This window comes from Zalophus californianus, chromosome 2 (genome assembly GCF_009762305.2).
Source record: "Zalophus californianus isolate mZalCal1 chromosome 2, mZalCal1.pri.v2, whole genome shotgun sequence".
Lineage (NCBI taxonomy): Eukaryota > Metazoa > Chordata > Mammalia > Carnivora > Otariidae > Zalophus > Zalophus californianus.
The window spans coordinates 150,931,457-151,002,927 of NC_045596.1; the positions used below are offsets into that span (position 1 = coordinate 150,931,457).

The 71,471-nt window shown below is 48.4% G+C and overlaps 1 protein-coding gene across 1 annotated transcript; it reads left to right on the forward strand.

Moving 5' to 3' along the window:
• Positions 1 to 20,348: 20,348 nt before the first annotated feature.
• RP1L1 (RP1 like 1) lies at positions 20,349 to 38,907 on the forward strand. Its single transcript, XM_035726355.1, has 7 exons — positions 20,349 to 20,957; positions 26,754 to 26,895; positions 28,475 to 29,593; positions 29,771 to 30,009; positions 30,529 to 32,842; positions 32,969 to 33,208; positions 38,897 to 38,907. The coding sequence occupies exons 1-7, from the start codon at positions 20,349 to 20,351 to the stop codon at positions 38,905 to 38,907; spliced, it is 4,674 nt and encodes a 1,557-aa protein (XP_035582248.1).
• The last annotated feature ends 32,564 nt before the right edge of the window (positions 38,908 to 71,471 follow it).

Sequence of the window (71,471 nt, forward strand, 5' to 3'; positions counted from 1 at the left end):
ACTTAGGGGATATTCCCCAGGTCTGTGTCTGCTCTGGCCTCTCTGGTCACCAGCTCCAGGAATGGGTGCCATTGCCTGCTCTCATTGGAGAGTGGACTTAGTCCTGGGGCTGTAGACAGGAGGATGGAGCCATCCCAAGATTTAGTTCCTTATCAGGAGGATACAGAGTCCTGAAAACCCCCCCACCCCCAGAGTTCGTATTTCCTTTTGGATCTCTGAGCATCTTTTGATCTTTAAACGAACCCATTTTTCCTCTCTCTCTTCCTATTTCCCCCCGTCTCTTTCCCCTCCTGTCTCAACCAACTTAGGGAAATAAGTGCCTATATGGGAGGTAAGTTACCACAAATAACCTCTACATTAACTCTTTCTTTACAGGAAAGCTCAGCTGAGCACATTAACTAGAGCATCTGGTATATTATCAAGTGGGTCAACTGACTAAGGGGGAGCTCTTTGGACTATACTTTTTACTGCTACATTCCTTCCTCCATTTAATACCAAAAAGACTTAGAGGAGTCCTCTGGTTCCTGCATAACATCACACACAGTAAATTTATCACCTAAGTAAATTTGTCACCTACCTGGATTGATTTCAGTACAGTGGATGAGTACTGAAGGAGACACTATACTCCCCTCAGGCTGTGGAAGAAGGAAGGCACAGCCACTCAGATTCTGTGATAAGCTAGGATGGTTGGGGAATGTGAAGCTGATATCTCTGTGTGAGCCTTGAGTTTGGGTTCAGAGTCAAACTCCTTTCTCCTTACCTGCTCCTTGGGCCCTGAGCAGACCCTTCTCCTCTCTGGGCCCCATTCTCTTGCTCTAAATGCTCTCCAAGGATAGCTGAGACCAGGTGAAAGTTCTTTGTGTGCCGCAAAGAGTCTCCCCTAACAGGGGCCTTTTGTCATGACCTGCTGTCTTAAGGCTGGTGGCCTGGAAGCTGTCTCAGGGAGCTGTGTGGACAGGCTGACCCTTGCCCTGGTCACTCCCGCTCCATCTGGGTGGCAGACAGCTTCCCAAGGGGCATTGTGCCCAGGCAGTGACAACGAGGATAGGTTGGTTCCGACCTGCTGCGGGCATCAGGCCCAGCTCTGAATTACCTAATCCCAACTAAAAGCATTTCTGATTGCTTGACCGCTGACCTCCTGCAGCTGGATTATCAGATGTGGCTTTGGGGAATAGGCTTGTTTATAATGTCAGAGACAAAGGGAGGAAACGCAGAGCAGTTAAAACAACAGTCCTTCCTGTTGCCCCAGCGCCTGTCATCCAAGGAGGTCATTATGAAGCAGGCTCCTTGGGGCTGGCGGGGCCCTGAGATGCAATTCAAGGGGGAAGGGGAAGAAGAGAGGCATTGACTGTGCAGGGCAGGTGTTGATGTCTCCATTTTACACAGGAGCAGTGACCAGGCTCAGATAAGTTGATTTATTAGTCCAAGTCAAGGCTTTATAGCTGCTAAAGGGTAGTGCTGGGACTTTGAGGGGGATATGGCAGACTGCAAATCTGCCTCTCTTTCCTTTGCCTCATGTTGCCATCATCACGCTGGACAAAGCAAGGCTTAACCTACACCAAATGCCCCCAGTGCCCCTCTTCAAGGCCCAGGTGTGAAGCATCCTAGAGTCCTCATTACAGACTCAGGAAGGGTGAGCACTGAAAGGACCCATAAGCATCACTGAGTCCAAATAACCCATTTTACAGATGAGAAAACTGAGGCAGGTTGTCCACAGGGAGTTGTTGACTAAATGATGGAATTAGTGATGGAGCTGGACATGAGCCTAAGCCCCATCCTCATCTAGTTCTCATTTTGTTCCAGCCTCTTCAAATGGACTTTTGTCCACAGGTCAATGCAGTGGCCTGAACTGGGGGAACTTCTGCTGCCTCCAAACATTCCACCCACTGGCCTTCTGCTGACACTGAGTCTCCACTATTCATGCTTTTTAAGTAACTAATATTTATTTTGAAGTAGTTCCAAACCTACTGAAAGTTTGCAGGAATGATACAAAAAACTCCCATATTCTCCACCATTTCTGTAGGTACCCCAACACCCTTACCAATGGCTCCTTCAACCATCAGCTCTGTGCCAGGCAGGGAAGGGAAGAGAAATGTGGAGGAAATGGGAAGTTCCTAGTGTTGTTTAAGTCAAAAGGTTTTCCTTTTCTCAGTTTCATGGTTGTCCAGAGAGTAGAACATTAAAGAACTCTGTCCCAAGAAGTTACCTAGTGTTCTTTCTTGATAATGTCCAGGATTTGGTATATTCAATAGGTATTTGCAGAACAAAGGAATGAATTGGTTTCATAGAATAACATGAGTTTTATTAATTATGTTCCCTTAGGACATCCAAGAGAAAACAGGAAGTATATGAGGCACTGGGTATCTAGGTGTGGGTTGGGGGTAACAAGGGTAACAAGGAAGTAATAGATTCATGGGCTACTGAGGCTTAAGGGTCACTTGGAAAACACCTGGGCTTCTATATCCTATCCCACTTGTACCCAGTGAGGTAAACTGACTTCCTCAAGGATGAATGTTGGTCTATGGTGGAATTAGGATGAAGACCTAGTCTTCTGACTCCTGAGCCTTTGCTTGTCTCCCCTCACTCCACAGTTCAACTGCTCTGTGCATTTATTATTGGCTGATGTTAATGTAGGAAAGAGGAGACAAAAGCTCACAAACACTCTACACATTTTCAGTTATGCATGGCAGAAAAAGTGACCAAGAAGGCTCAACAGTACCTACGGCCTGGGTGGATGCATTCCCGAGGGAGGTGGGTCCCTAATTCTTGGTGAAGAGGGTCCCAAGGAGACTGGAAAGACCATGTCTATTGGTACCCCTTGAGGAGGAGCATCCCACTTGGGGGTTGACGAGCTCATACAAGGTGAAAGAGCCATAATGCTTAGAGGTAGATGGGATGGAGCCCCTTGGCCTGGTGGGTTCTGTGTGGGGCTTGAGTAATGTTGACAGTAGTAGAAAATGTAGCAGCTACCACCATACCTATAGACTCAATTCCTGCTAGGATGTCCCTGAATCCCTTGGATGGCCTCCTAATCCAGCAAGAGCCCAGGGACTTGGTACTCTTCTGCCAGCTTCTCTGCTAAACCCAGAACCTCCTTCAGTTCCAGCAAGAAGTACCCAAGCAATGTGAATAATTCTGAGGATAGACCTGGATAGTCATGGAACCAAGTTCTCCTCATGTGGCAACACCGGACCCAACACCCCACTTCTATGCTCAGACTCTTTTGCTTTCTTTGATTTGATCTTCCTCAATCATGGTAATCACAAAGGATCAGTTCACATGCTTGTAGAAACCTTGAAGATGCCAGTGAAGATGAGGTTGTACAGTAGGGTGCATCTTGTCCTGTGATCCATGTGCTGAGCATCTTGCTGCTCTCGCCCACAGCCATAGTTGCTGCTCCTTCTTGGATACTGGGAGAACATATATTCTGGACTATTTGTATAAGAGTGAATGGGGGGTTCAGAGAGGTGCCAAAGGTACTTTCTTCCCTCTATAGGTGCTCTGTGGCATGAGTACTCCACCCCATTTCATACCCCCATCATCTCTCTTTCTGCTCAGACAACTGTGGTGTGGTCCAGCCTGACCCTCTGAGCCCTATCTCCTCCACTTCAGGGGTCTGAAGCTACCTCTGGCCTGCAGTTGGGAGGCAGGGTGATTTTGGGAGCCTGGTTAGGCCTTCAGCCACCCTTCTTTACAGTAAGAGGACACGGTTCCTAGAGTCATGAAGATCAGGTTCCCTTTACATCTGTCAGTTTTCTTATCTGATAAAAAGCAGCGAGGGTAGAAAGGAATATTAGTTTTTGCATTCTTCATGGCACGATGTGAAAATTATCTACAATACTATAAAAATGCCTTGCAAACATTGACCCACCATGAATTAATGGTTACTGAAGTTCATATGAACTTGATAGGGGTCTGGAGAACTTTTTGGGTTATAGTCTGGAGCTTTGAAGCCCCTCCAGCTACTCTAGGTTGATACCAGATTCAAGAAGGATCAAAAAAGATGACATTTTGCTTCTCTTCCAGGACCATGGACTCCTCTGAGCAGTCTTATGACTCCCCAGTGACTCTCCGGTGCCTGGCACATAGGAGGGTTGTAGAGAGGGTCTTTGGAGCTGAAATGCACTAAGGTCTCAGGCATGTTACTGGTGCCCCTGCCCAGGGTTTCCTTTGGCTGGAAGCTGATGTCATTTGGGATATTTGGGTTGTTAAATCTCTGTCTGCCCCTCCAGATCTAGTCTTAGTCCTTTGACTTCTATAGATTACCTCAAAGACTCCCTTGCCCTCTGGCTTCTGGTTGGGTTTGGTCAATGGCAGGGTGAGAAGACAGAGGTTGGGCTATTTATTTTCCCATCCACTGCCAGGCTACAGCTTTGGCAATGTTTGTATTTTTCTACTCAAGGCTGTTGGGTGCTTGCTCTGTAGCTTTACCTCTCACTGGTCCAGCGATGCTCTTTCCTCCCTACATCCCTTCAGTCACAGGAGCAGTAACAAGTTCCCACTATTGTCATCTTAGGGGCACATCACTGTCCCTTGTTGGACACACAGTGTTCGACACTCTACCCATGTTTCCTTCCTAAACTCTCACAATCAACCCTTTGACTGTGCCCTGTGTTTTCCAGGGTGGATACTATTGGGACTGACCAAGGTGAATACCATCAGATGTTGACCCTCACTCTCAGAGTGACTCCTGGAGTTCAGTGGCTCTGGTTCCAACCTCCTGGGGGACCCAGCACAACATAACAGATAAGCAAGGGAAGTGGCTGGCATGCCGCTCATTATACATCAGTCTTAGCCCAAGGAGGAGTGAGTATAAACTTTTATTTATTTTAACTCTGAGTATGGGCTGAGCAGTCTCAAAGAGTATTGAGGCTCCCTTCCCCGTTTTCTTGTGATGATGTGAGATGCTAAAATGGCCGCATGAAGAGATGAAGTAAGATGAATAATGCAGCATTGTGATGTGGTGTTAGACTACTACTCACTTTCTGATAATAGGTCAGAAGGAGGTTCATCTACTTCTGGATGGTTGCTGATGGTGGGGGACAATTGCCCTCATTTAGGCACTCAACAAACATTTCCTGAGCACCTTCAATGTGTGTGCTCTGTGCATAGCTATGCACTGGGGACCCCAAAATAAATGGCCTAGTTCTCACCCCCAACCATCTCCTACTGTCGTGGGAGAAATAAGCCATGTGCACACACATCAGTGATACAGTCAGCATGAGAAATTGGGGCAGAGAAATACAGCACTTTAGGCACTCACGGATGAAAGAGGAACGCGGAGGAGATAAGGCATCACCTCCCCTGGATTTTGGGTTGAGATAACCCCATAAATCAATATATTGGATTGTATAGCCAAGAGATGATTGTTTACCAACAAGCTAAGCCAAAAGGGAGACCTACTAATCTTTATTAATGTCCTACTGCATGCCAGGGACTTCACAGCCATCATCTCAACACTCCTGGGAAACACTATTATCCTCACTGTGCAGGGAAGGAAATAGCTTTGAGGGTTGAACGGTTGCCCAACAAGTTCTAGATTCAAGGTTTGCATCTGTGCAGTCTCTTCCACGTCCATGCATCCCAGAAAAAGTGCTTCTATCCATTTCCCGGAGGAGAAAAGAAGGTTCTGCCTGCATCCAGTGAAGGGTCATAGAGCGCAGTGCTAGCCAGTTGTCGCTAAACCTAAGGAGGAAAAACAGGGATTGCCTACTGTTCTTGCATCCCAGGGTTGTCCCAGGTTATTTTATATCATTTTTTCGAACCAGTGTGTGATGAACTTTATGTGTCACTTTGACTGGGCTATGGGGGAAAGTTAGTAAAACAATTTCTTCGTGTGTGTGTGTGTGTGTGTGTGTGTGTGTGAGGTGTTTTCAGAAGAAATTAGCATTTGAGTCAGTAAACTGAGTAAAGAAGATGACCTTCGCTAATGTGGGTGGGCATCATCCAATCCACTGAGGGCCCACATAGAACCAAAAGGCAAAGGAAGGGACAACTTGCTCTTTGCTTGAGCTGAGACCTCCATCTTTTCCTGCCCTCCACACCAGCACTCCTGGTTCTTGGGCCTTCAGACTCTGCTAGGACTGACACCATCATCAGGGGAAACTGGCTCTCCAGGGCCTCCAGCTGGTAACAATGGACAGTGGGACCCCTCAGCCTCCAGAGCCTCCAGAATTTCCTGCACCAGTTCCTCATGATAAATCTCTGTGTATCTCTTTATATACATTCTGTTGGTTCTGTTTCTCAGGAGAACCCTGACTACCACACGGTGGTAAGATTATGGAAAGAGAAACTGCCTAGCCTGTACCCCTATGCCCCCTCCTCAGGCTAGGTCTGTCCCCTGCCTTTGCTCCTTTTCCTTCCTCAGGAGGACCTGTCCTCTGGTGGCCCCTTGAAGGCTCCTCCCTCACCATCTCCCACTATGTGAAATGTGATGACAAAATGACAAAAACATTCTCAAGGAAACGAGCGGTCCTGCTCATGGAGGCCACCGTAAGTGTAAGAGAAAGCAGGATTTGGAGTTATTCATTCTACTTCCATGGACCGATTCCAAATCTGCCCTGTGCTGGTTTCCCCCTTCCTGTTTTTGAATCCAGACACTTGCGGTCACAGTGTCTTCCCCGCGGTGCTTGTAGTCTTTGGTTCTCATTTCATCAAGAATGGGCTGCTTCTCTTCTGCCTTCAACCAGCCCTCATCAACAACGGATTAAGGCACCCTGAGGGAGAGCTGAGATGTTGGCAGTTTGAAGGCTGGCGGAGCCTTGGCTCTGTCATTTGTGACCCAGAGGCCGAGGGACAAACAGACTTTGGAGCTGTGCCAGGTCTTGGATTTCTCCTTTGTTCAGTGGGGTTTCCCACGCTCTCCCTTGTAGGTTATGGTAGGAGAAATGAAGTAATATGTATGTGTGTATATATATATGTATTATATATATACATATATACTTATTATATATATACATATTATATATACACATATATATGTATTATACTTATATAACATATAAATATATTTATGTGTGTGTATATATATAATACATATATATATGTATATAAAATCACTTTGTAAACTGAAAAGAGCTTTACATATGTTGCCTTAAAAGATTCTTTTCTTCTTTTGATTTTATGTTTACAGGGTGTTTTATGTCAGGATTGTCTATAATAATCACAGTAAGAAATGCCTACCCATAGGGTATTGGCTAGATAGATTTGGTAAGTCTAATCAACGGGATATCACAAAGCTTTTTTTTTACATTAAATTTTACTTTTATTGAAGTATAACATACATACAAAAGAGTATGTAAATCAGGAATGTAGAGCCAGCTATACTCAGTGAGTTCTCACTGAGCAAACCAACGTAACTACTACCAGCTCAAGAATCAGGAATTAACAGCGTTCCAGAGCTGTCCCCAAGTGTGCTCTGATCTTCAATTCCTCCCTCCCCTCCCCCGTGAATAGAACCACTGTCCCCTAACAGCATAGTAGATTCATTAACCCTATTCTGAACCAGATAAAAGATTACTGCATGGTTTCTTTTTTTTTAAAATTTTATTTCTTTATTTGACAGAGAGAGACACAGCGAGAGAGGGAATACAAGCAGGGGGAGTGGGAGAGGAAGAAGCAGTCTTCCCGCCAAGCAGGAGCCTGATTCAGGGCTCGATCCCAGGATCCTGGGATCATGACCCGAGCTGAAGGCAGACGCTTAACCACTGAGCCACCCAGGCGCCCCTACTGCATGATTTCTTATGTACAGTTAAGGGTTCTTGAGGTTTCGTGAACTCTTGCTGAGCTGTGGTTGTATATTCATCATGTATTTTTAAGCAGTGCCCCCTGCCCATTTTGCGTGCGTGCGTGCATGTGTGTGTACTGTTGCCATGACAATATCCTCCCCACAGTCCTTCCAATGCACCCTGCTGGTTGATCTTGGGTGATCATCACGCCCCTGCTCAGAAGTTCCCCATGGCTCCTGAGTGTGCAGCTGCTTATATACAACCCCTCCTCCCCCAAACCAGGCAATGTTACCGCTCCTGAGATTCGGGAGTTCACTCCTTCAAGCAAGGCCCCACTTACAACGTTGCTGTAGGCCTCCCCCTGCCCTGTCATGCACATCTTCCCATCTCCCAAAAGCCCACTGGGAAGTCCTGTTCAAATTCTCTGCCTCGATAACCAGTCTGTCCTTTTAAGAATTTCTGTTTTACCTAGACTTAACATCACTTGGGTTGGCCTGCAATTGCCATATAACATTGTCCAGGTGTTACCTTAGCTTAGTGGTTTCAACACCGGCTGAGAATCACTGGGGGAGTTTTTTTTTTCCTAAAAAACTGAAAACTGTTTTTAAATTCTAAAAAAATTTTTGAGCCTCAGGCTAAACCAAAGGCTCTGAATCTCTGAAGGTGGAGTCTGGGTATCAGTACTTTCCAAAGCTCTCTAGGAGTTCTGGCTGAATTGTGTGCCCCACTCCCACCAAATTCAGATGTTGAAGTCCTAATCCCCAGTACCTCAGAAAATGATTGTGTATAAGGTCTTCTAAGAGGTAGTTAAGTTAAATGAGGCCCACATTAGGGCAGGCCCTAATCCAATATGACCAGTGAAGAGGAGGACATGAGGATACAGACACACCCAGAGGAAAGGCCATGTGAGGGCATAGGTAGAAGGCAACCGTCTTCAAGCCAAGGAGGGAGGCCTCAGGAAAAACCAGCCCTGCCAGCATTTTGATCTTAGACTTCTAGCTTCCAGAACTATGAGAATGTAAATTTCTGTTGTTGAAGCTGCCCAGTCTGTGGTATTTTGTTACAGCAACTGGAGCAAACTCATACACGAGGTGATTCCACAGCACATCCAGGGTGCAGCACTTTGGTGGCCGCACTGATCTCCCTCCACCTGCCACCTCCCCACCTGGATCATCATCTCCGTGAGGCAGGGAGTGGTGCTGTACCTTTTGATTCCCTTGGTATAACAGCTGACTATTGACCTATGGGTAACTAATGCTTATTACATCACAGAACATGGCCTCCATGTGCATTTCTTCATGGTTCTTTACTCTTTATGCCCCATGGTACTTGTAGATGCTTTGAACATTTTTTTAACAGTGATTTTCTGCTTATCATCTTGGCCACTTTTACATCTTCTATAGTTTTCCATAAAAGGTCTTTTTCTATTCTGGGAATCTGACCTGAGTTGGCATGTTTAATATTTTCTCTTATTTTGAGTAAATATCTGACTTTTCTGACCTTCCTTATGTGTCATATGCTCTGTCTACTGGTGTTAGATAACTGGCACTTGTACCAGTGACTTGTCATTTCCGGTAGGATTTTAAATCTTACTCAGGGATGCCATTGACCTTGACCTGCTCCCTTCTCTCTGGGGTCGTCATTCTGTTCACTTCTGTTGTGCATGCTGGAGAAAACCTTTTCAAAGGGCTCACCCACCTCCATACATCATTTGTCGCTCAAGACCATCACACCCAGGAGAGCTCTTTTTTCCAGAAATGGACCATTTGAGAACCACTGGATTCAGGGTTTGGAAGTGAACATAGGTGTCATTTACTGTTGGAAAACTGAGGCCAAGAGGTGAAAAGTAATTTGCCCACAGTTAGACACCTAGGCAGTGACCAAGCCCATGTTTGCAGGCTGCCTGTCAAATAGTGCAGAGTTCTTTTCTCTGACCCACACTGCTACCCTCTAGACAGGGATTTATTTTCCTGGGAAACAATGTGGGCATAAAGCAAAAACAAAATGCTTTATTGTCCAGAACTTGGCCTAAAGTTTTCTCTCAATCTGTCCTTTATAGCCCTCAAGCTTTGTTTCACATTCTCTTTTCTCTGCTTGAAAGCCAACGAAGGCCCAGAGTGGTCATCACTGCCAAACCTCACTTCTCCCCCTGTTGCAGTCATTGCTAGCCCCCCATGCAGGTTGCAATGGCCCTGTAAGTTCTGCAACAGGAAGTAGGCAGAAGATGACAGTTTCAGGTCAACTTTCTAAGAGGCTAACTCAGTTGATAAGTGCCTCTGCCTTCCCCCCTTCCTCTTCCTGAAATGTGGATGGGTGGCAAAGAAAAAAAGAGTGCAGAGCTGGAACAAAGCAAGACAGGGTTCTGGTTCTTTGCTCTCCACTCTCTGCAAGTGAATGACACTTCAACAGCAAAGGGCTTTTGTCCAGCCAAGACCCATGACTGAGTTCTAAAGGAGACCTCCTTTTGGACTCCTTACCCCCATTCCACTTGGAGCAGGGCCTGATCAAGTTATTTTGGGGAGAGTGGATTGGTGGGGACTCTGATGTTCACTTTTCTGAGCTACTTGGATGCCTTGGGTATGGATAGGACCATGCAAGAGCTCGGGGGCTGGCAGTAAAGCTGTGGTAGGTAGTCTTGATGAACATGGAGCACAAGGAAGCAGACCATTAGTGCTGGGCTGAATGGATTCCAGTCACACTTCTGGCCAACAGCAGCCATATTGTGACCATGAGTAAACTTAAAGAGGGAAATTGGTAAGCAGTAAGGTTAACAGGGCAGAAAAATGGAAGTTGTCAGGAACATTCTATACTAGCTCAAGATTGTCCATCTCTAGGTTTCTTTTTTGTGAGAGAAAAATAAAGGACTATATGGTTTAAGTCATTTGGGGAGGGGAGTCTCTGTTACTGGGAGCCAAATGCAATTTCTGATACAATTTTCTTAGGATGATTCCACTTGTCTAAAATTTGTCTCCTAAGCTCAGCTGAGAACAGCCTCAGTGTTGGAGGCAGGCTCTGGCCATTCTCAGCACCCCCAGTTCTGCCTTCTTGGCCTGCCCCAGTAAAATCTATCCCTTCCTTCTCTCTAGCTTCTGCCCAGTTCCTTCCCATTAACTCTTTATATTTGATCTTTACTACACTGCTTTTACCTACGATTGTATGTTTGTTGGACCTCAGGCCTCCTTAGTTGATTTCTTGACTTCCTGGGGCCATGGGCAGCCTGAGGTTGTATGCCCTGTCTGTGTGTCTCACAAACCCTCCCAGCTGTCTCCAGCCTATGGCCGTTGTTGGACTTGCATTTTTATTGTCTGTTTCTTGGGCTTCCACCCTCAGGTTATCCTGCCTCTATTTTATTGTTATCTTGCTTTTTTCTGACTGTACTCCTCACCCCACTCTTACCACTGCATGGTACCCCAACCAACATTTATTCTGCAAATATTTGTCAAGCATTTGTGATGTGCCAAGCACTGCCTGGGGCAGCAGGGACAGAACCAGAAGCACTTCCTGCCTTCTTAGGAGCTCAGACATCCCATTTTGCACATTCCACTGTACACTTTAAGCCTTATAAATCCAGGCCATCTCATTAGCCTACTTCCCTTGTTGATAAGCTGTCTTGACAATATTAGCAAGTATGTGGGGGGGGGGGCAGGAACATACTCTAACCCTGTTTGTCTTTTTTTTTTTAATGAAAATTTCCAAAGATTTTACTTCCTATGTCGATGGTCAATGTCAGGTTTCTTCCCACCCTGATTCTCTTTTCCTGACTTGTCATGGACGTGCCTTTCTTTTATCATCAGGCAGAAAGGAAACCATCTTTAGAAAACTTTTCCCTGTAGTTACAGGTTGAACAAGAGCATCTATGTTCACAAACACAATTTCTTTCTTTCCTCCTAAATCCCACCGCCTGCATATACTGGTCAAACAGAGCTCCATGGTCTTCCTCTCTATTGTCCCTCCTCTTAGTTTTCTCATCTCCAAGAACTACATCAAAGGTTCCATCAAAGGTTCTTTGTGTATGTAAGACAATATTTAAGTTTTACTCTCTTGGGGCACCTGTGTGGCACAGTTGGTTGAGCAACAGCCTCTTGGTTTTAGCTCAGGTTGTGATCTTGGGGTGGTAATATTGAGCCCCACATCGAACCCCTCGTCAGGCTCTGTGCTCAGCATGAAGTCTGCTTGGGATTGTCTCTCTCCATCTCCCTCTGCCCCTCCCCTCTGCGGTCTCTCTCTCTCTCTCAAATAAATAAATAGACCTTTAAAAAAAGTTTTACTCTCTTAGCAAATTTCAATTATGGAATACAATGTTATTAACTATAAACACCATGTTTTATATTAGATACTCAGACCTAGACCAAAAAATGTTGACCTGGACTTTGTAAATCTCTGGGGGTCTTCTATAGGTGGGCTTCAGAGGCCCATGCCCCCTGGAATTGTGTGCAATATTTTTTTTAAAGATTTTATTTATTTGACAGAGAGACAGTGAGAGAGCAAACACAAGCAGGGGGAGTGGGAGAGGGAGAAGCAGGCCTCTGGCCAAGCAGGGACCCCGATGTGGGGCTCGATCCCAGCACCCTGGGATCATGACCTGAGCTGAAGGCAGATGCTTAATGACTGAACCACCCAGGCCCCCTGTGTGCAATATTTTGTGCATATAATTATTGAATATGTGGATTATGGGAATGTGCTCATTTTTTTCTGGGGTGTTTTTCATGGTTTTCACCATAATTTTGAAAGGGGAGGATATTACCTGGACAATTTTAAGAACTAATGACTCCAATATTTTTAAGAACTAATAACTCCAATATTTCTTGAATCTGCAAGATTCAAGGGTAATCATTTATAGCATAGCATTATGTGTTCTCTTTTCCTATGAACTCCTAGTGTAACCTCAGTGGCCCTTTAGTCTGGCACCTTCTTTTTATGATTAAAGTAATTGATGCTCAGAGAAGTCAAGTAGCTTGCTCAGAGACATCAGCTAGTTCCTGGAAGAGCCAAGGTGGGTGGGATCATGAGCCCGGGTCCCCCTGGAAGCAGCAGGGACAGTCTTGTGCCCAAAGGTGAGGACCCAGGTGCAGGTGTTCTGTTTCTTTTCCTGGATTATAAATTCTGTTAGACATAAACCCATGTCTTCATGCTGTGCCTCATTGTGTGTCTAACCAAATTCCCAGCATGTAGCAGATCTCAATGTTTGCTGCCAAATCCCTTCACAAGTACTACTCTTATTAATTCTGCTTTCCCTCTCACTCTGTTGATTCTCTGTTCCTGAATCCACTGCTCAGAACCTTGAGCACAGAGAGTGCCTGGTCTGCTGTGTGGAGTCCGCATGCTGTTTCCCTCACCCTTCACCACCTCAGATCTGGGAAGTCTCCACCCACCAAATCACCTTTCTCCTCACCACCTCCTTTGAAACTTTTCTGTTATCTTATTTTACATTTTTTATTGTGGTAAAATATATATAACATAAAATTTACCATTTTAACCATTTTTAAGTGTACAGTTCAGTGACATTAAGTACATTCACATTGCTGTGCCATCATCACCACCATCCATCTCAACCCACTTTATCTTCCGATACTGAAACTCTGTCCCTAGTGAACACTAATTCTCCATTCCCTCTCCTCTGAGTCTCTGGCAGCCACCGTTCTAATTTCTGTCTCTATAAATTTGACTGTTCTGGGTACCTCGTAATAAGTGGAATCATAAAGGATTTTTTTCCCTTTGTATCTGGCTTATTTTGCTTAGCATAATGTCTTCCCTTCCTTTTTAAGGCTGAATAATAGTCATTAGTATGTCTGTATCACATTTTGTTTATTTGTTCACCTGTCGATAGATACTTGGTTTGCTTCTGCCTTTTGGCTATTGTGAAAAATGCTGCTATGAACATGGGTGTATAGATATCTGTTTGAGTTCTTGCTTTCAATTCTTTTGGGTATAGACCCAGAAGTGAAATGTCTGGACCATGTGGTAGGTAGTTCTGTATCTGATTTTTTGAGGAACAACCATACTGTTCTCCATAGCAGCTGCGCCATTTTACATTCTGACCAGCAAAATCTCCATATCCTTGTCAACACTTGTTTTCTGGATTTGTTTGTTTGTTTTTGATAATAGCTATCCCAATGGGTGTGAAGTGGTATGGCATTGTGGTCCCCTCCTTTTTTTTTTTTAAAGAGAGAGTTGGGGGTGGGGTGAAGCAGAGGGAGAGAGGGAATCTGAAGCAGACTCCTTGCTAAGTGTGGAGCCCAATGCAGGGCTTGATCTCATGACCCTCAGATCATGACCTGAGCCGAAATCAAGAGTAGCATGCTTAACTGATGAGCCAACCCAGCCACCCTGGTCCCTCCTTTTTTTATGAGTCACATTTGCCCATCTGATCATCGTGGTATGACTGTCAGGTTGTAGTGCACTGACTCCCTGATGTGGTTATCACTCCAAATCAATAGAACTTGAACTCAAATAAGCACTGTGGCTTTGTCATAGCTATGTGTACAACCCATGCTTGGCTCTTTGTCACACTGTATTTCACTGACCTTAATACACACAGGTCCCCCCCTCACCCCCATGTTTTACTATCTCTGCAATCAAGATGTATCTTGCAATTCATAGCATGCCTTTGTCTGCCACCATGTCTTTCTTTCTTTCTTCTTGGCTCATAAGACAATGGTGCTCCTTGCAAATTAGAGTCATTGAAATGAGGTGTTGAAATGGTTCTAGTCCCCATACACCCTGTATGGACCCTGTATGGACTGGAGGAACCTATGAAGGGCTTAGCTGCCTGGAATGACAGCAGTTCTTATTCTCTCTAGAGGCTACGTGCTGTAAGCATTTTTCTCTGGGGACATGCACTGTTGACATCATCGTTGCTTCTTTGAGCTATTGATGTGTAATATCAATCAACCCTTCAAGCCTTCAGCCACGATGCTCTCCCCACTTCCTGCTCACTCCCTCTTAAGTCTAACTTTGGTGTCCTTGCCACTTGTAGTTTTTCTCCTGCAAAGCCCAGGCTCCATCCTGCCTGCAGACTTCACCCTATTTATTCTCTTCCTGAATCCATCACTCTTGCTGCCTGCTCCTGCCTCCAGCTCCTCACCCTGGCCTAGCCTGCTTCCAGGACTGCCGACAACACTGTTTCCTCCCCTGCAGGCCCACCCTGCCAATTCCTCTACCAGGGCTATCACCTTTTTGAGCATTTCCTGTGACTTCTATTTTTTTCTCCTTTTGCTCCTTAATCTGTTTTTCCCTACTTCCCTCCCCCTCCCACACACAGCTGGAATACCTCCTCTGCTTTCTTGCCCTGCTTCCTCCTGAAATCCCCTGGCACCCCTCCCCCATCCTTTGCTGCCCTAAACCAATCCCATAATAGCTCTGACTGGTGCTGTGGGCCCTGAAGTTTGCTGGGACCCATTCAGCACCAGTGGTTCACCACCCCCATTCTCTGTGCTCACCAAGACTATCCACCAGAGCTTGGCAGCCGGCCCTGAGCTCCTGCAGCACCCTGGTCACCTGGGAATGCTGACATCAGAGACCCCTCCAATCCACTGAGGCCCTGCCCCTAGTGCAAGTGGGGTGGAGAGTCCAAGAGGAGGTCTCCTTTAGAGCTCAGTGGTGGGGCTTGGCTGCCAGAAGCCCTCTGTTGTTGGAGTGTCTCTCACAACCACCCTACAACCACCATTATTCCCCCACTTGACCCCAAGCTGGAACTTGAATGTGGAGAGCTGGAAAGTAGACCTTATTTGCTGTCCTCCAGCTCTGCACCCTTCTTCTCTTTGCCCTTTTCCCTCAACTATTCCTTGCAATCAGAAGGGTCAGGCACCTCCTTTCCTTTATATCCTTTTTTATGAAAGCATTTAACCCCATTTACGGAAGAAAGAATGTCTTCTCTCTACCATGAGGGAGGTTCATGTGGTAAGGAGATGGGACCTGGGCAACCCTCTCTCTGGGCTGGGCCTGGAGTCCTACCTTGATTGTCTGTTAAAGAAGTCAATTCTTCTACTGCTCCTGCTTAGGGAGAGAAACCTCCTGATTTTACAGGGAGGAAAGCAGTGAGGGAAAAACTGACATATGCAACTGTATGTATATGCTGATTATTAATCCTTTGTCCCACATCTGAGGGTCTGTTTTACATTCTCTCCCTTCCCACCCTTACTGTCATGTGGGAATGGGGCCGCTGTCCCACCCTGGGAGCCGAGTGGGAGAATCTGGCAAGGGCTTGAGGGCCGCCCTCCCCACCCAAGGGGCCTTCCTAACTCAGAAACCCAGCTTTGAAATCCAGGAAAAGCAGAACACTCATTGGTCCTTCTCCTGGGTGGGTCCAAGTCCCTTTCTAGTTCAAATAATAGAAACCTCAACCCAAATCTATTAAACTAAGGAGAGAATTGTTGGCTCACATCACTGAAGAGTCTGGTTTTCCAGTTTGGGTAGTGGTTTTAGGCCTTGCTGAGTCGAGGGGCTCAACCAGCTCCACAAGGCAACCCGTGGCAGTGCTGGCTTATCTCGGCCTCCACTGGAGTAAGGCCACCCAATCCTGGGAAACCACACGGGCCCCACACTGAAGGGAACTACCTGTCTGGTTAGCTAGTGTCAGGGGTGGCAGGAGAAGTTTGGGTCCCCACATGTGAGGGGGTGTTTCAGTGTTAAAATTAGGGCAGTCCCAAGCAAGTTGGAACGGTTGGTCACCTTGGCCTGCAATGACATCTGCTTCTTGTTTCCCCACTATTTTACCAGACTCTGTCACTGTCCTCCTTTACTGCACTTACCTGTTCTTGGATCTAATGTAGGAACCCTGAGTTTGCTTTTGCCAATGTTGGCCCCTCAGACTTCAGTGGAGAAGGGCTTTTGGTTCTGTTGTTGAGGTTCCTGTTGCCAGAGCTGTGTCTGGGCTGCTTCATCCTCATGGTGGTATTCCCCAGCCCCCTTAATAAAGCCGTGTCCGATGAACTCACATGCAGTGCATCTGCTCCCGCAGAGAGGATAGCCCTTCCCACCACTCCCTCACCCCTTCCTCCAAACTGCTCCTCCCTCTGCTCCCTTGCCCGGTGAGTAGACAGCACCACCTCCCACCCAGGTCCCTGAGCCTGAAACCCCCATAGCCATGCAAGGCTCCCTACAGCCCATCTGTTGGTCACCAGTCCCGCTGGTGCCTTCTCAGCCTCTACGGGCTCAGTCCCTTTGCTTCACACAGTAATTGCCCTCATTCACCAATTACTTTCCTGCCCTCCCATGCCCTGTCCTCCCTACTGCTGCCAGAGGGGTGGGTCTTTTCTAAGATATTAGGATGACACCCTCGAAGGCTCTTGCTGAATGTCCAAGCTTTCTCCCTCCACTGCAGCTTTGCACGTACTCCCCCACCCCAAATGCCGTGAGCAGAGCACCAATGACAAATGTCTGTTACCCTATGGCCCTTCTTTGCCCTGATGCTACAGCAACATTGCTAGCAGATCATATCACACAGGAAGCCTGGGCACCTTTCCTCCCATCCTTCCAACTGCCCACCCCAGTGGGTCAGAGCTGGCACCAAGGGCATATCTATTTTGCATGCTGGTCCTAACTTCTTCCTTCTTTGGCTAACTCTTAAATTGTCCTGTAGGTCTCAGCTCAGGAGGCTCCATGTCACCTCTGCCAGGATGTCTTCCCTGATTTGCTGTTCCTCTTAATCTGCTTTCATTTTCACCCTGTGTATAATATATCTATAGTTATATATCTCAGAACATTTCTTTTGCAAAATTTTAATAATGTACTTGCTTGTCACACTAAAATGTGACCTTTTTGAAGGTGCGTGAAATGTCTCAGTAATCTTCATATTTCCAGGACCCAGCACAGAGCCTGGAATACAATAGATGCTCTGAAATCTTGATTGGGTACACAAATGAGTGAATGACTGGGTGACTGAACGAATGAATAACCTGGTCTGGCCAGGTTGTTTTGAAGGTGAATGAATCAAAAGTTTATTAAGCCTCTTTGAAAAAGAAAATCAATTTGCTTCTCCCTTCCCCGTTGCTGCAAGAGAAGGTCATACTTCTCAGCCACTTGCCAAGAGATGAAGCTGAACCTGTTTGTTTCAATCAGTGAGGCTGGAGAGCAAGCAGTTGCCTCACCTTCCCGAGAGGAGAAGTGTGAGTCATATGCGTCCTCACGTTTCACATTGCACAAATCTAGGCCACCCTGGGTCCTTCAGCTTGTCCTCCTGGGTCCTAATTTTTTTTCTAACATGTGTGTGTATGCATGCATGCACACGTGTGTGCATGTGTGTGCACCCCTGCATGTGCATGTGTGTCTGTGTGTGTATTTATGCATATGTGCAAGCCACCTAGTTATATGCAGAATCTCGTCAGTTATTTGAGTGCACCTAAGTGCATTCAGCAGGTGATGATCAATAATTTCCCTCAACTTCTCTCTGGGCCATGTGCTTGGTCTCATGCTGGGAAGGAGTCTTTATGGTGAACTGTGGCTGATACTAGCCTCATCTTTGGTACTTTGGATCCATTTCTCTTTTTATTCTCTTTTTAGTTCAAAAACCCAGTTGGAGGTTGAGAATTCTAATTCAAAAAGACGTTATTTTCTAGAAGAATGCCAGAAGAAAGGGGCAGCCTCTTGAGTGTATGTTCCAATGTTACACTTTTGCCTGGGTCCTCGGGGAGCTACAGAATGGTCTTTGCCTTTGATTTAGGCCAGGTTTCTGCTTTCCCCATGAAAGCTTCCATTCTCACTGCAGAGTTGCTGTCCTGGAGGTCTCTAGAGAGGCTCTCTTTGCCCAGAAAGCCCTTGGAGGTAGCAGAATGCATAGGGGACATGGCAATGCTGGGAGACACAGTGATACTGGGGGACATGGTGACATTAGAGCACACAGTGACAATAGAGAACACTGACATTGGGGACATGGTGACACTGGGAGACATAGTCACATTTCTTTCCCTTCTCAGTCCCTCAGTAAGGGCCAAGAAGGATGTGCCCTTATCATAAGTGAAAATGGAAATCAAGTGGGAAGAAAAGTTAAGTCCTGCAGGAGGACATGCCTGGGTAACAGCATCTGGCCGCTGCAGGGATGTTAGTGGGAGAGCTAAGAAAGCAGCTTAAAGGGATTAGTTGGGAGGGAGGAATTTGAAGAAGCTAATTATAAAGTTTGTACCAGAGATGAGAGAGGATTATAAGACCTCTTTGTGCACCACCATTTTGAAAATGAAAGAAGAGTTCTGAGATGAATGTGGCTAGGTAGAGAGCAAAGGTAAGGAAAGGAGATTTGGGCACCACTGAGCCACAAGTGGGATTCGTGGCTACAGCAAGAAAGACCACATTTACTTGCAGTGTGCACATTTATGAGGGTCCTGCTGTGGTCTGAACCATGTGAAAGTGGGGACAACTCCTTACCTAATCATAATTCATCAAATGTCAGCTTACTGACAGGATTGAGCACTGTTACGAGGATCTGTGAAATATGGGCATTAGTAATAAGTGTGTATTTCCTGGATCCTTGATCTATGCCAAACATGGGGCTCAGAGCCCCGGGGAGTACAAGTTTGCCTCACAGGCTTGGGGTACTTGGCCAAGAAGGATACAGGCCTGGGATATAGGAAATGCCAGTCGAGTTGTACTGAAAATGGGGGTTGCCCCAGACTAGGGGGTTGGGGCAGGCTCCACAGGGGAGAGAATCCAAGGCAGGTTGCAGAAGGATGGGGGTTGCCATGCAGGGAGAGCCTCGGAACCAGGAGGCTGGGTGGGAGTGGAGAACTCCTGTGAGAAAGAAGCAAGAGCTGAGGCTCTAAGGGGGAAGTCAGAAGGAAGCCTGAAGGACCCTTGAATTGTAGGGTAACAAGCCTGAGCTTCTTCTGCAGACACTGGGGAACAATTTGAAGGGTTTGGAGCATAGGAAATGCCAGGTAAAAACTGGGTTTCAGGACAACTTGGCCAGAACAGAGCATGGCAATGACAAGGAGAGCCTGTGGGAGGCTTTTCCAAGGTCCCAGGCAAGACAATGGGGCTTTCCTGAGGTGGGAATAGAAATGAACAGGTGGACGAAAGAGCTCGACCCTATCAAAGCTGGGCTAAGCCCCTAGTCTCCCATGATGATGGCAGTGGGCTGGGGTACTCTCCCATAGGGTCCATCATGCATCTTCCAAAGACTTCGGAGGGATGGGAGGAGGGGCGCATTCTTTTTACGTTAAAGCAAACATTACCAGATAATAAAGAGAAGACATGGTGGGTTACAAGTCTCCTTGTCTATACTCCTGTCCCAAGGGATTCTGCTCACCTGGCACCAGAAGATATGAATCCAGAGAGCTGGGAATTCCCCTGGGTTACACATTAGACCTTGCACTATGCAGAATGAATATGGCTGCATGTTACAGGTGGGATCCACCAAGACACAGATTATGTCATTAACTTCCTGGGTCACACAGGTAGTAAGTGTGGAGTCAGGATTTGAATTCATATCTGTCTGGTGCCAGACCTTTGGCCTTCCTTCTATTCCATCAAAATGGATTAACCAGCTTCTACATAACTGAGTGGTACAAATTTGGGATGATCTGGAAGCACCTCTGTAACAAAAGGGGAGAGAGGAAATGCAAACTCCTGTGGGTTGTCTCTGACTCTCCTCTTCCTCTGATCCATTCCAGCTGCCTGGGCCTCTCCACCATGAACAGCACCTTGAGGGATGCCCAGGCCCTGAGCCACCGTGAGTGCCTCCTGCCTTCCGTGGTCCGGAACCCCTCTGTCACCCAGGTCACGCCAGCCAAGAAGATAACCTTCCTCAAGCGAGGGGATCCCCGGTTTGCTGGGGTTCGCTTGGCTGTTGACCAGCGCGTGTTCAAGAGCTTTGGTGCTCTGATGGACGAGCTCTCTCAGCGTGTGCCTCTCTCCTTTGGGGTGCGCTCTGTCACCACGCCCCGGGGTCTTCATGGCCTCAGTACCCTGGAACAGCTGGAAGATGGTGGCTGCTACCTCTGCTCTGATAAGAAGCCCCCCAAAACACCCAGTAGGCCAGGCTGGCCACAAGGGAGAAGCCCATCTGCTCAGCAGTCAAGGGATTTTGAAAGCCAGTGTGAGGCACCAGGAACATCCTCTTCCTGCAAGGGTCCTAAGGCCCCAAGGAGGATAATGCTGGTTAAGAATGGAGACCCTAGATTCCAGCAGACAGTGGTTCTCAGCCATAGAAATACAAGGAACCTGACGGCCTTTCTCAGCAAAGCCTCGGATCTTTTGCACTTTCCTGTGAAGCAGGTGTACACGACAAGTGGGAAAAAGGTAGGCTGTTGGGGTATGCTATTTCTTTAAAAAGCTCTCTGGACCTCAGATCAAAATACTTAGATGGAATGGGGAGGTTATTCTTTACAAAGAGGCACTGATTGTCCTGCTACTAATTAAAGGTGAATTAAAGGAGTGGAGACATGGAGTCAGTTAAATAAGCAATTATTATTCGTATTTTGGTTACCATTTATTGAGTGCTTAGTGAGTACCAGACACTGTGCCTTGCACACTTTTATTATTTTCTTATCCAATCCTTCTATTATCCAATACCATCTATTTCAGGGAGAGTTCAGTGCAGAAAACAAAAACTCCTCAAAGTACCTTGAGCAGAAAGTAATCTAATGCAGGACATTAGGGGACTCCCAAATCTTTGGACAGCTGGAGGCGTGAGTTCTAAGCTGGGTCTACAGGAATAGCTCCCAGCATTCTGCAGGGGAAGCTACTACCCTGCTTGAAGCTACTGTGATTACTGTGTTCAAGAATACTTCTCTATAGTGGCATCCAAGCTTATAAAGCTGGGATCAGGAAACTGCCACAGTTGCATCTTGACCCTCTTGACATGCAGGAGCACTGGGGTGCTGGGTCTAGCCTGCTGCCTGGGCTGCTATGGCCTCCTGGTACCCACACATTTGCTTCGCAGCAACAACAACCAGAAGCAAGAAGAGACGGTGTCTGCCTCACTTGCTTTTCCAGACTTGATCAAGTGCATCTAATTGATGGAGAACCCAATCTGCATATCGCCTGAACTGTGAAGAAGGCTAGTGAATAATTTTTGCCTTTCCAGCTCCTTCAGAACATGAATGTACACTGTAGGTGCACAGGATGGAAGATGGAGGTGACTTGATCTAATCAACAGTTTCCCCATAATCTAATCCTATCACTACTTAACACCTGTGTACACTATTCTACCAGTACTTAAATTTACAAGCAACAGCTACAGCAGCATGTCCCCACCCAAGTATGTAGCTGTCTTTCCTACAATCAAAACATATTCACCTTCCCCCCAGAGTCACATCAGCACTGTACCATCCATCCTCTGGGCACAAGCCCACATTTGTAGCCTCTGTCTTAAGACTTAACTATCAAGTCACCAAAATACCTTATAAAAAGTGCTAGAGGGAGGCAAGGGCAAACCATAGAAAATTGATTCATGCCTAGCAGAGTTGTGAAGAAAACTAGGTTATCTACTGCAAGGCCATTGATGGTATTAAGTTCCCTCTGCCCTCTGCCAGTACCTCAGCTAAATGTGGGTTATGGATATGGTAGAGTGGCTGGACCAATTCCACCATCTAAATTATGGTACATTTACTACATGCTGCACGTGCTACATCATTCCTGTGGACTCAGCCCTTGGAGGTACTTCCTGAGCTGTTGTAGTCTTGTGTTAATTTTTAACCTGAATATGGCAGCCACAGAAAGCACTCAAGGGATTCCCTGGGCTATAGATGACTTTCCCCCGATCCTATTCGCATAAAAGCAACCCTATTCCCCCCAACCAAGTTTGAATAGGATCCAAACTCTCATTCTGAGAGACCCATTACAGAATCAATCACCCCATTCAACACAGAACCCCCCTTGTTGCCTGTTGGTTCATTGTTGCAAGGATTCCCATATGGCCAAGTGACTGTCTCAACTTTCAACTTCACTGACTCACTGTTCAGTCTCCTGGTGGGAACATTTTCCCTTGGACCCAGAGACCTCCAAACTAGCAGAGCCTGAAGTTTTTGGGATGGAAAGCAAAATGTTTGTAGCTAGGTCATAGGTATAATAGTGAAAGGAGCTGCTCATATTCCCACCCTTTAATTCCCAGGTATCTGTTGTCTGTGGAGAAACAGCACTATATTGTATAGTGGTTGCCAGACCAGAGCACATATCACATCCTGCAAGATAATGCCTCAACGCTATAAAGTGATTACTTTCAGTTGGTGCCCATTGAATGCACCACCGTTCTATAAGTTATAGCTACTTTTGGGTGATGTGGTATATGGCTACACAGTGAATTCCATGGGTGTTAGTGCATTGTCTCACTTCTTTTGCTATAAAATCAGTTCTTTGGATAGAAGTAATTCTCATGGATTATGGCAACGATGAATGGGGTATTCAGCAAGTGCATGGAAGGATGTGGGCAAGGAAGGAAATATATATTCAAAATTAGTGCCTATTCCAGTGAATCCACATTTCTGACTCTCCCCATGATGGAGGGGTTCAATGTCATTAGCTTCCCATGAGATGGCTTGCTGAGTACCTCAAGATATGCTGCAAATCACAAGTGTTTTGGCACAAGTTTAGCATGGATCTCTGCTCTTGGAAGATTGGACCCTTAGCAGACATGACAGTCAGATCCACATGAATAAGGTAGTTTACATTCTTAGTTCATGTTTACTTTGTCACTCTGCTCATAATCAAGTTGAGCACACCTTGGGGTGGTTGGAGGAAAAGAATGACTAACATCCATTGAACAGGTCATTTGTCCACATGATTATCACCTTCTGGAGAGCATTCAATGGGACACAAATGTTCTCATTCTCTAGGCACATTCTGGGAGACCCATCTACAGATTCTTCTCTAGAGTTCCTCGTCACCAGCCCTCCAGTCTTGTTCCTTCCAAGGCCTTGATTGTCAGATTGAACTGCTAACTCCTGCCTATGAATTGCCATAGAACCTCCTGCCATTGCTCCTTCCGTGAAAACTAGCCAATCAAATAACCTTGTCCCCTGTACTTTCCTTCCCCACTGCCCTTTGTGGCCCCCAAGTGGGTCTGTAATGGTGCAGCAGTCAACTTTTGACTTGTGTCAGCATATTCTGTGAAACCATCTGAAACCCAGAATCAGATATTTTCTTCTTCAGTTAACTGGTCATAGGGAACTCCCCCAGGAAGTTTTAGGTGTGTGGGAAGGAAAGATGGCAATGCAGCAGAAGCAGGTGAACTGGGAGTGTGGCTCATGCAATTTACTTATGCCTTCCGTTCAAATGCCTGAACCTGATCTAGTACATGTCACCACCTCCTGATGATGGGGTCCTGCTTTGACACACTTGCTTTACGGCTAGACAGATGACACAGCAATCACTTCAGTTTTATTTCAACAACTAGAAGAATCAGTTTCTGCATCTAATGTTTGACTACAAGAGAAAAGAGATTCTTTTATAGTAGTAGTAGGAGCACCTAGGTCCTCTGGCCATCCCTAAACTGAGAGTTTAGACCTTGAGCTTGCCATTTTCTTTAAGTCAGAGAAGCCAGCCTACTCCATAGTCCTTGCAGCTCTCATTCTCATTAGAAGGGTCTGTCATGACAGCCAGTGATTTTCCCCCGAAGTCCTGTTCTCAGTTAAGCACTGCATTCTACTATCAGAGGTGATCATTCAAGAACCTGTTTTATCACTTTGTGCCTTAGGCCACCAGTGTCGCATTGTAACCAGATTATCACTGCCTTTAAACCCAATCAGGTCAGATAACTAATCCAAGACTCCTCTCCTTGAGGGTCTATTGCCTGCAACAACCTCTGATACTGTACATTGAATCAGTCATGATTCAGTATAGGAAACAGAAACCTCTGTGCGTATCTTAAGCGTGAAGAAATTATACACACAGAGTTTTGTGCTTAAAGATTGGAAAGCTGGAGGAGCATAAGCTTGGTTTCTGGAAATAATTCCCAGAATATCACAGAATTGACCTATCTGAATAGATACCTCTAACACAATCATTCAAGTGGGTTGTTGGGGTGATGTCCCTGGAATAATTGAGTTCAGTATTAGCCCACCATTGCTGTGGTCTGGAATCAGGCAGGTCATGTGCCACTGCTGTCTGTTGATATCCAGAAAGCTGGTGACTGGGTACTGGAAAAATGAGTGTGGCTTTTGCCATTTCAGCTGCACATGCCTCTTTATGCCTTTGACTTTTTTCTTGTGGCAACAGTCAAAAGCAAAAGAAAGACGGGTTTTACTTCACTGTCATTTCTCCTACCTTGTGCAAGTGCATCTAATTATTAGAAATGATTTCATGGTTAGAAGTCTAGCTGCAAGGGAGTCCAGAAAATGTATATAGAGCTTTGTACACTCCGCCATACTGGAAATTACACCAGAAAGAAAGTAAAACAGAGGTTGACTAACCTAGGACATGACATCTACCACACAAACTCACAAGGCAATTCATGTTATTATTTCCTTTGTATAGGTAAGAAAATTGAGGCACAGAGGTTAAGTAATTGGCTCATAGCTGCATGGCTGGCAAATGATAGAATCAACATTAATAATGTCAGAGTCATAATGTAAAAAAACTCCTAAATTATGGCACATTTGTTATGTACCCGCATGTGCTTAATGCAGAGGATACAGAAAATAAGGCTAGGTCCCTACCTTCAATCAGCTACAGTTTAGTGGGTATGGCGAAATGGAGAGAGCAGGTACAAAAATAAGTTAATTGGAGAAAAAATATTAGCATATTTTCTTATAGACTTAATGCAGAACTATTAGAGTTTCTGTAAATAAAATGGTCTCATTGCTCCCCAGGGCATGCTGTGGCATGATTATCAGTTGTCAGGTCCTCAACTGGGTGAACACTCTCAATATACTCTCAATAACTCTCTTTTTTTGTGTGTGGATCCTAAACCTTGACCTCTTTCTAGAATGGGAGCATCATATAACCCTGAGTTCTCTTTTTTCCTCCTTGGAAAAGTCTGATTTCCTAGAAATATGACTATTATAAATTGATAGACTTGGGTCATGTAGTCCATTTGGCTTCTACTGCTGTCTAAGGGATATGAATACATTGATATGTGTCCATAAATTGATAGACTTGGGTCATGTTTGCATTTTTGTGATGCACTAGAGCTCTAAATCAACAAAGAAGTGTGCTTAGTAGTTTGAAAAAAACTTCTAATCAACTAGGTTGAAAGATCTGGTGTACAGCTAATTTAATGTCATTTGTGGGGAGAGGATGCAAGAGTTCTCTTTTTCTCATTTCCTTGCTAATGAACATACCCTTCTAATTTGAGAAAATAAAGAAGAACAGATTCAGCCCTTTGAAGATGAAACTAAATCCCCCAACACTGCCAGTTACTATATAATGTCATAAATAGTGCAAAGTCTCACAATGTGCTGTAGGGACCTCAGGGCCATGTGAGATTTTTCTAAAAGCAGGGACCTGTTTCCTGGAATGCAATGTTGCCTGCTCAGCATCCAGCCTAGGATGTCCTAGGGTGGGTGGGAAAGGATGGCATAAGCCTCTGGGCAGGAGCCTAGAGAATCACTGGGGGAGCCTGTAGAGAGAGCAGCCTTGCCCTTCTCTGTTCCAGAAGGGCTGAAAGCAGAGGTGATGGGCTCGAGATTATACTGGAAAACAAAGATTGGACCCAGGAGAGAACTCTTTGTGGGAAATGAGTGAGATAGTGAATCAGATCTCCATGGGGAAGCTGGAGGCCTTTCTGTTCTGGTTGCTTTAAAAAAAATTCATATTCTGGAAGGTGCAAGGGTGAGCAGGGAGGCAGGCCAAAGACTTCTTGAAGTGTTTTCCACCTGAGGCATCCAGAAGAACCCCTAAACCACAGGCCTTAAACTGGGTGGGGGGAGGGGTATAGGTAGAGAGGAAGGTGTCATTTGTGGGAATAGGTGATAGGACCTCAGCCCCCAGCTAGTTATGGAGGTATTATGGCAAGTGGATAGGACAGAATTCTGGGGTGAGATGTGCAAACTTCAGGAAAGGGCCAGAGTGACGGGATTCTTCCTCTACCTATGTCTCCCTGGGTAGAAGAGGGGCTCTGCAAACCGGGCCTCCTAACTCAACACTCTCCTTCTTCAGGTGGACTCTCTGAAGGGTCTGCTCCACAGTCCTTCAGTGCTAGTATGTGCTGGCTACGAGTCTTTCAAACCTCTGGCAATGGAAGATTCTAGAAGATACGGAACTGAAACTTTATCTGGGCAGACTCCAAGAAACAAAACCGGTGAGTTCGTTTTGGAGTTTCCCCAATTTTATTTGCCCTGGATAGTGGTTCAGTAGGACTAAGCAGATATCCTTTCTAGATAATTTAAAAAACCTGCCTTTTGGCCCCAATTTTTGGGTATCCCACATTTTTTGGGTCACCCTTGCCTCTTCCGCTTTCTTACTGCCATCAACCTTAATTGGGTTGAAATTTGCTTGGTGTGTGAGAGAGGAGAGTCTGGTATTTAAAGAAAATAAGGATTAGGAGATCTTGAACTCTAAATTTCTAGGATCTAAAATAAGCTTTATTAAGGATCATGGTGGGCATGACATTATGGAGGCAATGGACCATGGGTATATGGCATTTGCATCTTTCAAGAGTCATGACTCCCTTAGATAACAGTAGAAGCCAAATGGACTAAAACTAACAATAACCATTGATCCTCCATCTATTCATCAGTCTATACATCTAACTGTATGTATATCCCTCCAAAAAGCCTACTATGTGCCAGAGTGTAGGTGTTGTTATTTAAAAACACATTATTTTAAAGGCATAATTAACAACTGCAGGTTGAAATTTTCAGCAAAATTATTGGAATGGAAATGGGCAAATTTGGTAAATAAACAAAATAATATCCTTTGTGAAAAGCTACTAAGAAATGACAATAATGGTTTTGGTGATCAGTGCATGCCAGGTGCTAGAGGTACAAGGACCTATTAGCCACAGAGCCCCCTTCGGAGGAGCTCCTAGTCTCATTAGGTGCTTCTGGAAGAGCAGAGCTTGGCGAAACCTTCTATCTAGACGGACTCAAGTAGGCAGATCTGTTCTTTTGCTGGCCATAGGCTCAGCCTCCACTAGCCTTTTCCTCTTGCCAATCAGGAAGAGGTGAAATGAGAAAGTACTAAGGGCTTCATTCCTACTTGGGACCGCTTCTTTCTTCCTTCAGTGGCTCCCTTTTCTTCTCTTTTTCATGGCTAGGGTGCAGGCTTGACTCTCAAGACTTGCTATTGTGTGTCCAGGTCCTTCCTTGCAATCATTTATCAACCCCGAAGCTTGATGACTGTTAAGATGATAAATCACCACTAATAATTGCAAAGCATTTTACAGTTTACAATCAGGCACCTTTACAGCAGCTTATTGATTTTGTTTCCTGTGTTGGGCTTGAGCATGAGCCGGGCCCACAGTTAGCTCTGGGCCCTGCTGCTCTGCCTGCCAACTCTGTTGTCTATTGAGAACATAGTTTGTGCTAGCAACTCTGCAGAAAGTTTTATATGCATTGCCCTGCATCGTCAAAACAAACCTACAATTATTATTATTTTACAACTCAGTAAAGAGTCTCTGCCAAAAACAACACAGCGAGGAAGTCGCAAAGTTGAGACTGAATTCAGACGTTAAGTTCATCTCACTAGGTTTTGCTGGTTCACAGATTGCAGACTGGATATTCATTCTAGAATGGTTTCTGACCTTATTTTGTGGTTTTGGGGGCGGCAGGGTGTTTAAATGATGAAAGGCTCATGACTAGCCTTTATTCTCTGACTCTGAAGCTCCCCCTAGTAGCTCACTGTCTTTCTTCTTTTCTCTTACTTTCATTGTGTGCCAGGAAGCTGGGGGCCAAAGGCCAAGCAGAGTGTGATCCACTCAAGGTCCAGGTCAGGCAGCCGGCCACGGCGGTTTTCCTTGCTCTCAGAGAGGTCTGGTCTCAGCGACCCCCCGATGTCCCTGCATCACGCTCAGATGGGCCCTGCTCCTGACAGACACCGTCAGGACATGCCTGCCCAGCTCGGCCCATTGGTGGCCAGTGACGATGTTGAGAAAAAGGTCCGCATGAACAAGGATGGCAGCCTGTCTGTAGAGATGAAAGTCCGCTTCCATCTCCTTGGTGAGGATGCACTCCTGTGGTCCAGGAGGGTGGGGAGGGCCAGTGCCTTCACAGCAGCCAGTGAGGAAGTCCCTGTCCTGGGGGAGGTGGACTCCCTCCACTGTGTGTGGGAAGACCACCCCGCGGGCTCCTCAGAGCCTGGGGCACAGGGACAGGGGCCCTGTGAGGCAGGATGTGAAGAAGCCCTTGGCCGAGGCCGGTGGCAGCCAGGGACCAGGTATGAGATCTGGATGAACCCCCTGTACTCCACCCAGGGAGAGGGGATGGCCTCTCAGAGGAGATCCAGGTTGACCCAACACTCCCATTCCAGGAGGCCCTATAGCCAAGGGTTCACCAGCAGGAAAAGAAGCAGCAAGGACAGTGTCAGCCCTGCTTCTAGTGACAGAGCCCCCAAAGACTCCGAGCCAAACTCCTCCTGCTGCTCCAGGTCTCCAGAGGGCAGTGTGGGCAGCTGCGACCTACATTCAGTCTCAGGGGCTGCCTCCCAGAGGGGAGCAGGGTGGGAAGCTGGTGGCCCATCCTGGACTAGTGAGGGCCCAGGTCCACAGGGAGCAGGGCAGGGCCGCAGGGAGCCCCATAGCTGCCTGAAGCCCCAGACCCGAGACACGGCAGGTGCTCTTTCTGACTCCTCAGGGAGTGCTGGGTCTCTCGAGGAGTCTAGTGAAAGGGGTGAGCAGCACCAGGGCTGCCTGAGCAAGACAAGGGCCGTGACTACTTCCTGGACAAAGGCCATTCAGGGGGAAGGCCCCAGTCTGCCCACGGTGAGTCCCTTGTCTTTGAGGAATGAAGACTCTCAGGCAGAGGACAGTGGACAGGGTACCAGGCACTCCCAGGCTAAGGGTAGGTCTGGGAGGAGACCGCCCCTGGCTCCCGGTCATTCTGGCTCTGGGGACACTGCAGGCCATTCTCCACCTTCTGCCTGCGCCTCAGTCCCAGGCAGCAGGAGAAAGCAAAGGGGCAGAGCCAGTGCTGTGTCCTCACCCAGCATTTCTGGTCTCAGCCGAGGGGCTCACATAGGCTGCCCCAGGCAACACCACACCCAAAGGCATACCCACCGCCCACCTGACTCACCGGTGCCCAGGCAAATGCCAGGACCTCCCAGCAGACTCAGGGCCTGCCCAAATGGCTCAGCACCACCCCTTTCTGCAAGCTCACCCAGGGCCAGGAACCGGGCCTCCCAGGACACAGGGCCACCCTCCTCTGCCTCTCTTCATTCCCAGTATGTACAGGGGGTCCACAGTGCTCTCATAACCCCTGTGAGCAATTCTGACTGTGCTTCCAATTTCTACTCCCCATACTGTCCCTCTGCTGAGACTGAAGGGCACCCTGAGTTCAGGGCATGCTCATCAGCTCCCACACCTTCCAACACATCAGACTTTTTGAGCAGCCAAGCTGATGGTCTGGACAAAAAGGCAGGGGGTGGCATTCCCAAGCCTTCCTGGCCTTTAGTTCTGCCAGTTGGACAGCCCGAGGGAGGGATGTCGGGAGCCCACAGAGGCTGCGACTGCTCACCGATCAGCACATCCCTGTTCCACAGGACCCCCAGTGATAAGACTCACGCCCTGCAGACCTCCCAACCACTGGGAAGCCGGGGACCCTTCTCTGAGGTCCCCTTGATATGCACCCGATACTGTCCCACCCCCCCAAGGACATGGCCTTTTGTCAAGAAATACCCTTCGTGTAGCAGCAACCCCAGTGCTGACTGGGGGCCAGGCGGGGGAGAGCTGGGGGAGGGAAAGCTTGAGGCATGGTTCCCCTGGCCCCCCGGCTCTCAGTCAGGGGCCACGGGGAAAGCAGTCAAAGCCTCAAGAAGAGGCAGCTCCAGCTGTGGCCCCAGGTCTGGGAGAATATTCCAGGGGAAGAAGGTTGCTGGTGGAAGGCTAAGTCTAGAGGGGCAAGAGAGAGATGGCGGAATGGCGCTGGGTGCTCTGCCCCGAGCCTCACCAGAAGCTGTGGTCCGTGAATGGCTAAGCAGCATCCCAGTGGAGCCCATACCCATGAAATGTGAGATGGTGAGTGAGAGCACAGTTGTGGCAGGGGATGACCCAGAAGGCCCCAAGGAGGATCCTGTTGACAAACGTTCCCCAGAATGTCTGGGGGAACCAACGCAGGTCAGACAACCGTCTCATGAAGGGGCCACCAGCGAGAGAGCAGAGCCAGACGGAGCCCTCCCAGTGACTGGTGATGCTCATCCCAAGTCAGAAGAGGGTCTTCCTTGTAGCGGAGTTTCAGAAGACCCCAGGGAGGCTGAATCAGGCAAAGGCATGGCCATGGACTATTCTGCGGGCCCATGTGTGTTTCCGCACAACGTCTCTGCCTCCATACAGATCATGAAGGCACTGATGGGCTCCAAGCAGGGCAGGCCCAGCAGCCTGCCCGAAGTGTCCAGCACAGCGGGCAGGAGGCTCAGCCGCTCTGCCCAGGCCCTTATCACCTGTCTTGCTGGGCTCCACTTCTTTGATGAAGACCTTGGGTCTCCCATTGGCAAAGTGAGGTTCATAGACTCTCCTCGGTACCAGGAGCTCCTGAGCACCCTCCAGGCCCTGTGGCCGGGGTGCGGCCTCAGGCGTGGTGAGCCGGACTCAGGCCTCTGGGAGCTTGGCTGGTGCCAGGCTCTGCCAGGCCTCAGGTCTGACGTCATGACAGAGGACTTCACACCGACGTCCTCATCTGGTGTGGATGTCGGCAGTGGCTCCAGAGGCTCAGGGGAGGGCAGTGGACCCTGTGCCATGGAGTGCGCCCTGGTCTCTGAGAGGGTAGCACTGCCCTTAAAAATCCCCTCCCAGAGGCCTGATTCTAGAACCTCCAAGAACCGAGAGGATCCAGGAAACCAACAGCTGAGTGGTTCCATGGCCTCTTCAAATTCCCAAGCATGGGCTTGTGCCAGCAGAAAAGATGAGGCAGAGAGAAACAGTGGGGGGCAGGTTCTGGGCAGGAACCTGGACCAAGTAGTTGAAAACACAATGCAAGAAGAGGAGGTACCGCTAGAGAAAGGCGGAGAAGAAAAAGAAATCGCAGCCCTGCAAGGAGATGGTGTCCAGGGATTCCCAGAAGAGGGAAGAGTCAGGGGACAAGAACTGTCAGAGGCCAACTCTCAGGATGGGGAGGGTGCACAGGAAGATAAGAATGTGCAGGAAGAGGAAGCAGGAAGAGACCCTGCCTCCACTATACTTTGCCCTCCAGGGAAAAGAGAAAAACCCACAGAGCTCCCTAGGAGCCTCAGCGACAGGGATGCAAATGCCAGTGGCCCCCAAATGGAGCCTGGTTTGGAGAAGCTGCCCAAAGCCTCTGAGACACGCCATGCACAAGCCCAGGCCAAGTGCATCCAGGGGCCTGGGGAGACGAGCTCTTCTCCGGCCCGCAGAGTGTCTCTGGACACTGACCCCCTCTGGGTGTCCAGGTTGCTGAGGAAGATGGAGAAGGCCTTCATGGCCCACCTTGGCAGCGCCACAGCGGAGCTCCGAGCCCGCTGGAGCCTGCAGAACAACAGCCTGCTGGACCAGATGGTGGCAGAGCTGCAGCAGGACCTGGGCCTGCGGCTCCGAGATAGCACCGAGAAAGAGCTCCAGGAGATCTGGAGCCAGGCAGCGGGGAGGTGGCCGGGGCCGGCCCGGGAAGGCCTCAGGTGGGAGATGTCCCTGCAGATGGAACAGCGCAGGCACCGTCTCCAGGGCCTGAGGTACCTCTCAGCCTTCTCCAGGCAGGCTGGAAGCCAGGGGCCCGGCCCCTTCCCTGCGGAAGAGGAGGATGCACCAACCCTCAGCAGAGCCCTGGGGACCTGGCTGGTTGGGGAGGCCGAGGGGGAGGAGTTTTGTCCCTGTGAGGCCTGCATGAGGAAGAAAGTGATCCCCACATCCCCGAAGGACACAACGGGGGCATCCAGGGCACCCATCCAAAAGGCCTTCGACCTGCAGCACATTCTGCAGAAGAAGAAAGGGGGGTGTGCTAGTGGGGAGGCCGCAGAGGCAGCCCCTGAGAAGAGAGGGATGGAGCCACTTCCGGAGGTCCCCTTGGGGACAGGGACTGTCCAGGGGTCCACTGGAGGCCTGGAGCTGGGGTTAGACCAGGACCCTGGGACAGAGGGGTGGGGTGAGGGTGAGAACAGCCAGATCCTTGGCAGAGACGGAGACCCCCAAGGGGGAGAGGAGGAGGCAACTGTTCAGAAGAGAGAAGAGAGCACAGGGGCCGGGCGACGCAGTGTCCCAGAGGGAGCAGGTGGGAAAGAGCAGGGCTCTGGTGGGAAGGAAGAAAACACCGAGGAGGGCTCTGGGGCTGACACCAGTTTGCAAGGTGAGGCCTCTGGAGGAGGTGACCCAAGTCCAGGAGGACAGAATGATAGCATCAAAACTGCAGAGGCCCCGGAAGCTGAAGGAGAGGGGCAGCCAGAGTCGGGGGGAGGAAACCAAGGGGAGGAAGAAGGTAGCCCGCAGGTCGGCTGGGGACAGGGCCAGCTGGGTAAGACTTCTGGAAACAGAAGCCCAGATCAAGAGGGGAAGCCAGCACTGCCCCCCACCCCAGGTGGACACAGCCCCTGCCAGCGGTCAGGCTGGAAAGCAGGTCCCGCCTCCTCCCGCACCTCATCTCTGGGAAACTGCTCTCAGCTCTCTCAGAAAGGCTCTGTAGAAAAGCCTTTGAATGGAGACATGAGGAGCTTCGAAGAGGAGTCCAAGGGACTCCCTGGTCCAGAGAGAAAAGTCACAGGTATGTACCCAGAAAGTTCCACTTCTGAGCAAGAAGAGGCCCCCTTGGGGCCAAGGATTCCAGAGCAGGAGGCAGGCGAGGCCTCTGGCCTAGCAGCTGAGGAGGTAGTTAAAACTCATGCTTTCACAGAAAGGAGGTTTAAAAACCTCACCACGGACAAAACAGTTGGCTTTGGCCAAGATGACTTAGATTTCTAGAGATCCAGCCGCGAGGCAGTCATGAGTCTGTTTTTAACCTTTTGTCTACACACCTGAGCGTGGCTCGGTCCCCTGGAGATGTGCGAAGAGCTTGGAGAAAGATCAGGACTTGCCAAGGACACAGCCACACCACGCTGTCCCTGGGTTCTAAATTCTGGAGCTTCACAAGGCCCTGCTGGCCAATCCCATGTGCGGTGTGAAGGAGGGTTACCTCAGATCTGCCCTGTTATCTGAGGTCAGCTGGACCCTGTGAGTTTCCTGCTGAGCGCAAAAGGATGGAATCGACTGGAAAAGTTCCAGGAGAGTTTTTGTTTGTGTGTTTGTTTTTTGCTCTCATTCTTTTGCCTATTGATCTCCGGTTATTTTTCTCCTTGGCCTCTCTTGGCATTCACCTCGTTTACTTTGAGGTGTTTTTTTTTTTCTAGTCTTGAATATATTTGGTGACTCTGCAGATGTGAATACTCGGAAGACACGGATAAATTCAGGGTCATTGGACAAAGTTTGTTCTCAGCCCCAAAGTCCAAGTGTGTGTCCTTAATTCATATATATATTCATGAAAATACATATTGGTAATGGAAAAAATTGGGAAAGGCAAAATAAAGCAGGAAGAAGGAAAAGTAGTCATCCATAGTCCCATCACTCAGAGATGACTAATGTAACAGTTGCCTACAGTTCCTTCCCAATTTTTCATAATGGTTTGATAGTTGAACTCATCCTTATACACTTCTTTTTTATTTAACAATATAGGAATTTCCCCAGTTTATCTCAAAATCTTCACAAAACTTTTTTTCATAAAACTATTTTTAATGCCTGAATAATTTATTATGCAAACATAAAACACTTTACTTTGCCATTTCCCTAGTGTGGGCTATTTAGATGGGTTTCGTTATTTTTTTTTTTCTTAGCATTTTTCTGCCCGAACTGCAGATGATTTCCCTAGAATAGATTCCCAGGCGTGGAATTACTTAGCCAAAAATATCAGCTTTTTTCGAGGCTTTTGATATCATGCTGCCAAATTGCTTTCCTAAAGGTCTGTACTAATTTACATCACCTGGCCCACCACGAGCTCATCAGTGTTTGGTATAGCCATTAAAAATGAGAAATCTTTTGCTAATTTTATGGGCAAAAAATAGTACCTGACTTTAATGTGGTACTATTTTTGATATATTTGATTGCTGGTGAGATTAAAGAGTTTTCTGTTTATTAAAAAGCTATTTGCATATAAAGTTTTTGTGTATGCCTTTCGCCCAGTTTCAACTGGGATCCTAGCTTCTTCTTCTTCTTCTTCTTCTTCTTTTTTTTGATGAATTGATTTACCTGTGCCCTTTATAATTTTTTGTTAATATTCTATTTATCATTTTTGAGATTTAAAAAAATAATGCCCTTTCTCTACATCCTTCCACAGCTAGCCTTGGACGGGGCCGTGTCTAAGTAGGGAGCTCCTGATGGGGCAGAATTTCTTTGACTGGTTCTCACCAGCATTCCCGCTCATATATGACCATTTTGTGTATTCGGAATTATTAAAGTGGAAGTCGATGCTACAAGGGCAGGTATTGCCCCCTGGTTGTTTAAATGTAAATATTAATAATAAAAAATAAGCAAAAATAAAAATAAGTAGCAAATTAAGAATAAGTGAGTGTTGGGTGTAGGCCATGTCCTCATGCCTGCAGTCACCTGTTCTGTTTCTGAGTGCTGTAAATGTTCTTAATAAAATTTGATGTGTTGTAAAGGTTTCTGTGGAGGTGATTATTCTCTCTCTCTCTTTTTTTTAAGATTTTATTTATTTATTTATTTTAGAGATGGGGGAGGGGCAGAGGGAGAGGGATAAGCAAACTCCACCCTGAGCACGGAGCCTGAGTCAGGGCCCAATCCCAGGACCCTGAGATTGTGACCTGAGCCAAAATCAAGAGCTGGTTGCTTAATCAACTGAGCCCCCCAGGCACCATATGTGTGTGTGTGTGTGTGTGTATCTATACACACACACACACACACACACACACACACACACACACAAGCACCAGTGCCCTAGCCAGAAGTCCTCAGTGGAACAGATTGTATTGTGAACTTGCTTTAAATATGGTGACATGCAGAGTTGTCCAGAACTTGTCACTGTTAGTTGACATGATGTATACACCATGCACTTCTTCTGTGGCTTGAGGTCCCCAGTCATCCCCTAAGAGATATTCCAACCTTTGTGTTTCCTAATCTGACCTCCCCAAATGACAGAGACAGCCATCGCTGGAACTCACTGACCTGGCACTTAAAATGGCGTGGTCCGTCCCTGATCATGAGAACGCAACAGCATGGGATTTGGAGTCGCATGACCTATAAGCTCAAGTCCCAGCACTAGCACCTCAGTTTCAACTGTGAAAGGACTGTTTTCCTCACTGCATTGTTGAGAAGTCGATGAGATAACATATGAAACTTCCTTGTACTCATGTTGGGAACATAGCAATATTTTCATTAGCACTGCTGTGTTTTCAATGCCTGTTATGTGTCAGTGACCATATTAGATGTACGTGTACTCTTCCCAACATGTCTGTGAACTAGGCAAGTCCACACTGTCACCTCCGTGTCACGAATGTAATCGCGACAGGGTAGACTTACATAAACTTCTCCAAAATCATGCAGCTCGTTAGGGGTAGAGCCAAGATTTAAAACACAGATGTTTCAGAGTCTAAAGTCTCCGTCCTTTTTCCATCGTATCATATTTTCTTCATTTCGATTCAGGCCCCATAAATAAATAACTAAAGGTGATCAACACTTTGTTGAATGAACTTACTGCAAAATAGTTAAGACTTAGAAAAGTAAATTAGATAGGATTGGTTTGCTCAACTGATTGCATTATGTCCTTAGTAATGGTCTACTTATATACAGATATCAGGAGCTGGAGATAAGCTGGTTTCATAAAGCTGAGAGTTAAGCTGGAAAATTATCTCTCCATGGGATTCTCCTTTCAGTTACAAACCCACCTGCCTTAAGCTCCCAAATATTTCTGCCCTTTACCTTTTAAAAATTGTTGTTAATGGAAAACTGTGTTTTCTTCTGACTTGGAGATAAAGAATTCAGGGCCATCCCCGAAGGTGGGGCTCTTCGTGTCTCCTCCCCCACCCCCCTCACAGTAGCGATCATATGGCATACCATGGTTCAGGCCTCTGACATGTAGCATCTCGGGAAAGTGTTGGTATTCCTGTAGTGTTAGCCCGAATCCCTGATTCCAAACTCAATTCATTCGTCCCTCAAAGCGTTGCCAAAATCTTTATAACATTTCCAGCCAGGGATTTCTCCTTGAAGTAAGTTGGAGAGAGAAGTGAGCAGTAGTAAAAAGAAGCCAAGCTCCTCTCCCCATCCTGTTGTCTAGCTGGTGGGGATCAGAGGCTCTAGCTCAAAAGGACCATCTTTCAGCAGCTGGGAACCAAAGACCCCCATGTCCAGGTCCCGTGCCCAGAGATTATGACTTTATTGGTCCGAGTTAAGAGTCCCAGCACAGCTAAGTTGTCAAGCTCTCGGATGTATACAGTGTTCTGCCAAGTTGGCTCAACACTGACTTGGTCCAGTTTCCTTTTCCCAGGTGAGAAGACAGACCCATCCTGAAAAAAGGAATCATCTAAAGCACACAGCTTTAGACACATGGGTGGCCATGCTGAGACCAGATACCGTATCTCACTTCAGACTCCTTCTCAGAGCTGAGAGAGGTCCTGCAGAGGAATGGGACGAGCAGCAAACCCACTGCCTTGTAACCCAGACCTGCGCCCTTCTCACCTGCATGCCCACCCACCTTCCTCTCCAACCCCCTGCATCTGAGTCTGTCCCTGAGACTCAGGCTTTATCTCCACAAGAGCCCTTCTGAGGTGTCCAGGGGAGAAGTAACTTGACCTTCTTCTGCAAAGCTCTCCAGGCAGGTGCAGCTTGGAAGGGGACGCATCCTGAGGATTTCCAAACAAATCATGGGCCAGGGTTTCCACTTAGACAACTTGATCCAAGTGGACAGTTCCGCTCAGAAAATTCTGATTCAGTGTGTCTGAAGTGGGACTCAGGAATGTGCATTTTCACAAACTGCTGGAGGAAATCCCACATACCTGCCTCTACCCCACTGCGTCGCTGAGTTGACTCCTCTGTGGTCAGGTCATCCCACCAGAACTGGGGTTCCTCAGAGAGGCTGCGCACCTGTCCCCAGCCTTGCCAACCCGCCAGCCCCACCTCCCCCCCCCCCAACAGTTTCCCTGCTCTCCTTCATTATGTGGTCTGCCCAAGGGAAAGTGTAGGTCAGCCACAGCAACCTTTCTCTGCTTCCCTCTCTGGAGAAGCAATTAGGGTGGGTAAAGAGAAATCTCCCTCCGCTGGTCCTCCTACCCATCCCCAGACCCCAGATCCAGAGGCACAGCTGGCAGCCCAGGCCCCCTGTTTGTCTGTGGGTCTCACCTGGGGCAGACGCAGACCTGGGCAGCAAAGGTCCCTAAGCTCATGCCCTCTCACTAACCAAGCAACACCGGGCAATGGGACGCACACTTGTTTCATGACTTCCACTGGAGTCCCCCCGCCCCAGGCCTGGCATCCTGGGGTACTCAGCCCAGGGTCTTCAACCCTCAGACTGGTGACCATTCCCAGCATCAGAGCTGAGCCCCAGTATCCAGGGGGAGAGGGCAACTGCTTCATGCTGTTCCACCTCTAGGCTGGTCTCCACTTTCCCACGGCTTCCACACCCTCATCCCAGAGGCAATTGGAGACCCTCATCTGTGCCTTTGTTCCTACTGGGGTTTACAGACCCCTACCCATAGCCTCCTGGGTTTTAAGTTTTTAGACTTGGTTCGCAGGTGATCAAACCCAAGGTGCCCAGTTCGTTGATGAGAAGACCGATTAAAGGCCCCACAGGTCAGGAGCATGACCCAGCTGCTGCCATGCTTCCCCCACTTTCATCCACACCTCTCTCCCATCTCAAATCACTGTCCTGCACCACACTCTTGGCCCTAAAATCATGGCTAGTGGCCTATTTTCCAAACAACATGGTGTTTTTTAGTCATCTTCCTGATTGGTAGGGCCCACACTCCTAATGATGCCCGCCCCCCCCGCCCCGGCTCGTAACAATGTCTCATCCTCATGGGCCTCCAATAGTCCGGCTCTGGCACTTCCTCCATGGCCTGCATGTGAACCTGAAATGCTGAGGTCTCCCCATGCCAGCCCACTGCTCTTCCCTTCTCTTCATCTCCCTGAATGCCCTCACTCGTTCTGCTGTTGCTGCTCCTAGTTTTGGGCTGATGACTCCCAAATCCAGGGCTTCAGCCCAGGCATCTCCCTGAGCTCCAGCCCCTACATTTTCCTCAGGAGCAACACATGCAGAGTAGAACTCATCTCCTTTTCTCAGCCTGTTCCTTTCCATGTTCAGACCTGGCACATGCTCAGACCTGGCATCATCTCCATCTATCCTAGACTCATCTCTCCCCAACCATGCCAGTAACACCACCATCATCCATCCTACACTCATCTCTCCCTCACCAAGCCCATAGCACCACCATCATCCTAGACTCATCTCTCTCCCACTGCACCCATGGCACCACCACTATGCATCCTAAACTTCTCTCCCCCACCACACCATGGCACCACCACCATCCATCCCAGCTTCATCTCTTCTTCCACCAAGTCCATTAAGTCCTCTCTCTCTCTATTCTACTAAAACTTCCCAGGCCTGGTGATTCACTCCTCACCATTACTACTACCTGCCTAATAAGGTCTCTCCGTTTCTCACCTTGCTCCATTCAAGTTTATCCTCACCATAGCCACCACCACCTATCTAAAAGATAAACCTCACCAAGTTACTTCTAGTTATAATTAAGCAAGAGCCTGTCATCACCCAGAATGATGCTCCTGACTGCTTACAAATTACCTTGCAGATTATAGACTTATCTACCACAGGCCTTTTTGTTGATGACATGGAAAAATCTTAAGCTTTTACTAAAGTATTTTGCTAAGCTTTGGGAAGAGGCCATTTTCTTCCTATTTGCTTTTCCCAGGACTGTGACCACAGCATGTTCTTGCCTGGACTCTTCTTGAGGCAGCACTGGAGAAATGGCAGAGCACAGTGGTGAGCAGTGTGGACTTTAGAGGTGGACTGAAGAGCTCTAACCTCACCTCCACCATTAGTCGCCATTTACTCAATCTCCTTCATGTGAAAATCAAGGCAAATAATAGTACTCACCTCCTGGAGTTGTCAAGATGGTTCAGAGAGAACACACAAAACAATTAGCATGGTGCCTGCTCACCTGGAAAGTTGTCAATAAATACTATCAGTTGTTGTCACTGTTATTTTTTTCTTTTTATTCAGCAGAGTCAGCTATGTCAGTCAAGGAAAGCAACTTGGGGCATTTTTATTTGGGGAGTGAGGCAGCTTCCCCTAAAACATAGGCTGGCATAGTGCTGTTGCAGGAGAGAGCCATGTGGGTAAAATATGGACACTTGATCTGAGCAAGAGCCCTTTCCAGATGGGCTGTCCAGGAAAGTACCAGGAGATACTGACACTTGATCTGGGTCTTGAGGGATGAGCTCTGGTGTAGAGAGGTGAAGGGAAGGGCATTCCAGGTGGAGGTGATGACAGGAGCAAAGGAACAGAGAAGTCATACAAGGGTTTGGATGGTGAAGAGTGACTAGCCAGGATCTCTGGAGCCAAGTGGGAGCAAAGTCTCCAGGGGGAGTGTGATCATGTATACAGCCCCATAGTGGAGGACACTTGAATCCCTTGGCTCCTGGACAGCCATGATCTTTGGCCAGAGGTATTCAATCAGCCCTTAGATCAATTGGGCCTTCTCTCGGTCAGCATTCCGGTAACTGGACCACTGTCTTTCGGCTGGGCTTGAGTCCTTGCCTTGGAAATTCAGCTCTGTCTGGGGCACGTTTTGATGGAGGGTCTACCTTGCTCTTGAAGGTGCAACTTCCTCCTCTCCCCAAGATAATATGTGATCTCTTACTGCACTCCTAAGGTATATCAGGAAAATATAGGCTTTTACGTACATTCTCCACCTTTAATCCTTACCACAACCCTACAAGGCTGTCATATTGCCATTTTGTGGATGAAGAAATGGCTTCAGAGGTGAGTTTCCAAGGCCATGTGGCTGGTAGATGCTGAAGTTGTGGTTTGAATCTCCCAAGCCTGGGTTCCCTCTTCCACACAGCCCAATTCTGAACTCCATGTTCTGAGCATCTTCTTGCCTCATATCTCCTGTGCTGGGCTTCAAGCTCCACCATCTTCCCTTGGAGCTCCACTGGGGAGGCAGGCCAGGGTGGCTGCACTCTGCTGGGCTGCACTTCTGGCCATGTTGCAGTCCTGCCCTTGGTATGCTGGGATGAATCTTCCAGGTTCTCACATCTTATCGCAGCCAGTGTCTCCCCACTCCAGGGTCCACTCTCCTCGGTTGCATCCCCGGAGAGCCTCACTGGCCTGTCCCTGATAAGGAATAGGGAACCTATGGTTTTCCAACTGTGGGCAGCCTTGGAAAAGCATTGAATGTTTTTGTTCGTGACAATGGCTGGGGGCACTAGTGAAGTTTGGGGTACAGGGCCCAGGATGCTGAACACCTTGCAACATGTGGGCCAGTCCCTCACAAAGATGGGTGGTCCCACCTCGACCGCCATGGGTATTGTTACTGCTGCATTTTACAGTTGAGGAGACTGAAGTTTGAGAACACCGTGACTTCCCCAGAGGCACAGGGCTAGGAGTGGATGAGCGTCCCTCTCCTGATTTCTGACTCTTCCCACTCTCTCCCATAAAGAATGAGATCACTCCTAACATGCCAGACTGGCTTGGGAGCACCCTACCTCAAGGCAAAGGGATGAACTGAGTGACCTTTCAAAGCTCCATCAATCACAGTCATTCCGGGAAAGGACAAATCCAGAGACAGATGCTCATTGGGTGCAATGGACGGAATGGAATGGTGGGAAGGGTAAGAGTTGGAAAGTGATTCATTTTCTTGGAAAAGGCTGAGCCCCACATCCTCTTTTGCTCTGCCCCAGCATGGTGAGCTTTTGCTTGCCCCATGGGAAACAGGTCCTGACAGGACAGGCAGCTCCAGAGAATGTTGGGGACCCAGAGGTAACGAGAATGCTTTATAACTCTTTCGTTCTAAATCAAGGAGCGATTATCTTTCTTCCGCTCTTTGACCTCAGCCTTCCAAGTGCACCTGACCTTCCCAAATGCATATCAGAATCAAACCCACAAAAAGTTCGAATTTAAGGGATAAGGGAAGGAGATAAACCATCTACAGGATAAACCGAGTCTCTCCCCTCCTGGGCTCAGGGCTCTTGGCCCCTACTGTGAAACTAGATGATGTTTAGTTCATCCTGGTCTTGCAGATGGAGAATATGATTTCTGCCAGTGGGTTCATCACAATCGGAAGTCACAACAGCACCACAAAGACTCATTATGATAGAGTTTTCCTGCATTACTTTGATGAGCATTGTAGGGCACACTATTCCACTGGGATGATTGAGCTTTGTTAGTTCTTTCAACCAACATATGTTGAGCAGCTGTTTCATACCAGGCCACGTGCCAGCTACTGAGGTGAAAATGTGCTCCTGATGTTCCCCTTTCCCTGTACCTGTGTGGCCCCTCCCTGGGGTTTACTGATTAGCAGTGCTACCCTCTTGACGGATAAGTGGAATAACAGTGTTTCTATTCCGCGGGCCTACTGGGGCAGCAAGAGCAGAAAACCCAGATGGTGATTGAGAAAACTGGGAGGGACAACAAGAATGGCCTCAAGAGCAACTATGGCAGCTAGAAGGTCAGGTTGCATGAGTTAGTTTGACTGGTGGCAGTGGTGGTGTGGGTGCTTCCAGGCAGGAAGGACTGGAGCCAGGATGGGGTAAGTTTGCCATGATCAGGGGACTGGAGGTTGGGGGTGACAGCAATTAGGAAGAACCCAGGGGAGTCACGTGGTATATGGGGGGGTGGTCTGTGGGTAGTGGGTATAGGGCAGAGAGGGAGCTGAGAGTCACAGAAGTGGTGCCTCTTTGAGGAGGGGGCTTTGATGACCCCCAGGCCAGTATCATCTGAGAGACACCTGTTCTGGAAGGAAAAAGAGATTCATTACAATGGAGGAGGATGGGTGTGGAAAATTTGAAACTTCTCAGGCACTTTTGAAGAAGTAGGATGGAGCTTTGGCCAATGTGAGGGCAGGCCTCTCCCCATGCCTCAGGGAGGACCAGGCTTCAGCCAGCCCAGCTGGCAGCTCAAGGCTGGCCCTGCCTCAGAGACCCACCCAGCCACCAGGTCCCCAAAACACAGACTCAGGAAGGAGTGACTGGGGATCTAAGAGAGGTGTGAGATGCTGTCGGGCTGGGGAACAGATGAGGCGACAGAGAGAAACCAGTACTGGCAGGACCCCCTGTGCCCTCATCCCAGCTTCCTGGGGGACGGGGGCCAGGCCACCATGAGGGGTGTGGTTTCCTCTAGCCCAGGTGTTTCTGCCTGAGGCCATGCACTCTGACCATCAAGATGGCCTTCCTGCTGCACCTGCCTTCTAGGCCTGGCTCCATACCTAACCAGAAGAATGACTTGGGCACCCATGTGCTTGGAGGGCCCAGCCATCCCTTCCTAGCTATGGGAGCCAGGATTTGTGAGGACCTCCCTGTGGTTAACAGCCACAACAGGGGAGCCAGAACAAGAAAGAATGACTTCCCATCTTACCCAGGAACGCTTGGCTTCTGGGGCTGGTGATAGCAGACCATCGGAAGAGCATTACTGGTTTCCAGTTCTCTGTGTCACAGAAGCACGAGTCTTTCAGACCAGGAGAGCCATGCCCCTGCTACATCTTGGCTCTGCCATTTATACTTCTGCATCACTAGAGCTTGTGCAGCCCAGTGGCCTGGTGTGAAAGATAAGAGCACAGAGGTCCAGGGAGGTCATGCCTTGGCCCAAGGTCACACAGCAAATCAAAGCAGAATCAAGCCTAGAAACAGGATTCCCTAATTTGCAGGCCCGAGTTTGCTCCACAGCCTGAGCCCAAGCCTCAGAAGTCAGGGCTGCCTCCTCTGCTCATGTGGGCTGAGTGCGGTGGGCAAGGGGACGGCAGCATCCCAGCCTAATTAGAAGCTGTAGAGGAGCAGGGATGTGGGGGGCCGTGCTCGCAGATTAGTGCCCCCTCCATAGATCATAGGCACGCCAAGGACATAATAAATAATCTGCCCAAAGGTTTTAAAGGTAAAAATCAGCAAGCCATTAATAACATCCCCAGCACCATACATCACGCTGAAATCTTCCCATTACGCTGCTCCCTGAGCCGATTCGCATCTTTGAGGCTGTTTTTTTTTTTTTTTCTTCCCTTTCCAGTACATTCTCTGGCAGCTCTGAAGCCCCTCCCCTGCGGCCTGCTGAGCCTGGGAGGATGGGAGTGTGAAAACTTTGTGGATTTCCCATTGACCCTGGTTCCTAGTTCTATTCAGGCATGTGGAGGGATGAACAAAGGGGAGGTGTCCCCATTCCTGTCTTGGGACCCTATGTTTCTGCTTACACTTTTCCTTTTAACGGATAGGATGGAGCTTGCCTACCGCCCCTCACCCCCAGCTTTAAGTAGGAATAACTCTGTGACATCTCTCTCTCAGAGGCGAGGAGGTTGTTTAATTAATGAATGCAACAGGGCCACTTTAAATAAGAAAAGTGCTAATGGCTGCACTTTCTAATCCCTGATGTCCTCATGCTCTGCAGGAGGACGCAGGGAGCCCCCCCCAGGGTTGGGGGGGCCCAGAGTGCATTGCACATGTTTTATAATTTGAGGGTAACGTATGGCATCAAGCAAATCAAGACCTGTGCTTGTGACCTGGGGCAACACAGGGATAGGGTGACAGTGGGACAGAAAGCGACACTTGAATCCCCTCCCAGGCAGGAGTGCAAGGCATAGGCTCAGGCACCAGCGTCCTCAACTGTGAAGCAGAAGTTAGAAAAGGCAGTCTTTGGTAGTGGCCACGTGCCACCCTCCACGACTTCGTTGAAGGGCACGTGGCTTGAGTAGCTCCTATAACTGCCACAATTAAGTGGTTTCTTGGATGCAAGATCTACAATGAAGAAGTCAGTGCCAGCTAAGAAGAAGGGGGACTGTCCTGGCAGTGTGGGAACATCTCAACTCCTCTGTCTTGAGCTGGGGGACTTTAGGCCAGCCTTTACACCCCATCTACAACATTCTGGGCCTATTTCCTCATCTACAACATTCCTAGAGTCCCTTCCCACTCTGAACTACCCGGCTGAGTCACCTCGCTGAATTTCTCATCCGACCCACACGTGCTGGTAGTTCTGCAAAATCTCTTGAGTAGTCCCCATGACCAACAAACATGGGCTGCCTTCTGTCCCCACTGGCAGTCACTCCTTCAAGCCCGGCGCCCTCCTGAGGCTGGTGGGACTTGCCAGGACCAGACCTTCTCAGCCCCCCGCTGCTTCAGGGCTGCCAAGGGCACCCTGGCAGCTCTCGAAGGCTCCTCTGTCACGCTGTCCTTTGTACCTACAAGACTGTTCAGCTGCCACACTCTGCCTACCAACCGTGTGATCTGGGGCAAGTCACCAGTGTCTCTGAGCCTCAGTTTACCCATCTATGGAAACGGGCTCAATACCCAGCTGACTAAGCGTCTCTGAGAGTGAAGTGTTGTAATAAGCACGGACACGCCATAGTAAATATTTAATAAATTACTTATTGCTGTGACAGGTTAGAAAGTTTTTGTCTGGAGAGGATAGAAAGCTACCTACGGCAGGTCTGCCCAGAGAGAGAAAGCACATTCAAACTGGAGGAGAGTAAATTTGGGAAGGTTTCACAAAAGAGATAGCATTTGATCGGCGCTTTGAAGAAAGAGCAGGCTTTTAACGAGAGGACTTGGGAGCTGGGGCAGGGGCGATTCCAGGGAAGGGGACAGAACAGTCAAAAGCCCAGAGGCTTAGGAGGCAGGGAGGGCCCGGCTTGACCAAACACTGGTGGGTGGGGGAGGGATGGGCACTTGGGCCGGGATACCTGGCTCCGAAAGCCCCAGTCCCTCTTCCTGGGCTCTGCTCCCCTGCCGAGGCATCAATTCTGATGATAGAATGCACTTTGCCAACCAGCTGTCCTGAGAGACTCCAGCTTCCCTCAACTCCCTGTCACCATGACAGACCCTCGGCCCCCTCTCAGGCCTTGATGGATGGCCCCTGCACTGGATTTCATACATCCCCGTCTTCCCCAGAAGCTGTGACACAAGTAATTGGTGTCACTTCTGTTGACTGCATGCCAAGTGCTGACAAAACAGTCCATAACAGGGAGCTCCAGTGGCTGCCCTTGATTGTGTGGGTGGGGGAATTGCGGGGAACTGACCTGGTGTGGACCCCAAACTCTCTGGGGGTAACCAGAGAGAGGCAGCTGGCCCAGCTGGACTAGTTAGGAGCATGTGCAAAAGGTATCCTGGCCCCAACCTGGAGAATGTACTAGAAACTTTCTAAACTAATGCATCGTGGTGTTTGGGATCCATGACTCACCTCCAAGACTGCACCTGGGGTCTGACCACACACTTCTCTGGTCAGTGTAGCCCAGAGACCTGGGTGGCTCAGTATCCTGGCAATGTGGAGGTGGAGACCCTCGAGAGCCTCCCTCCTCCCCGCCCCCCGGGTTCCTGCCAGCAAAGCTGCTATCCTTCCCCTGTACAGAGGACACACACCTGAGGTTAAATGAGTTTCATCTACAAATACAGATTGAAGTGCTGACCAGAACAGGAGTTGGGAGAGGAGTGGGCTTGGCTGGGTAAAAGCTGGGTCACCTGCTCATGACCAGGGAGACCTTGCAGTAGGCCAGGCCCAATCTGGCTGTGCTGGGGCCTTGGCCCTTCGGATCTCCAGGGTGGAGAGGGTGGAGTGGCTTCTCAAATATCTTGTCTTTCACAAGAGGGTGGCAGCCCCACCCATGGCACACAACTTAGCAGAGAGGGCTGCACTGAACCAGAAACACACACAAGGGCCCTCCCGGCTGTTGCCAGAGAAGAACAGCTCCTACTGCATGCGATCCAGTCCTTAACCAGAGTTCAACCAAGAGAAACAGGGTTAGTTGACAATTGGCTGGGGGCTGGAGAAACATCCACTTCTCTTGATACACTAAATTTGCCCCTTAACATTTTGCCCTAAAATGAAGCAGAAACAGGGGCGCCTGGGTGACTCAGTCGGTTAAGTGTCTGCCTTCGGCTCAGGTCAGGAGCCCAGGGTCCTGGGATCAAGTCCGACCTCAGGCTCCTTGCTCAGTAGGGAACCTGCTTCTCCCTCTGCCTCTGCCGCTCTTCTGCTTGTGCGCATGCTCTCTCTCTCTCTCTCTCTCTGACAGATAAATCAATAAAATCTTTCAAAGAAATGAAGCAGAAACAGCAGATAGGTGGACACAGGGGTCACCCCGCAGTGGTCTCCTTCTAGGGCCTTTCCTGACTGATCCCTGCCCAGCACCGAGAGAAGTTTTGAGCAGCAAGCTCCCCACGAAGGGGAAGGTGTCCATTGCCTGGCTCTGAGCTCCCTCCCTGAGGACTTTGGGCGAGAACTGGTCTTTGGTTTTAGTATCAGAAATAATATTACGATGTTTTGTTTTGTTTTGTTTTGTTTTTGCTCCTCCCCAAAGGCCACCTGTGACAGGTCATGTTCCTCTCTCATGGAGACGGCTGCATTCCTGGCTCCACCAGCCGCGTGTAGGACTTGGCCGAGAGCACTGTTGGGAACTGCCCTCGCTCTGGGCTCCATTTTATCTCCCCTCCTTCCCTCCCTTGTGTTCATTTTATCCTGTTACATTGTTGCATCTTACAGGTCCCTATAAGGTGGGACCAAGCAATGAACACAGCCTCAGTACCTGTGGTCCAGATTTTGTATAGGGAAGAGGCAGATATTCCTCCAAGCTCATCATTTATTCCCCCCTCCCAACCTCCGCTGGGGCACCTCCTGTTGTCTCCAGCGTGGCCTGGGGGATTTGAGTATTTATTCTATACGCACTTACTCCATACCTACCATGTGCCATGAGCCATAGGTGAAGTGGTGATGGCACCTGAGACATCTCAGCAGTCACTCCTGGCTGACAGCGGAGGCAGGCACTCAGCCACCATGGCGACTTGGTCCACTTGGCCCACCCCCAGCAGATGTCTATCTGGTCTACCTGAGCGGTTGGCTGGCCTGCCTGGGGGACCTGTGTGTATACCCTGCAAGAACTGCGGGGTGTTGAAGAGCCCTGCTGTTGGGCACGAGACAGGAAGGAGAGCAGGAGAGGAAGCTACACGTCAGAGCTGTGGTCATCCTGGGAGCCTCTCTGTCCTTGTTCCAGTTGGATGACGCTTGCCCTCCTGCCTGGGGACGTCTGGAAGGCCCCTTCTTGGATTAATGATTCCTTATCTGCACCTGCCCCACCCACAAAGAGAGAGAGGGAGGGGTCTCCTGGGGGTTGGAGCAATGCCAAGGCTGCCCCCAGCCCTCCTTCCCAGGGCCCTGGGCACCCCCCTAACGGCCCCGCCACAGAGCCGTCTCCAGCCTGGCCCCTGGGACCTGCAGATCCTTCCTCGATCCCGCCTGGCCTGGGAGAGTCCCCCTGGCTGGCTCATTGTCCCACTCCTGCCACTTTTCCTCTGCCGCATTGTTCCTGTTATCAGCATCCTCCACTCTCAGCGGCTGCACAGGAAAGCGTGGCTGCCGCTGGGGCTGCTGCGGAGGCCAGCCGACGGGGTCCAGGTGTCCTGCTGGCTGGGGCTGCCGGCCCAGGCGGGTCCCCGCGGGCTGGTCCCAGAGCCCTGGCTGGCTGCGGCATGCTGGAGTACATGGCACATGGCCTTGCTCTCTTTGGGCATCTCAGTCCTCGTGCTTGAGGTGGGGGGCAGGAGACCCTGGGTCCAGCTGTGAAATCGGGAGGTGCATGCAGTCTCTCCACATTTTCCCATCAAGATCAATGCCCTGCATTGGTCAGAGGCTCTGTGTCTCTGTTTCCTTCTCCGTTAAGCACAGGTCTGACAGGATCAACTAAGGCCCAGGAAATGAGAGCATGAGGGCACTTTCTTGCCCAAAATTCCTGGACCCTTTCTGCAGTGAGGGGTTTAGATTAGAGCCAGCCTAATAGAGCAGCTCCTATCCAGAGTTTTGGGGAGACAGGGCTGGGGGAAAGGAGAAGAAAGCAGACATTGCGTCTGCACTGGGATAGAATATTCTAGGCATCTCAGGAGAGCTGGGTGGTACTGATTCAGCACGTAAAAAGACTGGACTCCCAATTCAATTTGAATTTCAGATAAACAAAAATGATTTGTAAAATATAAATATGTACCATGCAAGATTTGGGACATAATTATACTAAACAAATTCTTCTTTTTTTAATCTGAAATTCAGATTGAATTTTATCTGGTGCTACATTAGAACCCCTTGAGGGGTGTAGAATGCCGTAGGGCAGTCTTTGTGATGTTTAGGCAGGATTGGGAAGATGGCGGGTGGGGAGTCTTTCTAGATCTATCTCATTCCCTAAAGTTTTTCTAGAGCATGATTTCCACAGGAGACCTGCAGGCTGCAGATGGCTCTCCAGGACAAAAGATCCTCCAAGTTTAAGGCCCCCAGAACAGCCCAAGCCAGATGTTTGGGCCCGGGGCTCTCTGCAACCTCCTCAGGTGAGACCACCTCATCAGGGGGTGTAGATGCCCAAGTGGAAGTCTGCAGAACTGACCTGGTTATGGAGGTGGACCAAGGGAAGACCCCTAGCTATGGAGCCAACTTTGTTCCTACCACAGGGGATGTCCCGCCCTCTGCTGGCAAATGCAGATATGACAGGATTTCTCCTTCAGGATCTTTGGGAGAATTACCAGAGAAGCCACATTTACAGCTTATCTTCAGTTCTTTATCTGCTCTGGGAGAATCTGAATTGTGGCTTTTCTGTGAAGAAAAATTCACCCTCATGAATCTTGGTTGTCAAAAAAAATCTTTTTTTTCACTCTAGCCAAGCAATAACTTGGAGAAAACAAACTACGAAGTTTACTAATTTTGTCTCCCAGAAGGGTGAACTTGGAAAATTCTAGAAACAAAAAAAGTATGCAACAGTCTGTGAAGTAGTGTCTCTCAGTGTCATTAACAGCAGTGGGAAGAGGGGGACGGATGACCACGCCGAAGGGCCTCGTAGCTCCTCCTGACCCAGCTCGCCAGGCCAGGATGCCATTATCCCGTTCACTGTACCACAAACTCAGTTCTGAAGTCATTGGCTTGTGTAGTTCACTATTTGCTGGTCCCATCTATTGACATAGATAATTAGATGCTTCCTGTGATACCCCCTCTGTTTTAGCTCAAGACACTTGCGAGTGACCAGAAATCTCAGGACAAAATTTTCTACGTTCTACCCAACAGGCCAGTAATACAATTCCTACAGATAACAGCCAGTGGGGTATAGTAAGAGGGGTCTATTAACTCCAGAGAACAAATAGTTTTACTTCATCTATGGAATATAGGAAATAGACCTTTTTCACCATCAAGATTTATAATCTGAATGGAAAATGGCATAGTTATTAAGTGTGAGCTAATATAGCTGCAAGGATTTTCCACCTATAAACAGGGCAGCCCCAAGTTTTGTGGGGACCTCCACAATTTGGAGGCCTCTTCAAGAAATAGAATAGAAGCTTGTGAATGCATAATGAAGCTCGAAAGTGAATATTTATTCGGAATGAGCAAATGAATCACAGAAATTACCTATTTTTAAAAAAATAGACTTTATTTTTTAGAGTAATTTTAGATTCACAGTAAAATAGAGCAAAAGGTACAGAAGTTTCCAAGCCCCACCCCCCCACAGCCTCCCTCCCCTACTATCAACATCTTCTTTAGAGTGGTGCATTGTTACAATCAAAGAACCTGCATGGACACATCATAAGCACCCCAAGTCCATAGTTTTACACCCAGGGTTCACTCTTGGTGTTGTACCTTCTGTGGATTTGGAGAAATGTATAGTGACATGCATCTACTGTTACAGTTACCGTAGTTTCACTGCCCTAAAAATCCTCTGTGCTTCACCTACTCCACCCTCCCTACCCCAGAACCCCTGGAAACCACTGATCTTTTTAGTTTCTCTATAGTTTTGTCCAAATAGCATATTTATAGAAGAAAAAAGACTTGACAAGTATCACAAAACCAGAAAAATAATCCATACAAGCTTTTGGCTCTGTATGTTTCAAATCTTGGGTGTCCCTTGTTTGGTACACACTTCCAGCACCAGGAGGCCCAAGACATGTGCTCACTGAGGCAAGACCACTAGCCTTGCACCTTCATCTCATGATGGTGTTGGGACCCTGGGGTGTGCCTGGAAGTCATTTCCACACCTGGATGGCTAGCAATGATTAACTACCCAGAAGTGACCAAAGTACATATATACATGGCGAGTATGACGGAGGGGAAGTCAGAGTGGAAAAAAATAACTGCCTTAACCAATTTGTGATGAAAATATCTCACTTTCGCAAATTTCACAAAACGCATGGCTCTGTTAAGTTTCTTTGGCTAGAACAGGGGATCCCGAGGCTTAACCTTATACAGACCAAGGCCAAATCTCAACACAGGTAAAGTTAACATTTTCCACAGGAACACGGCTAATAAATAACTGAGAGAATAACACTATGGATATCTGGTTATTTCCAGTGTTCCAAGTGTCTTGGGGGCATCTTTTCCAAAAAGCATAGTCCTGTAAGAATGATTCTGATTTTTGCATGTTTTACAGAAACCAGGCTTCTGATGTGTAAGCCGAATAAATAATCAAATGCTCTTCATTTACGGTTTATGAGATCTAGCTTTATCTCAAACTCTCCAACAATGTTAGATCTAATCTGCCAATGTTCAAATTAGGCCAAATTTGCACTGCCCCAACCCTACCTTGTGTCCCATCCTAAGGATGTTAACATAGTAGCGAATGCTGGCTAAACGAGAATAATAGAGGGAAGGCATCTTGGGGAAGTAATTCGATCTGCTGCCATATGAACACAAGGTTCAAAGTCAGTGGAACAGAACGAGAGGAAATGTAACACAATGGGTGCAGGCTGGTTTAAGGGTTTCTCAACAAGGAGGACTCCGGCAACAGGACTGAGCTCCTGAGTAAGACAAGGGAGCCCTTTGTGAACTTACGACCTTCTCATCTATTGGGCTGGTTTGGACCTGGTTTGGAGGAGACCAGAGAACTTGTTAAATGACCACTCTCAGGGCATCCGAATTCTGTCTGTCTTGTTAGGACACGTTCACGCTTGGATTTTAGGTAAACAATGCCCTCTACCGCTAAACAGATCTCATGACAGCTCTCTGGGTGACAGCTTTCCCAAGGAGGCTCTGTCTACAGGAACCCCCAAAGAGGAGTGGAACAAGGTGGAAATGGTGTTTGATCCATAGGACACCAGGAGCCTTTAACCAAAACAGAGGTTTCTGGGTTTCTGTCTCAGATTTAGATTCAAGCATCCAGTTGAGGTTGGACTACAGGGCCCCTGGAATTCTATCAGCACCAAGATACAGGAATGTTCACATTTGTTTGAATAACTAAAAAAAAAAAAAACAAAACAAGCAAACACTTCTACCTCTTTGGGTCAGATGGATTGGCTAATGTTCGTATCTCACTAGATCAGTACTTTGCAAGCAGAACAGAAGGTTTTGTGGGCATTCAGATCTTATTCTAGGAATCAAGAGTTAAGAACTTCTCTCCTCCCCATTCCCCTGCCCTATCCCCACCACTGGGACCCAATTTTATTTAATTTAAGAGTGTTTAAAGCCACTGACTCCTATGAGCTATGTAATATCCCCCCAGGAAACCCAAGTTTTCTTATTCTCTTTCTTCTTCCCCCTCCTCCACCTCCTCCTTCTTCTCTTTCTCCTTCTCCTTCTCTTGCATTTTCTTCTAAAGACATTTGGAAGGTACAATGTCTGTAGTGATTTAAAATAACTCAGGCTCAATCATTTGAGACAAAGCCCTGTGTCCACCTTCTCTTGCTGTCTTGGCTTTCTGGGTTGAGTGGCTGCCATCCCTTCTTACCTGGGCTTTTGAGGAGAATGCTCACTCCCTCTGCTGCCCCTCAACTGTGGGCTGGGGGAGCAAGGCATCGTCCCCTGACACTCTGTCATTAAACCAGCCACTTGACCTCAAGCACTTGGCTTTTTTGACCTCGCTCTTCTCTGCTATAAAGTGAAGAATGAATTGAACTAGGTCATGTCTACAATATCTGCCAGCTCCCTCTGAGAAGTAATGCCACTTCATTGTCCCTCAAGCTTCTGCCAGGCTCCTTCTGGGTAGACCAGTTGCACTCTACTGGTGAAGCAGGGAAAGGGTCCCAGCACGTAGACTATGTAACCTGAGGTACTTGCTATTCTCTTTGCAGTTTGCATGCACACTTAACCATTATGGACCATTTGACAAGCCGTTTCACTAGCTTCATTGGTTACATCAGACAAAATGCCGAAAATCATCTGTTTATGAGATTTACAAGGTTTGCAGATACCGCAAGGGATTCAGGCTCATTCTCCATCTAGAATTGCATCCCAAGAAACTGCAACCTCAAAAAGGTCCTTGAAAGGTCAAGTTAGCAGGCTTACCCCTCCAGGTACTAGGCTGAGGAGGCCTTTGTCCTCTGGGAGTGTCCAGCCAAACTCTAAACACCTGATTCTCTAATGTGCCAAGTCTCTGTTCTGAAGGAAGCATCTCTCCATGGAGCACTAGACTCTTCCAACTGTGGTCCATCTGATTTCTTCTCTCAGCTCCTTGGCAGGTGAGATGGGAGGGGAGAGCCTGATAAAATCAAAAATGAATCCATGATATTTAACCAGATGCCCGGGGCGGGGCAGGGTGGGGCGTTCCTTAAAAACTCCCATAGGCATGGGAACCACTCAGAAGATAATAAATAATAGTGACAGACAGAAACAAGGACCAAATGCCTCCCTTTTGATCTTCTATTTCCTCCATAGGGGTCTTGGCGCCTGGGTTCAACGCAGACTTGAGTGTTTTGTTCTACTGTTTGTGCCTTGGTATGAAAACACAAATGCCAACTTCCTTCTGAGTGCAAGGCAACTTGAGGAAAACCAGGAAAAACTCCGCAGTAACAGGGTACTGCTTGTGTCCACCATACCCCGACTTTAGTAGGTCTATATCTGGGGAATCTTCATACCCTAATCTATGCGGAGGTTCAGGTGGAAAGTGAAAAGCCAGGCTTAATATCCTGTGCATGTGTACACACACACACACACACACACACACACACACACACACCACTCCGACTGTAAATACAGGATTCAGCCTATAAAAGAAACAATAAGAGCTAGATTCAATGAGGTTTCCCCGGCAAATGGAGTGTTTAGGCTTTTGCTGGGATTCTATTGTGTAGAATGGGAGTTTCTTAACACAGTAAGACAGCAAGCAGCTTCCTGTTATGGAAATAGCCAAACCCTAACATTCAGAAAGTCAATCTATACAGCAACTGGATAAACAACCAAGATAATGATCAGCCATAATGGGCACAATAGCCAAAATGGGATTGCTTGGAGAAAAGGGGCTGGCGTAGGCCCAAGCAATGCAGATGAATACAAGCCATCTCCTGCTTAACAATCCCCATCATTGTGCCCTGGGCTTGTGCACACTGCCCCATACACGGCGGCCGGGAGTGTGCAGGTACAGATCCTGGTGCTATTTATAGGTGGCTTGCTGGGAGCCGTGTGTCTGCTTCCCTGGCTGACCTTCCGGAGACCTGGGGCAGTGTGCTAGGACAGGTGTCCTGTCTTTGCCAGCACTGGGATTGGTGTCACACTCCAGGTCTTGCCACTCATAAAGGTGACCTCATCCAAGCCAGTCCTGGAATCTGGATCTTAGTTTCTCCATCTGTAAAAGGCCATCCTAATAATGGATCCTGACTACTCTGTTTTCTCTGAAGGCTGCATATATGACTGTGCCTTTGGTTACAGAAGAATGGGCTACAGAAATGGCATTGCTTTATAAAGTATCTGAATGCTGGGGCTGGCCCTTTAGTAGTTGCAGGACTGTGCCCAGTGAGACCTATCTTCTGCCCTCCAAACTGCTCTATCACTGAGGGAATCCTGGCCTTTCATCAACCCTTACTCAACACATGTCCCTGTTACCCTGCCCTGGGCATCATACAATTAGCATAGACAATGATTCAGTTCCTCGAACTAGGGGGACTGGGTGATCATCACCCCATGTGTCCTGACGTGAAGGGTCCTGGAAGGTCTTGCTGACTCCCAAATCTTTCACTCATCACCCAGCTTCTATCTGAAAGGAAATGCCCACCATTTGACTTACTTCTTTGGGTTAAACTGAAAGTTGAGGTGCATTGTGAGTGGAAACACTGTCAGGAGCTTCCCTGGAGATCTAGGGCCACTGGCGTACCCCATGGCTTTCTGTGTGCCTGAGTCTCTTTGTCTGGGAAGAGAGAGCAGGTCAGACAGGCGTGGGAGATCGGAGAGCAGACGAAGCGCTGTCAGGGCCTAGGTGGGACGTTCTAGTGTCAGGAGCAACAGAGAAGCCTAGCCTAGGATGATGGGGACTATTGGAATTTTTCAGCAGGACAGAGGGGAGGACAAAAACTGATCAGTAAATTCTGAGATCTAAGAACAAAGGCATTGCAGTGCACTTACAATTACAAGGTGCAGGAATTTACTTTTCAGAGGTGGCAAGGGTCTTAGAGATCGTTTCGGAGGAGGCCACGACTCACCCAGATTGCAGAACAGGTGAAATCAGGAGTGAGAAACCTGGCTTCCCAAGTCCGTCCTTCCCACCACACCTCACTGCCTCATCCCATAGAGACTGCCATGGCGGCAGATGCCCTATAAGCCATAGACTTTTTGAAGCCCCATGGGGGAAGCCTAACCAAGGGCCCTGCTCAGGAGTCTCCGCATCAGGAGTCTCCCATTTCCCTGGCACTATCTACTTCTAACCAGGGAATAGGGGAGCCAGGCTCCCTGGGCACTCTCTCCCAGCCTGCCTAAGAGCAAGGAGAGCAAGTCCTGACGGGGGGCCAGAAGCCCCTGACCTGCTACAGCTCATCGTTCCTGGCAGCTCCGCCTTCCCTACAGCCGGGGAAAGTGGGGAGACAAGAGCCAAGGCCAAGAGATGACCACTTTGAGCAAGAGAGTCTTTAAGCCAAGTAAATCAATTCTGGAACAGAACAAGCAAAACATTTCCCATTTCTACAGCACTTCGTGGTATATAAAGCACGCATGTCAATATCCCATTCAACTGTGACAGCTTCACTATGTATATAGTATGCCAACATCCCATTTTACAAATGAGAAAAATGAATGCCCCCAAGGCTAAATAACTTCCCTACAACCATGGACCCTGCAGTGAGTGCTGTGCTCAGGACCCCTTCAGGCCCTTTGACTCCAAACCCAATGCTTGTTTCATTAAATCTCCCTGGCCCTGAATCTGCAAAGCTTCTGCTTAAACAATACCTAGCATCCCCAATGATGTAGAGATGAGTGTTTATTTGTTTGCCTATATTTATTACAACTGGTAACTTTCAAACTTATATTAGATACCATTGCTCAACTGCTGTGAATTCAGACTGAAATCTGTGGTCCTAATCTAAAGTCCTTCAGAGTAAAATAAAAGTCTGTGCTGTCTCCATTACCAAACGAGATGAATTTGGCATGGCCCACTATGTTCCATATTTTTCCATGGTGGAGAAACCAGCTGCCCTCAATTTTACAGAATAATAAAAATGTGGCCTGAGCAAGGGGCTGGGGGAAAAGGAAGCCCCTCTGTCCACACCTCCCTACCACCGAAGCAGGTTATTTGCTGGGCCCTGGCTTCAGACCTCTTATTGACCATGATCAACTCTGTGACTCAGAAGACAGAGCAAGTAGCTTTTGCCGTAGAACTGGGTGTCATGGTTCTATTCTTTCCTTATAGGGCTTCTAGCTGGGACACGGCCTGGACCCCACACCTGTGTGCTTCTCCTTGCTCTCGCTGATCACAGACCTCAGATTCCAGTTTTCCAACTGGCCTGTGTTTTCATCTATGGTGTTCAAATCGGGTGTTTAAATCCAGTGTCTCTGGGGGCACCTGGGTGGCTCAGTCGGTTAAGCGTCTGCCTTCTTGTCATGATCCTGGGGTCCTGAGATTGAGCCCCGCATCAGGCTCCCTGCTCAGTGGGGAGCCTGCTTCTTTCTCTCCCTCTGCCTGCCATTCCCCCTGCTTGTGCTCTCTCCTTCTCTCTGTCAAATGAATAAATAAAATCTTTAAAAAAATAAATACAGTGCTTCCTATGACAGCCACCTAAATGTGTTCATGTGTTTCTCCGAACAGCCCTGAGAGGGCAATATTATTATTATTATGTAGACCAACAAGTTAAAGCTTGTAAAGACTTCATTTTGCATGTTGATTCTATAGCTAAGCAGTGGTCAGGAAGGAAGATGAACTCTGGATTGTTGGACTCCAGGTTTGGTGCTCTTTCAAGCACGCTATCTGCCCTCATCCCATGGTCTTCGGCCCATCCTGGTCTTGACCCAAGGGAGCCCCCGGCCCTTCCAGCTCAGTCAGACCTCTGGCCTGTCCTTCTCCTGCTCTGATGGACTTTGGCACCTACCTCTCAGAATGACCGGATTGCATATTTCCACCTGGACTAAAGAGACTCCGCTTGTTCACTCCTTGTAACCACTCTGTGCACATTCTCAGGGGTACAACTTTCAGTGACTTCATCTGCCTTTCTCTGCTTTTCTTGGCATCAGTCATGTGGTAGGAGTAATAAGAACAAAATCCCAGTCAGCCAAGCTCATGTTCAAGCTACACATACCTATAGAGAGACATGAAAGAACATGAGACAACCCCAGGGCCTTTACTCACTCTGCCAAGAACGGATCCCCCATTGCAGGTGCTACAGGTGGGATCTCCATCTTCCCAGAAACCAGTATCATGAGCTCACTTCTAACACAGGCCAAGAGATGCAGTGCAGGTGGCCTCATTGATCTGCAGAGTTTCCACAGTCCCTTTTTGCCTTCAGAGAAGAGTCCCACCTTCAGAGAAGGCCTTCATGATTTGGCTCCCCTATGCCCTGTGACCAGCAGAGCTGTTGTCCCCCTCACTCGTCTGCATCTGTTCCCTCATGGGCTCTCCCATTCCCCTCCATTTCTCCAAATCATACCCGTCCTTTCAGGCCCAATTCAAATGACGGCTTCTTTGCAAAGCCCTTCCTAATGCCCCTATTTTGCAAATGAGGAAATAGGGGATCAGTGGAATTAAATAACTTGCCCAAGTTTACACAGCCGGCAAATGGTGAAATACAGATTTCAAGCCAGGCCTGTCAGACTCCAAAATCATGGATCTTTCCACTAAACCCTACCTCCCTGGGAGGAACACACGGGGTGACATACTTAGTACACTGCAAGGGTGAGGTATCAACACTTTATAGGTTTTGCTGGAAAGCAGGAAGCACAGAATCGGGATAGGGACACGCCCATGTTGGGTGTTCAGGCGGTCCCCTTGATAGAGACCACGATATCGATGACACTAGCTGCCATTTATTTAGATGCAACTCTGTACGGTGCTCTCTGCTAACTTTAAATATGGCACTCCATTTAATTCTTATCCCCCCACAAGTTAGGTATTATCATACCATTTTCACAAGAAGACTCTGTGTTTAGAAATCCCACCTAAGCTAGGCATTTTCTCCACTAGTTTTTATAACAACCGTGTGAGATATGGATGGTTACTTCCATGTTACAGTTGGCATAATTGGGGCTCAAAGAATTCCCAGCCATTGGCCATTTCACATGTCAGAGACGGGTGAGAGCCCAGGCCTGAAAACTGTTCTACTGGGGAACTGGGGTCACTCTGCCCCCACCAATGGAGGATGAGATGAAGACCCTTCAGGCAGGAGCCCTGCAGTGACTGGATGCACATCATTAACTATGGCCTTTGTATGACTTGAGTGGGGTTCCCACTACTTAATGGAGTAGAGGAAGGAGGATGCACATCATTAACTATGGCCTTTGTATGACGTGAGTAGAGGAAGTAGGTGAAGGTGAGGATGGGTACAATGCCCATTCAGAGAACAGAGAGTTCTGGAGGAAGATCCCATGAGGAGTGGCAGGTGAAGACGAGTGTGTGGGCCCAGGGACCCAGGCTCTGGCACTTGGGGATACAGAGTAGGCTGGAGGAGGCTGGTGGAGAAGGGGACATTCCCTTAGTTGGGAACTTTCACCAAGTTTTGCTCTCAGGCTTGGCATGTAAAAGTCGGGGCCTTGACTGGACACCTTCCTAGAAAGCAAAGACAAAGACGCCTGGAGAAAGAAAGGGAGTCTTCTCTCTGCACCTTCCCTAAAACAAGCCTAACTATGTCTTAAGCCTGAAAGGAAGTGGGAACTTTGTTGTCAAGGGAAATAGGCTGTCTGGGGCCAGCAGAGGACTCCCTGCATAGGGAACCTATTAGGTAGGAGGGGCACCAATAAAGGGAGCAGATAATTTGGTTTAATTCCACACACACACACAATTCCACACTGAGCCTGCTTTAGAACCCATAGTGGTTTGGGAATGAGAGAGACCCAGGACCTGCTCTGGGGTGCTAACATTCAAGGAGGGTCAGTGAGCCAACCACAGCTGGGCTCAGTTGAATAAAAACTATGGGGTACTCCACATATATGTAGTAACCTCAAAAAATATTTACTGAACTAGACTCCTAAGTAGAGATGAAAACAAGATGGTGTTCCCATAACTAAAATGCGAGGGCATCAATGGTGTATATTAAGCCCTAAGAGTAATGCAACCTCCTTAACTCTTTTGGGCTCAAAAGAGCTGAGAAAACCTCCAGGCATCTGACTTGGGCTTGTCACTGCTTTCAGGGATAATGAAATAAGTCACATGATGCATGAGATGGTTAACCAACTAGAAATCTCAAGATCTAGGATGGGTTCTTGCTTCTGTTATTAGCTGTGTGTCATAGGCAAGTAACTTAACCTCTCTGGGCCCCCATTTCCTTTAACTATAACTCAGGGATAATGCTAATGATAACAAGGGTTTATTTCTTTGTTTGCCAACTCATTTATTGAGGGCTAACTGGTACCCTTCTGGGCTCTGGAAACAGCAGCAGACATAATAAACAAGGACCTGCAGTCATGGAATTTTCTGTCTGATGAGAAGAAGCAGAAAATGAAACAGTGAAGAAATAATAACCAAGATCCTTTCAGGTGGTGATAACTTGATAACTGTTATGGAGAATGTGAACAAGGTAGAGAGAAAGAGAGAGAGTGATGGAGGAATCTCTCTCTACTGACTTTGTCCTCTACCTCTGCAGGAGCCAGGAGAACACTCTTTCACAGCTGTACCATTGGAATGAGTTATATGCCTCCTTATATTACCCCCTGCCCTAGCCAATTCATGTGTTGACATCCTAACCCCCAATGGGATGGTATTAGAAGTGGGGACCTTCAGGAGGTGTTGAGGTCATGAAGGTGGAGCTCTCATGATGGGATTAGTGCCCTCATAAGAAGAGAAACAAGAGAGCTAGCTTCCTCTTTTCTGCTCTCCACTGTGTGAGGACATAGCAAGAAGGCTGTCTGCAAACCAGGAAGCCGTCTTTCACCAGACACAGGATCTGCTGGCACCTTGATCTTGGACTTCCCAGCCTCCAGAACTGTGAGAAATACACTTTACTATTTAAGCTACCTGATCTATAGTAATTTGTTATAGCAGCCCAAACTGACCAAGACATTGCATTTCTTCTGTCTACTGCCCACAAAGGCATAAAAATGGTAGTCTTGCCAGTGGTAATATTCTTGTCCTCCTTCCAAGGATTCCATGACTGAACTTTCAGCCCTGGGGATTGTTGCTGTGTTGCTGGTTCAGCCACCTCCCAGCCATGGCAGCAACTGTGAGCCAAGTCAGAGACCAGGTGCAAAACTTCAACATCTGGGGGCGCCTGGGTGGCTCAGTCGTTAAGCATCTGCCTTCGGCTCAGGTCATGATCCTGGGGTCCTGGGATCGAGCCCCACATCGGGCTCCTTGCTCCGCAGGAAGCCTGCTTCTCCCTCTCCCACTCCCTCCTGCTTGTGTTCCCTCTCTCGCTGTGTCTCTCTCTGACAAATAAATAAATAAAATCTTAAAAAAAAAAAACTTCAACATCTGCATGAACCCATGGTGACCCTAACCCTTCAGTTCTTCCCCATCCTGCACCCTTCCAAGAGGCATCAGTATCAGAAAGCATGAGGGTCAGAAAGAAATTGGTGACCAACATAGCTGAACCAAAAGTAGGGTGCTAAGTTCTAGGCCAAGGGGAGCTTAGAGGGATGGAGGGTGGGGCTGTCCTGGTTTCTACATGTGGAGCTTTCTGGAAAGCTCAGTTTGGAAATTGCAAAACTGCAAGTGATGTGGTTTGGCAGTAGAAAGGTTGAAAGAGGGGGTGCCCTAAGGGTAGGAGGGAGAGCTGGGGCCAGCGGGGATATGGGAGTAAGGAAAGCAAACCAGTGGCTGCCCTATTTGCTGTTTCACACCTGAGTCTTGACCTGAAGGGTGGCTGGGGTTTGGATGGCTAGAGCAGATGGGAAAAACCTTCTCCACTCAGAGAAGCACCTGCTTCCTGCTCTCAATTTTTTCTTCTTCCAGGTAAAGGGATGATATCCTAGCAGCCTCCACTGAGTGGGCTTCTGGAAGATGCTAGTGGACCCCAAAAGGCATGGGAGCCATTGTAGAATCACTTAATAAAATGGGGAAATACAAAAGAACATCTAATGTAATTCCCTCATTTGATGGATGAAGACACTGAAGGCCAGAGGGGAAGGTGCTCACCTATGATCATACAGCTAGTAGGTGAATGCCTTGTAATTTGATCCAGATTTTTGGCTTCCAGCTTGGTGCTCTTTTTACTACCCATACCTCTCATCTGCTTTGCACCTGGTGGTCCTGTGCCCAGCACATGCATAGACTGAAGGATGGAGAAAGTGATTATCACCAAAATGGTTATCACCATTTTTTAAGGTCCAACAGACGCTCTGGGCCCACCCAGCTTCCCAAGGAGTTGGGAGAGGACCAGGGTTCTCATGCTTATTATAAGAAAAACTAAAGTCATCCTGTTCCAGAGGTGTCTCAGAGCCCAGTAGATTTCCTCAGTGTGGACAAAAGTGTTCAGCCCACTCAGCATTTTTGGGGTGATGCCATTGTGGCAGGCAATGCTTTGCAGACTTGGCTTTCTTGGCTGAGAAAACAAAAGATTGTCTCTGCCACTTATTAGTTACAAGATCTCTGACAACCCTCATACATCTACGAGCCTCAATGCTCTTACTTGTATGTTAATGTGCACCTTTTTCTTACATCATTTGGTTAGTAGACTTAAAAATACAATATAGGATCTGAAAGGTACATAGCTGGGTACTTACTCTGAAGCTGTTTCTCTGTGTATCATCAACATCACCACTATCACCATCATCAACACTACCTGAGGAACCGAAGATGTACATTATCTTGGATGTTGTGATGCCTATTTTAGTTACTAATTATCAAAGGCCTTAGGCAACTGATAAAGATATCAATCAAACACCTGGACTGTCCACAGTCAGAACTTGCTCTCCAAACAACAGCAACCAGAGGGCTTCTCTCCCCCAGAAGATTCTTAGTATATGTTTATTGTTTGGCTCACCTACCTGCCCTGGAGATGGAACCAAGAGAGTTTAGAAATAGTAGGACTTGGGGTTCCCAGTTGGGGGTTCTTCCATCTGCCATAGTGATGTTGCCAGAGAGGAACAATCCCAGCGAACATGTTCCAGTGGCCATGCAGTCAGCTATCCATGGATTTCAGACAGTGTCCCCCAGGATTGAGAAGCCATGACAGGCTTTCTGGAGGAGGTGGGCCTTCCTACTTGTGATGCGGTCAGGGCTGTGGCTGATCTAAGAGCTCTTGTCCATCCAGCTGGTGTGCATTGTAAACCATCTACTGTGTAAAAAGCTAAGTCATTTATGATATATTCTCTACCCCAAGAGAATAAATCCCCCTCTCCCCTTCAGAACAACAAAGCCCCCACCCTGCCATGGCAGCAGATCTATGAATCTGTCCAATTAAAATGGTTCAAGGGCAGCATTACCCATCCTAATAGCTTCCTTGGCATTTGGGGACAGGAAGTCTGCCTTCGCAGGGTCCCTCACCTGGCAGGAGGCGGGTATGTGTTCTGTGGCCTGCATCGTATTGGAATACATGACGGGGAAGGTGACTCCTGCCCATCCCCCACGGTCCCTCTTCTTGCTCCAGGCTAGTCTCAGTCATCTGCCCTCCTGTCTGGTCCATGTGGACATTTGAGACTGGAACCTTCTTTTCCCTTTCAGGTAGAAGTGTTCTGTCTCACAGTCTGATGTCGGATCACAGAAGGTAACACTAGATGAGCAGCATGTTCCAACCTTCTTGTTAGGGGGCTAAGGAACAGGCTCAGTGAGAGACTGAGATGCTCAAGGTCATAGGGCAAGTTAGCGTTAGAGTCCAGGGCAGGCTTCCAGGCGCCTGTCTCTAGCTGTTGCAGTGTGCACCTGTGTTGATGTGTCTTAGCCCTTCCTTACAGATAAGTGTCCTTCTCGGCATCTAATCCCAAACCTCCCCATTGCTGGGGCCCTCCTGGCTCCTAGCTCAAGTTCCTCACTGTGTGTCTGTCATCCATTGCTCATGACTACCTGTCTCCATGTGCACCTGGGTTCCCTCTCATGAGCTTCTCTTACCAAACCTGGGCTGGGGTCTGTAATCTAGTGCCTTCTTCCTCTCCCACCCTTTGCCCTCGTCTTTAGAGTAAATCCCATAGTGAGAACATGCCCATGATTGAGTCTCAGGAGTCCAAGCCTGGGTGGCCTCTAGTGGATGCAGTGAGGTCAGGGGCATGGAGCAAGGGGCTGGGGTCAGGACTGGGGAAGATTTGGCACCCGTGGCCATCCCCAAGCCTGAATGAATAGAAGCTCCGGCGGAAACACCTGGTGGTAACGGAAATCCAGGACAACTTTTATTATCCCTGTTCACAGGTCCATTCAGACTACATTGGGGGCTTCCTATTTCCTCTGCTGGCACTTCACACTCATTCATAACAAGAAAAGCCATTGTGCTCCTGAGTTATGGGCTGAGGATCCCCATGGGGCTGGCATTAAACATACTGACCCAGAGGCTTATTTTTAAAATTGTATTCCCTGCTGAATTGCAGGTTCTTATTTTTTCCTCCTCCCACAAAGAAAACTCGAGAGGGGAGTTTTCTCCCAACTTCAAGGGTGAAAAATAACAGTGAAATCTGTTTCTGACTCACTTAGGCATTGATCATATGGAATCCTGCTCCCTGGAAAGGAAGATCTCCTTAGCTCCAGTTCTAGATTCTAACCCCAGTTGTGCCCACACTGATTTGTGGTGAATGAGGGATTTTACCCAATGGTTTGGGTCCCAACTGTCCAGTGAGGAAGTGGGCCAAGTATCCAGAATTCTTTTAGAACCAGGTTCTGTGAATACAAATAGTGTGCACTGAAGACTCAATTCTTCCTCTTGGTTGTGGCCTGTGGAAAGGAGTCTCTGTTTAGAGCAGGCAAGACCAGCCCTTACGCAGCTGTTCCTCCCCATGTAGGACACAACCAAAGCTCCAGACATCAAACGTTCCAAAAGGCCCTTGACCAGCACCACATGAGGACAGGAGACTGTCAGAGGGTGAGGGTGGTCATGAGCTCAGGCTCCAACTTCAATAAGTCACCAACAGAGTGGTGGCCCCACTCTGTCAGGGGATCAGCTCCAGGGCTGGTGCCTGGAGCTGCTGAGACTTCTGTCCAGGTCTCTAGATTCTTCTCTCTGAAAGATAAATCTGACAGCCTGGGATCTTCCACCTGGCCATGACTCTATATATTGCCAATAATCCTCATGATCATTTCCCATAAGTTGGTCAGCTAGGCACCTTGGTAAAGCTCATATGTCTAAAACCCTAAAAGAGCAGATATCTATTTGTTTGCTTGCTTTTAAATTACCTGTTAAAGGAAAAATGATTCTGACACTTAAGACGGTAAGGAAGACTTTATTCAGGACTACTGTGATTGGTGTCAAGACCACTGATGGAGCAGAGAGATGGAGTTCAAGTCCAAATACAACCAGAAGAAGTGGGTATTTATAGCCAAGGAGTGTCTATGGGGTCAGTGGATGGAAATTACTAAAAAGAGACATAAGAGTGGGGATTATTGCTAAAATGACCTAAGAGGACTCTTGCTGATCTGATTTCACTCAGTACGGAGTGAAGGAAATGAAGGAATTGATCAGATATTGAGGGTCATCAGATACCAAAGGTGTAGGATTATTTCTAAACTGACTTAGCCGGACTCTCAGCAAGGCTGAACTCTGAAAGAATGAACATAGAAACCCAAGGACAAGGTCTACTTGAAAAAAGTGGCTCAGAGGAGACTGTCTAAAGTTTGGTCAGGGAGAGACTCTATATCATACCCTGCCTCAAACGTGGAACGTGGGGAAAATCATGGCTTCCTCTTCTGGGTCTCACTGATCCCACCTCCCGGGTCTGCTATCCACGACCTCTCTCCTGTCTTCTCCTGGTAGGAGAGGGGCCCTGCCTTGGGTGGGAGTTGAGTCTAGACTCTGACTCAGTTGCCTTTCGATCCTGAGTCCAGGATTGGAGAAGTTCTATGGGAATGACATATGCAGGGCTGCTGGGTTCCTCCCCTCTGCTCAGGGCAGCATGGGGGAACTTGCCCTTTGCTGCCGTTCTTCATCGTTTTCTTCTTACCTACTCAGTTGCTTGTTGGTGGGTGGGGAGACCAGGAGGCTGTGGGGCTTGTTCTTTGCTATGTGCCAGGGCCTGGCTGCTTATCCACATAGGGGCTCCGTAAGCAGTGAGTGAATGCATCTGTGAATGTGTGAGGGGTCCACATACAGAGATAGAGATGAGGGAGAGCCAGGGTGGTGGGCCTCCGAGCTGCTGGTTGGCCCACTGCTGGGAAGGTGAAGTTCTGTGAGGCTGAGAGACCCTCGGCTCACCATAGGTTCTGAGAAGAGTCCAGGTTACTCTGTCGTGTCCTCTTAGTTCTGATCTGGGATTTTGCTAGTTTAGAGGTCACTAGAAGTGAAAAGTGGGAAAGAATATGCTGGTCACCCAACTTCTCAGCCTTTGGAGGGTCAGATAGGAAGCAGCCTTGAGGTGCGACAGCTGAGCAAAGAGATATCTAGAGACAGGCAGAGGGGCAGTGGAGACTACATGCTCCTGAGTCAAGTCCAGCTGTGCTCTCTGTGGCCGTGAACCAGCCCTGTGCCATCTTTGGCAGGGAAAGGAGGAGAGGAGGGACTACCATACCCACTGTGAGCTGTGCTTCATGTTTTGCATGCTTTAACTCATCAACCACCACAAAAGTTCTCCAGTGAGTATTAATATCCCTATTTTGTATTTCAGGAAATTGGGGCTCAGAGAGATCAACTTTGTCCTAAGTCACACATTGCTAAGTTGCTGAGTATGATCCCAGCCCTGGTCCCCCTGGCTTCCAAGCCCCAGGCCAGCATTTCCCTAGCCCAGCTGTAAAACAGGGATGATTTTGCAGTCTACTTTCAGTACGAGTTGTGAGAATCCCATGAAGGAACTCATGGAGTATGTCTGAGCTCTAGAGCAGCATGCTGTGTGTAAGGGCTTCTCAGGATCCCTCACATCGTTCCGGGGTCGAAGGCACCCCTTCTTTCAAATCCTGATGAGCTCTGTCACTATAAAATAGTAGCTTCCTGAAGAAAAATGAGACCAATAGGGAGCCAGAGGAAGCCTTTGAAGGAGTGGGATGTGGGCAGAAGTGGGTATCCCCACCTGTTCCTGGGTAAAACTGGGTGTTTGGTGGGCTGTGGCCACTCATTGGAAAAGAATCCTATGGCCTGAATCACAGCATCCCTGCTCCAGCTGGGCCCAAGTCCCTTCTTCACCTCATCTGGGACACTCGGCCACTCATAGTGCATGAAGGCACATACAGGCACTCACACACACACACACACACACACACACACACGCCTGTGCATAAACATGCACACACGTGCGTGAAAACATGTGCACACATGCACACACAACAACGGATTTTGGGGTAGATGCTGGGTCCCCATCAGGCATCCTGGCATTCATGGGAAGTCTTGCTTACCCTGCCCTTTGTGTGGCCTCTGTGGGTCAGAATTTGCAGCCTTTTGGGTATCATTAATCCCTAAATGTCCCAACCCCGTATGTCCCTCCCCACCAGCAGCTAGGCCATTTCTCTCAAAGTACTATCTATCTCCCAGAAGTGGCCCTGACCTCCACTCACCCTGTTTCTGTCACTGGCACAAATATCATTATCCTTGCATGCAGGCCTTACTGACTTAGATTGTTAAGAGACCTTAACCTAGAGTCTGTGGGTGGCCATGTTGGGCTCCAGGCCTCCCAAGAGGCCAATGAGTTATGTGCTAAAGAGGCAGCTGAGGTGGTGCGACATGCTTCTCTAAGGGTCCAGGGCTGTTGTTAGCCTTCACCCCATTCCTCAATTTCAGATCCCTCTGTCCTTCCTTTCTACTTATTGCTTTATTTCTCTTGCCATTGACTATTCGTAGAATCAGTGAGCTCCCGGAGATGATCTTAGAGAAAGGGTACTCCAAATCCCACCATTGTGGGCTGAATTGTGTTTCCCCAAAATTCATATATTGAAATCCTAAGCCCCAGTATCTCAGAGTGTGATGGTCTTTGGAGATAGGGCATTTCAAGGGGGTGATTAAGTTAAAATAAGGCCATATGCGGGGGGGGACAGTAATCCAATATGACTGGTGTCCTTAAAAGAAGAGGAGATTAGGACAGACATCAACTCACACAGAGGAAAGGCATTGTGAGGCCCCAGGGTGAACAAGGCCATCTGTAAGCTAAGGAGAGAAGCCTCAGAAGAACCCAACCCTGCTGACACCTTGACCTCAGACTTCTAACCTTTAGAACTATGAGAAACAAATGTCTGTTGTTTAAGCCCCCCAGTGTACTTTGGTATGGTGGCCCAAGCAGACCAGTACGCCCCCCCTGAATACACGGATGACTCAGGATGTCCAGTCCATTGAGTGAGGAAACAAGTCCATTGAGGTGTGTGCTCAGCACTGTGCAGGCTGCTGTGGGGAGCACAGGGGATGCTCTTGACCTGTGGGCTCCATGAAGGTAGGGCCATCGTCTTCCTTGTATGCTGTCACAGCCCCCAAATGCATGAGTGGAAGTGAGGCTCCATCTTCTGAAAACTTTCTCTCCAACTGCAGAGCAGAGACCTAAATGTTGGAAACTACTCAGAAACACCTGGGACACGTACCTCGGGGTGGGGGGATAATACATTGCAAAAGGGGGGCTGTACTGTTGCCGAGTGCAGAAGCAAGAACTTCTCAGAGCCTTTCAGGCAGTGGGCCTCATGGAGGTGGGGGTCTGGGGGTTGGCATGTGGGAGGTGGAGCAAGAGGGCTGGGAGCCCCAGGCAACCTGTGCATTTTCTGAGCTGGAGCCAGGATGCCAGGAGAGAAGGCAGGAGGGATGAGGGATCATGTCAGGGAAGAATGTATCAAAATGTGCAGGGTGTTAGAAAGACAGAGCAAGCAGAGCAAGAGGGTGAAGCCAAAGAGTCAGTGAAGCTGTAGATCTCAATATGGAAGGAACCTGAAAGTCCCTCAGGCCTCCCTATCATCCGCAGGCTTGCACCTTGCAGGGGCATCTAGCCACAATCTGAACATGTATGAGGGGAGAGAGCACTGCTCAGGGAGTCTAGAGCCCACAGTTCTGGCCCTGGCTCTGCCCTGGGCTACCTGGGTGGCCTCAAACTGGTCACAGGGTGAGCCTCGGCTTCTTGGTCCCATGACGCCTGGACTCAATGGTGCCTGGCACCTTCTAGCTCCCCCTGGCCCGGGCTCCGCTTTTAGTGATGAGGTTCACTGCTTTCCCAGGGCTCACCTCCAACATTGGGGAGCATCCTTTATTAATAGGAAGTAGACTTTCAGTAGCTTGTACCTGAGTGCAAATTCTGCCCTTTCAGTTACTGAGATAAACCCTCCCCTCTCCTCCATGACAGCTCCAGTATGCCAGGGAACCCCATTATGGACCCCTGCTCTTCTCCAGGCCAGATTGTCCCATATCTACATAACTGCCCTGCCCTTGACACACCTTCCAGGGCTTTCTTGGCTTGCAGTCCCCTCCTGCATTGCCCTGGTTGGTCAGTGTTCCTTTGAAAGTGTGTGTGCTCTCCTCATGAGTCCTGTGGTGGGGGACATGTCAGCCCTTTTTCAGGACAGCCCCATCCCCACCTCCCAGCAATCCTGCACTTCAGTGTCGAAATCCATGATCCCAAACTGTTTCTCTCTTCAGCCCTTCCTGGGGCTGTGTGTTTCTGTCTCCAACAATACTGGGGAGATGAGACAGGGGGCGGGGGTCTCGAGCCTGCTTAGGAGGCCTGTTGTTGAGAAGACCCCCCACCCCCTCTTGCTCTTCTAAGGGTTAACCGAGTCCTGAGCCAACAAGGCCAGGATAGGAAGCGGGCTCCAGGAAAGGGGAAGGATATCTTGCCTTTTTATCCGGGTTACAATGCTGAAAGTGAGCCAGTTGGGGGAGGGGCTGGAGGCCGAAAACAACCGCCCCCAAATAAAATTATGAATGGGCTACCTCCACAACAATACTGAAGGTGTGGGAAGGGGGGAGCAAGGGGTCTGTTGACAAGCAGCAAGGTCAGGGCCCCCGCCAGCACCGTAAACAAGGGCTCACAATGCCCTCCTTTCCTCCAAGAGCCAGCTCCTCTCCTGCCCCTGGTCCCCTGGGCCCCGGCCTGCCCTGTCCCTCATCCTTGCCGGAGTCTGTCACTGAAAAGCCAGCGCTACTTCCTCAGGGAAAGGCCCAGGCTTTTGTGAGCTCTTACTTCCTCCTCCTGTGGGAACCACTCCTGGGGCTGTGACATCTGCTTCAAGGCGTCTTTCTCAGGGGGCCCAAGGTGGGAAAAGAGGAGGGGTGCTGGCTGCAGGGCAGGGGGGCTGCAACCTGTAGGGGCTGGGATTGTCATCATGAGGCCTGGGGAGGGAGAACAATGAGGGGAGCCCCGGCCCCCCCCTCGGGGTAGATGCTGGTGCGAGCTTCCTCTTCCCACAAGCCTGCTCTTTTGTGTGAGTGTTTATTGGGGGGTCAGGGGAATTCTTTTGTTTGCTTTTGTTTCCCTTTTTTTTTTTTTTTTTTTGGTTTGGCCTTTGGCTAGCCCCAGGCTGGGGCTCAGGAGTGTGGAGGGGCAGTGGTGCCAGCAGGGTGAGGCTGGAGAACTCTCTGCAGGTGTGGACAAGGAGCTGGCATGGGAATGGGGGTAGCAATGGTTTTTGTGGGGAGAGTGTGTGAGGGGGAAGTTTTAGGGCTTCATGAGGCCAGGAAAGCAAGATGCTGGGACATGGTCACCAGATGTCTTTATGACCCATGGACCCAGCCTTTGAGCTCTATGTGTGAGAGCATCTGGACAGTGTACCTGAGACCCTTAGAAAAGGCCACACACAAGATGAGTGCTCAATGACCAGCTGAAGGGCATGTGGAAAGTGCAGGGCCAAGAGCTCTATCTGCAGCGGCATCTGGAAGCATCTCGGAGTCTGCGACTGAGTCACTCCTTGGTTCCATGCTTGGGTTCAAGGAAGCCCTGCCAACATCCTACTGCAAATGCCACCCTATGTGCTCCCTGCGGCTGGAACAGACATGGTAGATTGATCATGGAACACCCAACAGAGCCCAGAGAAGTCACATCACACACCCATCAAGAAACTGCCTTGATCTTTGTTCTCTACAAGAGCTCCAAGGTGGGGCCCAGGGTGCCGAGAGGCTCAGCTATGACGAGAGGCTCAGCTATGACGAGAGAGCTCCATTTTCTAGAAAACCTTCTAGTCCACAGGGAGAGGGGTGGCAGGAGGAAGAGGAGCAATTGCCCCAGCAAAGTTCAACCTGACTTTCCAACCAGCTGAATTTAGGCAGGTTTTCTACGACACACTGAAGCTTGTATAGATGCAGTATGGACATTCCTCTTCTCTTGAGCTCGTATCTGAGAGGACACACATAAGTAATGAAGGTGAAAGAAACAGCCCGCTTTGGTCCTTAGGGAACAATTTAGAAAGATTTCCCAGGAATTATCTTTGAAAAACTGGAGTGGGAGATCTCTACTCCCTTAGCTGAAGTGGCTGTGGCTTCTGGGAATGCCTCAGTTTCCTTCCAGAGCTGTGAGTCTTAGCTCTGGCTGCACAGTAAAGTCATATGAGAGGAAAAGCCAAATATCAGACAGCCACTCTGGAAAAGAGTTTGGTAGTTGTTTCTTATAGGACTGAGCATGCAACTACCAGGTGACCCAGCATTTGCACTCCCTGGGCGTTTATCCCAGAGAAATGAAAAGTTATATTCACACAAAAACCTGTCCATGAATGTTCCAAGCAGCTCTATCCATCGTAGCCGCAAACAGGAAACAACCCAGATGTCCTTTGATGGGGGGATGGTTAAGTGAACCGTGGTACATACACACCATGGGATACTGGTCAGTGACAAAGACAGTGAGTTATCAACACAGGCAACGACTTGGAGGAAACTTAAGGGAATTGTGCTGAATAAAAGAAGCCAATCTCAAACGCCAATCTCAGTACACTGTCTGATTCCATTTGTAACATTCTTGAAATATCCAAACGATAGAGATGGAGAACAGATTCGTGGTGGCCAGGGTGAGGAACAGGGCAGGTGGGTAAAGCTGTAGCAGGATGGCATGTGAGAGCCTCAGGGTGATGGAACAGCTCTGTATCTTGATCGTGGTGGTGGTCACACAAATCTACACGTGGCTAAGACTGCACAGAAACCGCCCCCCCGCACACACACAAGTACAGTAAAACTGGTGAGATCTGAAGTTCTGTGGATTATACCAATGTCAA

What these genes read in the sequence shown, in the direction of transcription:
- RP1L1 (XM_035726355.1), top strand. Translation starts at nt 20,349, where the DNA reads ATGAACAGCACCTTGAGGGATGCCCAGGCCCTGAGCCACCGTGAGTGC. An exon ending in CAGGCACTCCCAGGCTAAGG is followed by an intron (nt 29,594 to 29,770) that starts GTAGGTCTGGGA and finishes GGGCTCACATAG; the next exon opens with GCTGCCCCAGGCAACACCAC. An exon ending in ACAGTGCTCTCATAACCCCT is followed by an intron (nt 30,010 to 30,528) that starts GTGAGCAATTCT and finishes CCCGGCTCTCAG; the next exon opens with TCAGGGGCCACGGGGAAAGC.